Genomic DNA, 70,079 nt, shown 5'->3' with positions numbered 1-70,079 from the left:
CGATATTATTCGATTTCCTAATAAAAAAAATATGCTTTCTGGTTTCACATTTGTGGTATGTCCAATTTGTAGGAAGATATGTGAGTATTTTTTTAATTGTTTTCTTATGTTTAGTACGTGGAGTGACACTTGTAAATATTGTTTTTTCTAATTTTACAGAAAAATATTTTCTTCATTTTTAAAGTAACCTTTTTACTAGAAAAAATATTTATCAAATTTTTTGACCAATCAAAGAATTAAATATCCAAACTCATAGGAATTACTTTATTTAATTTTTTCATATAATTAACTAAAGAGAAAAATAAGATGTATATAAAAGAACCAGAAAGTATCTAATTATAGCTCTTCGATTAAGTTCAACTTTTACACAAAAATACGGTGGATGAATGAAATTTGAGGAAACACTTTCCCTTTAAATGATCATACAAATTTAGGCTAGCTGAGCCGTACGAATTTCATATACTATATGATCATTTTTTTAAAAATAATTAATTCAAGTAGGATAAATATTTACTGTACTTGACTCCACAACAATTTCTGTTCTCTTTTTCATTATTATTATTAATTCTTCAATTTTATGTTACTGTTATTTCTTTTACTCTGAAGATCTTACCATTTTTTTGTCAATACTTTTCTTTTCTTAGTTATTTTCTTTAGATTTTATTTTTTCTTACTATTTTCAAACTTATTGTTATAAAAAAATAATTTCAAGCCTACTATATACACACTATCCTCTTCACACAAGAGTTAGAGCCCGTTTGGATGTGCTTAAAAAAAGTAACTTTTATGTGTGAAGTGCTTTTAGAATTTTGAAGTGCTGAAAATTATTTTTATAAATAAGCAATTGAGTGTTTGGGTAAAAGTGCTTATAATGTGAATTTTAGGGTTAAAAGAATAAAAAAAGGTAGTTTGGAATTTAGTTAAGATATAAGGGATATAAAAGTAATTTCCATGGTCAAAGAAAATGACTTTAAGCACTTTGAAAAAAAAAAGTTAGAAATCCTAACTTTTCATTTTTGACTGACTTTAAGAACTTTCTGGCTTAAAGTCATCATTAGGCAAACACGTCCAAAAACTGAAAAGCCACTTTAAATTGATTTTGACCAACTTAAAGTCAATCCAAACGGGCTCTTATTATTGTCGACTACACTGCACTTCCCGTCAAATTGGGGCATCAGATATTTATGTGGTTTGAGAAAAAGATGCATTTTTGAAAACTAATTGGTCAGAATTGTAGACGTAGGACCCAAGACTTTGGTCAATCCCTTTCGGCCAATCTTGTCCCCCTACTTTATGAAACAACTAGAAGGAAGCTTTTTTAATTCGTTGTTCCCTTCATTTTAAAGTTTCTGCTATAAATACACTCCTGAAGTTGCATCCTTTGATTGTCCTCCGTCTTTATTTCCAGCCTTTCTTTTATTATAGCAATCGAGGAAACTGCTCAAAGCAACTTCCACATTCTCATTGAGAGATCTGGTAATGATCTCTTTTTTTCAATTGCTTTCCCCATTTTTTATGATTTTGTTCCAGTTTTGTGTGTTGTTTCCTTGATTGTACTTTTCAGATTATAATGTTTCTTTCTCTTGTTTGTTCTTGTGAATGTCCTCCTTAACGATTTAATAATGTTGTCTTTCTAGTCTCCTTCTCCAAATGGTACTCCTATTTTTTCGGACTTCGTTCCAGTTTTAGGAGTTTTCTTGTTTGTTTTTTTTGCCTAGATTGTCTTTTTCTTCTTCTTTTTTGTTTGTTGATATTCCCCTGTTGTTAAAGTAATGTGATTGAATATCTTGTCCCGTTGAATCTTTGTGAAGTAAAGGTTCAGTTTTTATAAGGATTGATCTTCTTCCTGTACTGTTTCTGCCCCCTTTTTTTTTTTTTTAGCAAAGAGTGGTTAATGATGAATAAACTATACCAATATTGTGGAGATAGTCGGTTAAAGAGGAATATACTGGTTGCCCTGTTTGATTCTTTCCTCTTGTATGATTCTCTTATTTCTCAAAGATCAAGATTGAATTTTGATCAGCAGCTAATGATAATCAAGTTAATTGAGGTTGCTGGTAGATATAATACTATTGTTTGAGTTTCTGAGTTCTTGCCCTGCCATTTTCCTTTTCATACCTACTTTGATTAGTTTGTACTCTACTCGAGCCAAGGGTCCTCTAGAAACAGCCTCTCTATCCCCAGCATGTAGGGATTAGCTCTGGGCACGCTCTACCCTCCATTGACCTCACTTGTGAGATTTCATTTGTATGTTGTTGTTTGAGTTTTTGAGTATTTCCAATTTTATCAGGAGGGACATCCAATAAAATTTCATTTCTTATCTGCTAATTAAGCAGTTTTAAATTAACTTCTCTATTAGTAACTCTTATGAAGCTGGAAAAGCCATGTTTGATCTTCTCCTTTATTATCTGGACATTTTAGTCGCCCTAATGTTGATCTGCTTATGATAATAGTGAGTCAATCACCTTTGAACCATTACCAAAGAGGCTTCTTTTGCAGTCCGTGTTGTATTCCTCTCCATCGTTCTGTGGGAAAGGATTCCTATTAGAGGAGCTTAAGGCATGTTTCTATTTTCTTCTTTCAATTGTTGTGGAGGGATACAAGTATTATCAGTGTGATATGTCATGAGCTCCAGTTTTTAATTGAGCTTTATCCTCTCTTTCAATAGCCTTATCATCTATACTTTAGAACTTCTATCGTTCGTGTATCTCATTTGTCAGCCAAATACTAATTTTGATGTTTATATTTTTTAAGATCCTTAGTACAAAATGGAGCATGAAGACAGCTACAAGCGAGTTTCAGGGCCAAAATACGAGTGTCTTCTCTTTGGTAAGGCTTTATACCTATTATGTGTTCTCCTTACAAGGGAAGATTGCCTTGTGTATTTATTCCTAAAAGTGCTTCTACCTCAATTTGCAGATGTTGATGATACACTTTATCCACTGAGCTCTGGTATTTCAGCACAATGCACCAAGAATATCATTGGTACTTTAGCAGTTCTCTTTACTTTGATATTTCCTCACAGAATTGCTTCCTAGATTAATGTTTGTTGGATCGAATAATCAATAATCTTCCCATGGTTGCATCTTTTAGATTATATGATTGAAAAGCTTGGGATTGATGAGACTAAAGTTCCAGAAATGTGTATAAGCTTATATAAGGAGTATGGAACAACCATGGCTGGTCTCAGGGTAAGATAATCGCTTGTGTAAATTAACTATGCACAGTTAGTCTCAATTGTTCATATGCTAAACTTGTCATTCAATTTTTTCAGGCCATTGGTTACGACTTTGATTATGACGACTACCATCGGTACCACTTCTTCTCTATGTTTCCTTACATGGTCTCTTTATATTGTTTTTAAATGAGAAGTACCTTATACGATCTTCATTGACAGTTTTGTACATGGTAGATTACCTTATGAACTTTTAAAGCATGACCATGTTCTGAGGAATCTTTTGCATAGCTTGCCTGTTCGGAAAGTTGTAAGTTACACATACTTCTTCCATAGCACTACAAACAAACAAGTACCTTAGTGACCGCATACACTTTGTATGACAATGTTGGTGTAATGTGCAAATCTGTTGTGATTGAAACAGATATTTTCAAATGCAAATGAAGCCCATGTGGCAAAAGTTCTGAGCAGGCTGGGATTAGAGGACTGCTTTGATGATATCATATGCTTTGAGACTGTAAATCCTAACAACAACAGCAGTGTACAAGACAACAACAATGGTGGTGAGTCTGTTGCCAAATCTAATTCCATTTCACTCTCGAGACGTTTCAAATATATTAACTAATACTAGATATGCTTCTCCTTTCAGAATCCCCTAGTACTCTTATTGTTTGCAAACCCTTCGAAGAAGCCTATGAACAAGCTTTTAAAATAGCCAATATTAACCCTCTGAAGACGGTATGTAATTAGCCTTGATTTTGGTATTTCCATCTTTTACTGATTAACCTGAATTCTAACCTAATACTTTTATCTTTCTGCTTTCCTCAGCTGTTCTTTGATGACTCGGTTCGTAATCTTCAGATTGCTAAGCTCACGGGCCTTCATACTGTATGGGTAAGTTGAATTACCACCAACTTTGGGAGCAACAAAACGAAAAAGAATCTCACTTTCGTCCTCTTAATTCTTACTACTTTCGTCCTCCTTAATTCTTACTAATATGCATATGAATTTCGTTTATTTTGGTATAGGTGGGCGCCTCGCATAGAACAAAAGGTATAGATCATGCACTAGAAAGCATTCATAACATGAAGGAAGCATTACCGGAGTTATGGGAAGATGTTAAACCAGACATTCGCTACTCGAAAGAGATTGCAATTGAAGTGAGAGTTTAGTTGTGTAATCTCACAATAAAGACAACCATATAGTTGTAGTTATTTAATTTTTTTACTTTCTCTTTTCCTTGTCTTGTTTCTTCTTTTGCCTGTTAACCTGAATAACAGTTGTTTCATTGATTTCACGGTCCCTAGCTGTATTATTTATTGCTTGGTGAATGTGAAATTTCTCATGTGACTATAGTTATCAAAACTTCTTTCTAGAAGTAAGTTTTGGCATGTGAAGTCGATGATGGCTGCTGAAACATGTTTGAATATTAAGTATTTGGTTGTGACATGACTTTTGATCCAACCACCTTTCATCTTCAATGTCTAGATCTGCTTTAATTATTTTCTTAGCTTCATAAATGTAATTTATATTGTCACTATATGAAATTACCCTCACCCCCACCCCTTTTCTTCCTCTTCTCATTCGTATTATGAAAGTGGAGCTTATTGGCAGAAAAGAATCAACTTGGATAGTCCATTGTCATTGGTTTGATACCCAATAATGGTAGTTGTTTTAGTATTATAATGCAAAGTGACCTGCATAAGAATTTTCCATGAACCTCCATAGCATCACTACAAAAGTTGAGATTCACAAGCTTACAGCTTTATGAACTAATTGGTGTGAATGCATTAAACTTCTTGTTTCTGTAAAAGCAACATGTAGTTCTAGCCCCTTTGAGAATTGGCGTATACTCAAAAACAACACGTGATTGAAATAATAGAGTAAACAAGGATCAATAGTCAAAAAGGTCACCTCAGATCAATGAATGTTTCAGGCTTAATCAAAGATGAATAAGAACTCTAGGGATGTTGTACTGATAATTGCCTAATTTCTAGCTTCTTGTATTCCATTCATCAAAAGCAAGCATGAACGATATAAGTGCCAGCACACATGATAAAATCAAATTGTTCAGTTTGTTAAAATGTAATTAGACTTCTGATTGATCAATTATCACCACGTTTCCAACAAGAAAGAGCATATATAAGTCTGCCTTTCCATCCCTGCAGCATCCAGTAACCATCTTCATCCACCAAAAAGTCCTTATGGTATCGCCGTTGCACCTTGGCCCTCACTTCTTTAACTATGTGCTTGTCTAATGGAAGCTGCCTAAAGCCGGCTCTCTGGTTTCTCAACTGCCACTGCTTATATGGTTCTGTCCTTTCAACTCTTGCAGTACCTTCACAAGCCACAATGTTCATAATTTCCTTCCCGAAATTCACCTTCTCAAACAGCACTCTTTCTTGATTTTCACGCGGTACAGTTGCCTCCATCATGTCAAACAGAGAAGAGAAGTGGAATAGTGCCTCCTTAAGTCGAGATATAAAGAAAATTGAGTTACATGCCCTGTTAACAATTCCATGAAGGAAAACATCAGGCTTCATTTGCTTAATCAATCTTAACACATCATCCCTTGGACTGTGTTCGTATACTGTTTCATCAGGCACATATATAAGCAATTAACAACAATCATCTCATCTCTGTTTATCTTGAGATCCTCCAGCTGGATAGAATCCCATTTCTTAGCTATAGCATTATACTCAAAAGGGACATTAAATCTCCTGCAATACTTTGCTAAGCGACGCCTTGTCTCCTCAACTCTCTCTGCTGGTCTGAATCCAGGTTGTGGAAAATCTGTTCCTGTAATCCGAAGTTTAGGAGGTCCTGATAACCTAAGGGAAATTTCCTGAATAAAACATGGCCATTGGAAACAGTACAGAATACCAAAATAAATAATGTGTATACTTGCTGCTTCCCTTGTCAGCATCCCAATTGACTTGTTAGCAAATATGTTAGACATCTTCCTGAATGGGCACGCTGTAACATACACCTGAAACAAAGGCGAATTTAGGATCTAAAGTCAGTGAGTTCAGAATGACAGTAAACTTATTACTATATTGTACATGTTTTAAAACTTTTTCTGCACATGATAGCAATGGATTCAGTTGAACCCGCATAACTTGCCTCTAACCTGAAAGGCTTTTAATATGTCTGCAGCAGATATTGTCTTCTTGGCAAAAACTGTATACAGTTCTATTCCAGTGCCAGCCAAACGAGCCTTGAGGGCATCAGCAAAGTAGTCTGCCATTCTTTCTGTTGCATCACCATATGGAGAACAGTGTAGCCTAATCAGCTTGAGCTTTTCATGGGCTGTGCACATTGAGTTAACAGACTCCACAAATGCATTCGCGATGACTCGTTTTGCACCAGCTAGTGGTCTTCCTCGTTTTGGCATTCTTGATTCAACATATAATGGCTTATTAGCTAGTTGTTCCTCTATTGAACCATCAGTACTCTGACAACATGGCGGATCGCTATAAAATCCAGGATTCTTGGAAGAACGAAGAAGTGTTGTATCATACAACTCTGTTTGATCAAATCCTTCTGAACAACTTGCTAAATACTTATTTCTTGTTGGCCCTTACAGAATCACTAAAATCCTTATAACATTGAGGATATTTTTGAACCTTTTCTGTATAATAATTCATACAAGTATGTTGAATTAATTGTTGATCTGCAGAAAGGGCATCATAAAAGGATTTCTCAGTAGTTTGTAGAGCTAAAGAATCTTGAAGCATACAATGCCTATTCTAAGTCTTCCTCTTCTTCCATAAGCATCTGGTTAATGTAATTAAGGACTCCATCAAAGTAATCACATGTCAGAGATGAGTGATTATTTGATTCCATTTCAAGAATCAAAGATGTTTAAATTTCTTTTCATCTAATTAGCAGTACAAGAAACAAATAAATATCAATCTAATTACCTTGTTATAATGTGGATGACATTGTCTCAGACAATTCGTCTGTTTGCTTGTTTCAGAAAAATGATGAATAGTAAGTATTCTTATTTTGAAGCCTCACTTTCTAGGAAATAGAGGTAGATAAGACTTGTACACTTGGTTGAACGTAGCCGCCTAAGTAGCATTAGCGTAGCCAAAATTTCAATAATTACTATATATACATAAAAAATAAAAAATAAAAACTGTGTAATTCTTCACCAAATAGATTTGGATGAACCCTCGCTCCTACTTGCTTCGGCCTCTGCTAAGCATTATTATTATTATTATTTTCAATGTAGTTTAAAGTTATGGTGTGAGAATATTTATTTTAGAACTGACTACTAACATTTTGATTTTGATGAAGCATATTTATTTACTCTGAATAAGAAAACTGATTATTTAAAGTAACCAAATATTCATTTTATTAAGGATATAAATGACAGAGACGCAAAAACAAAAATCGTGATCGATTACTAACACTGTCTAACTTGAATTAATGTGCCAAAGTAAAAATTGAGACCAAGTTTAAAAGTCTCTGACTATATATATATTTGGCCTACAATTATTGACATATTATCAACCAAGTAAAATGGTTGTCCACTTTACAATGGTGGATAGTCCATTTACTTTTTAAGTGGGTAAATTGACCACTAATATTTTCCTCCACTTGTATATATGACAATAAATATAGCCTTATACTTCAATGTAAAAACACACATAAAAAAAGAGAATTACTACTACTCTCTATATTACTACTCTCTCTATATTAATACTTTATATATATATATATATATATATATTCTCTTGCTCTTCTTCCTTTATAAAATTCTTAAGTTAGTTAGTTTATAACACGTTATCAGCACGAAACTCTAATTTTTCAAAAAATTAACTTCTATATCAGGTATATCTACTAAAAAAATTTATTTTTTAAGTTATCTTTGTTACTTTCAAATTAATTTTCATCATGTCAAACTTGTCAAAATTGGAATTTGTGGCACTTGATATTTTTGGTAAAAATTATTTGTCATGGGTACTTGATGCTGGAATTCACCTTACCGCTAAGGGTCTTGGTGATGCTATAATTGAAGGAAATACAACATCAAATCAGGATAAAGCAAAGGCTATGATTTTTCTTCGTCATCATCTAGATGAAAGCCTGAAAATGGAATACTTGACAGTGAAAGATCCACTTGAATTGTCGAAAGACTTAAAAGAGAGATATGACCACCTCAGGGCAACGGTATTGCCAAGGGCTCGTTATGAGTGGATGCATTTACAGTTTCAAGATTTTAAAATCGTAATTGAGTATAATTCTGTTGTATTTAGAATAACTTCCCAATTAAAATTATGTGGGAAAATTATAAATGATGAGGACATGTTAGAAAAGACACTAACTACTTTTCATGCCTCTAATGTAATATTACAGCAGCAATATCGTGAAAAGGGTTTTAAAAAATATTATGAATTGATCTCATGCCTTCTGGTGGCTGAGCAACATAATGCCCTTTTAATGAAAAATCATGAAGTCCGTCCCACTGGAATTGCTCCATTACCGGAGGTAAATATGGTAAAAGCACATGGCCAGTCTGAAAGAAGACAAAATAAAAATTATGGTCACAATAATGTACGTGGACGTGGCAATGATAGAAGATGATTTAATAATCGTCGTGGTGGTGGTCAACATAAAAGGGAGAACAATATCAGTTCTCAAAATGACCCTTCAAGAAGTAAATGTCGTCGTTGTGGCATGAAAGGCCACTGGAAAAATGAATGTCGGACGCCTGAACATTTTGTAAGGCTTTATCAAAATTCTTTCAAAAGAAAGGCCACACTTGGCATTCGAAAATAATGTTTAGACAAGACATTTGAATAATGATAATATTGAAGCAAATCTGGCTTTAAGGGAAAATGATTTTAATGACCTCAATGATATTACTCATTTGGAGGTTGAAGATTTTTTTAAGGATCTTAATTGATGTTTAATTTCATATTTTTCAATATGTTGTCATTTTTATGTACTTTAAATCATCGTGTTTTTACGTTTATGCATTTGAAATAAATAAATAAATAAAATCAGGGCCACATTTTTATGATAATTGTATATTGTTTATTACAATATTGTAATTAATTACTATTGGTGTGCTATTATTTAATTTTAATATCATATTGTTACTAAAAATAATATTCGCTTTATTTAATGTTATTATACTAATTATTTATTCTTGTTAATGTTTTAGACATTAATATTATATAATGATTGTATTACTTTTGCGAATAAATAAATTATCTATACATGATGAATAATATTATATTAATGTTTTATAATTTTATTTATTTTATATTTGTTTTTAATACTTATGTATAATATTTATTTAAGGTTAATAAGTATATTTTTCCATAAACTTTTTGAATTCTAAGTTCATTAAACTAATTCACTAGTAACTATTAATTTATATAAAATTATGTTTATTATTAACGTGTTACACCTCAGTTTGTTAATTCTTATAATTTGGTCCGTTAGGGACTTATGAATCCTATAAAAAAAATTAATTCTAAATTACCATAATTTAACTTTTTTTAAAAAAAGGGACTTATGTTTTTCTAGCAAAATTTCTACTTATTTTATTTTTTACAATGCATTTTTATTTTATGAAGATAAATAAATTTCTCAATCTTCAATTGGATTCAAGATGAATAATGGAGATATGTGCCTTTTGGATAGTGTCACAACTCATACGATATTGAAAGAAAAGAAATATTTATGTCATTTAATTATGAAAAAGGCCTTTGTCAATATAATATCTGATAGTACAAAATTGATTGAAGGTTCTGAAAAAGCGGCCTTATTACTACTTGGAGGAACGATATTGATAATTAATAATGCATTGTATTGTAGTAAGTCTCAAAGAAACTTGTTAAGTTTCAAGGTTATTCGCCAAAATGACTATCATATTGAGACTGCAAATGAAGAAAAGGTTGAATACCTTTATATTACTACAATAAATATGGAGAAGAAAATTGTGCACAAAAAATTACCTGCACTTTCTTCTGGGTTGTACCATACAAATATTGGTACTGTTGAATCAAATGCCATAGTAAATAAAAGGTTTACTGATTCTAATGATTTTATCATTTGGCATGATCGGTTAGGCCATCCCGATTATAATATGATGCGCAGAATTATTGAGAATTTACATGGACACATTTTGAAGAATCAGAAAATTCTTCAATCTAAGGAATTCTCTTGTGTTGCTTGTTCCCAAGGTAAATTGATTATCAAAGCATCAGCAACTAAGGTTGGGATTGAATCCCCTGCGTTTCTGGAACGTATACAGAGTGATATATGTGGGCCAATTCACCATTCATGTGGACCATTTAAATATTATATGGTCTTGATAGATGCATCTACAAGATGGTCACATGTGTGCTTATTATCAACTCGTAACATGGCTTTTGCGAGATTGTTTGCTCAAATTATAAGGTTAAGAGCACAATTTCCAGATTATGCAATAAAGACAATTTATCTTGATAATACTGGTGAATTTACATCTCAATCATTTAATGATTATTGTATGTCAGTTGGAATAAAAGTTAAGCATCCAGTCGCTCATGTCCATACTCAAAATAGTCTAGCAGAATCATTGATTAAACGCCTCCAATTGATAGCTAGACCATTGCTAATGAGGATAAAACTTCCTATTTCAGTATGGGGGCATGCTATTTTGCATGCAGCAGCACTTGTGCGCAAAAGACCAACAAATTATCATGAATTTTTCCCATTACAGTTGGCGTTTGGAAGGGAGCCAAATATATCTCATCTTAGAATATTTGGTTGTGCGGTATATGTCCCAATTGCTCCACCACACCGCACAAAGATGGGTCCCCAAAGAAGATTAGGAATATATGTTGGGTATGAATCTCCTTCTATTATAAAATATCTGGAACCTATGACTGAAGATTTATTTACGGCAAGATTCGCTGATTGTCATTTTGATGAATCAGTATACCCAATATTAGGGGGAGAACATAAGCAGTTGAAAAATGAGATAGATTGGAATTCAATGTTACTATCTCATTTAGATCCTCGAATAAATCAATGTGAGCAAGAAGTTCAAAAGATGATTTATTTGAAGAATATTGCAAATCAACTATCAGATGCATTTACTAACCTTCCACGGGTTACTAAATCGCATATCCTAGCTGCTAATGCTCAAGTTCGAGTTGATGTCCCGATAAGACAACTTGTTCAGGCAAATGAGTCTAGGCCACAATTAAAACGTGGAAGACCATTTGGTTCCAAAGATAAAAATCCTCGAAAAAGGAAAGGAATAAATGATCAAGATGATCATAATTTGGAGGGGAGTGCTCAAGAAGAGCCCAAAGACACAACAAATGGTGATACCACCCAGGAGGTCCAAGTATCTGAAAATAATGAGAATGAAGAAATCTCAATAATTTATGTCTCGACAAGAAAATGGTGGAACCGAAATGATATTGTGGTTGATAATATTTTTGCTTATAATATTGTCATTGAAATAATGCAACAAGATAAGGATCTTGAACCAAAATCTGTCGATGAATGCAGACAGAGAAATGATTGGCCAAGATGGAAGGATGCAATTCAAGTAGAGTTAACTTCACTTGAAAAACGTGAAATTTTCGGATTAATAATCCGAACACATAAAGGTGTCAAGCCAGTAGGGCACAAATGTATTTTTGTGCGTAAACAAAATGAAAAAGGTGAAGTTGTAAGATATAAAACACGACTTGTAGCCCAAGGTTTTTCGCAAAGACCTGACATTGATTAAATGGAAACATATTCCCCTGTGGTGAATGCAATTACTTTCAGGTATCTAATGAATTTGCCAGTTCATGAAAAGCTTGAAATGCACTTAATGGACGTGATCACTGCATATTTATATGGCTCATTGGACCACGACATTTTTATGAAAATTTTCGAAGGGTTCAAAGTGCCTGAAGCATACAAGGATTCTCGAGAAAATTACTCAATAAAGCTTCAGAAATCCTTGTACGGGTTGAAACAATCAGGGCGAATGTGGTACAATCGTCTTAGCGAATATTTGCTAAAAGAAGGATATAAAAATGATCCAGTTTGCCTTTGTGTCTTTATGAGAAGGTCTGGATCTGAATTTGTCATAATAGCAGTATATATTGATGATTTTAATATTATTGGAACTCCGGAAGAACTTTCAAAGGCAGTAAAATGTCTGAAAAGGAGTTTGAAATGAAAGACCTTGGAAAGACAAAATTTTGTGTTGGTCTACAAATTGAACATTCTACAAATGAGATATTTGTCCATCAGTCAACATATACTGAAAATATTTTAAAGAGGTTTTATATGGATAAAGAACATCCATTGAGTACCCCAATGGTTGTGAGATCTCTTGATATTAATAAAGATCTATTTCGACCTCATGAAAATGATGAAGAGCTTGTTGGTGCTGAAATACCATATCTTAGTGCAATTGGTGCATTAATGTATCTTGCCAACAATTCTAGACCAGATATAGCTTTCTCAGTAAACTTGTTAGCAAGATTTAGTTCTTCCCCAACACGAAGATACTGGAATGGAATTAAGCATATATTTAGATATTTTCGAGGTACCATTGATATGTGATTATTTTACTCAAATGATTCCACATCACAAATGATCGGTTACGCAGATGCGGGATATTTATCTGATCCCTATAAAGGTCGGCCGCAGACAGGCTATTTATTTACATGTGATGGTACAGCTATATCATGGCGTTCAACAAAGCAAACTATGGTTGCCACTTCCTCAAATCACGCAGAGATAATAGTCATTCATGAAGCAAGTCGAGAATGTATTTGGTTAAGATCAATAACTCAACACATTCAAGAAACATGTGGCCTTTCTTTGACAAAAGACGCTCCAACAATATTGTATGAAGACAATGTTGCATGTATAGCTCAACTGAAGGAAGGATACATCAAAGGAGACAGAACAAAACATATTTCACCAAAATTCTTTTTCATTCATGATCTTCAAAAGAAGGGTGAAATATCTGTCCAACAAATTCGTTCAAATGACAATTTGGCTGATATGTTCACCAAAGCATTGCCAACTTCAATCTTTGAGAAAATGAAATACAAAATTGGAATGCGTCGTCTTCGAGATATTAAATGATATTTTCATCAGGGGGAGCAAAATACGCGCTGTACTCTTTTTTCCTTAGTCAAGGTTTTGTCTCACTAGGTTTTCCTGATAAGGTTTTTAATGAGGCAGCACTCAAGGCGTATTATCAAATGTGTGTACTCTTTTTCCTTCATTAGGATTTTTTTCATTGGGTTTTTCCTAATAAGGTTTTAACGAGACACAACATCTATGGATGTTCAGAATAACAATGTATATTATTTTATTTTGTAAAGTTTTAATGAGACACATTTCTCGTGGACATCCAAGGGGGAGTATTATCAACCAAGTAAAATGGTTGTCCACTTTACAATGGTGGATAGTCCATTTACTTTTTAAGTGGATAAATTGCCCACTAATATTTTCCTCCACTTGTATATATGGCAATAACAACAACAACAACAACAACCCAGTGAAATCCCACAACTATATATGACAATAAATATAGCCTTATAATTCAATGTAAAAATACACATAAAAGAAGATAATTATTACTACTCTCTATATTACTACTCTCTCTATATTAATACTTTTTATATATATATATTATCTTGCTCTTCTTCCTTTATAAAATTGTCAAGTTAGTTAGTTTATAACATGACATTTATTTTGGGATATAATCATTTCAGAAATGCGTTATTGCTTGGACCATCTAGAAAGTAAAAGCATCAGAGAAAATGACAATCACAAAACAAAAGACGTCATTCGATGTAAGAAGACAGTATTACACAGTATGAACCAGTTATGTTAAAAAACAAACGTCCATTTTGCAAAATTTTATAGCATCATATAAAGAGATAAAGGACCAAATTTCCTTACCTCCAATCCTTGGTATGCTCCTTAGAATCAACTAAAGGTTAAAAATATTGGCAAAAACTTGTCTCATTATCAGTGATAGTATCCTTTTACTGACATTATCTTTTTAGACTTTTTAAAAGCATATTCACGTCTTAGTTTTTTTTTTAGTATTACTAGGATTATCCTAATCAAAATTCAAAACGAAAGATATACCTAATACCAGAATCCTTTTTTTAACCCTTCCCGAGAAGCTCCCACCCTCGAATTAAAAGGATGCTCACCACTTGAGCAACCCCTCTTGTCGATACCAGAATCCTGTTACATAATTGTTAAACCAACAAACAAAAAAAAAAGAATTGAACTGCAAAGAGATTCAAAGTTGTAATATCAAGTTCAGCAAAGACTAATCCTTTCTATGGCCAGCATTATGTACATAATAGCTAGAGAACACATAGTTTTTGGCTTACATAACAGCATCCCTATGAACTAAGTTTGACTAACAAACATGTTTCAGACACTTCTATGCTGGCACCCAACACGAGCTAGCACATACTACCCGGCCTTTCCAACCCTGTAACATCCATTTACCATCCTCATCAAACACAAAATCACGGTGGTAGCCCGCCTTTACCTTGCACCTTAACTTCTGCACGAGTTGTTGGTTCAAGGGAAGAAGCTTGAATCCAGCCCTCATATTGCGGGCCTGCCATTGCTTGTACGTCTCAGGCCTCTCAATCCTCTCGGAACCCTCACAGGCAATGACATTCATTGCCTCGCGTCTATAAAATTCCTGTTCAAAATGCAACCTCTGCTGATCATCACGGGGTAAAGTAGCATCAAACATGTCAAAGAGAGTTGAGTAATGGAAGAGGGCCTCCCTGAAGCGAGTGACAAAGAAGGGTGCACTATAAGATCCATTGATTACAGCTTGCACGAAGATATCCGGATTCATCTTTCTAATTAAGCCCAGAACTGCATCCCTTGGACTGTCCAACATCACTGTCTCATCCAACAGGTTCTTAAAACGAAAAAGACAGTTCACAGCAACAGTTTCACCACTTACAAGTTTCAAGTCCTCAATTTTAATGTTCTCCCAATTCTGTGTTGCTATGGCATTATATTCAAATGGTACTTTAAAGCGCTCACAATATTTTGCCAAGCGGCTCCCCGTCTGTTCTAAGCTCTCTGCTGGCCTGAAGCCAGGTTGGGGAAGGTCTATTCCAGTAATGCGAAGCTTTGGAGGCCCATCAGGTATCTGTGAGAGAAGCTGGATGAGTATTGGCCACTGGAAACCATATAGTATACCAAAATCTATGAGATGCAATGTCCTGGCGTTCAATGCTGTGTGGAAGATCATTTTATTCGCAAAGAATATTGATATTTTCTTGAACGGACATGACGAAAGATAAACCTGGTACGCTTTCAATTTCTCAGCAGCTGTAATCTTTTTTGGAGCAAGGGCAGCATATAGTTGAGTGCCAGTTCCAGCCAACCGGGCTTCAAGGCCATCAGCAAATACACTGGCCAGCCTTTGGTATGCATCACCAGTAGAAGAACTATGCTGCCTGATCTGCTTTAGCTGTTCATATGCTGTCCTGTGATTGTCAGCAGCAACAGATTGTGCACAGCTAACTAAGAGAGTCCTTAGATCCACAGCTTCATTTTTAGTCCCTTGTTTCTTAGCACGAGTTTCTCCACCATTTGATCCATGTCCATTCTGATCTAAACTATTGTCTGCTGGCATTTCAGACTTGACATCACCACATATTGTCTCGCCTTTATCTGTACAAAGCAGAACCCTGTCAAACATCTCTGATAACTCAGCCTCCTCCTCCACATATATTGCTGATTGTTTGTTGCTCCTTTCATCTTCAAAATCACTGTCCTCGGGATACTGATGCTTTCTTCCTTTAGTGCCATTAGGTGAGTGATTCCTCTCATCTTTCTCTACCTTGACCACAGCCTCTTTGGTCACTTCTTCCACCTTTGGCGGAAAGGTATATTTATCCAAATCAACGACAAATTGACTAACATTTGGAAGGAATTTATTAGCTTCTTCCATCCCTCTCTTGAACTGTAAGATGGACTCGTTATCAGTAAACATGTTTGAAAGAACATTAGGATTTAAAAAAGAGTCCATATGGACATTCAAGTTGTTGACGTTGTTTAAAGAACCATGGGACCTCTCTGAGTTGCTCTGCATCATAGGTTGGATGGAGTACTCTGATGGATGACTCTCCACAGGCAAAGGCAACCTGGATTCACCAGGATCAACAATCCAGTGAGGATCAATGGAATTACTATGGGCATTGCTACTACTTGTACTATGATCACTGGAAGTCTGGAAAATGTTGTCTGGGCTTGGACTTTCAAACTGATGGTAAACATAATAAGGGGTACGATAGGGTGAAGGAGGATACGTCTTGCCAAGGGCTTCATATAAGGACTTCTCAGCAGCTTTTAGAGCAAGCGGATCATGAAACATGCTGGGCTTATCTTCTATATTCTCCTCCATAAGTATCTGGTTTAGGTACTTGAACAGGGAATCAGAATCATGATCATCTGGAGAGTCCACTTCTGAACTCACGTTTGAGGACGGAGCAATATTACCAATGTCTACCCTTGGAGCAGTGTACGGGACACCAAAAGCGACGTAGTCATCCTTATAACCGTGAGGAAGATTCAGAGACCCTTCAAAGCTAGACAAATTTTTCTGATCATCGAGCTCGAAAGTATTTCCAGGATCAGGCAATGGAATGAATCGAGGATCCATAACAGTTGTGTATAAGACAATCTACAAACAAAGAAGAAAAAGGAAAAGATCTCAAGGAGATAAAAGGAATGAAACAGGCATTGTTAGGTCGAAATAAACAATGAGACTATACTATTGAAAACCAGCTAATGGTAGGAAAAAACCCTAAGATTGCAGAAACTTTAATGGCCGCATTGAAACTAATTACTGAAATTATGAAAAGGAAATCAAAAAAATTCCAACTTCATTTCTGGTTTAACACCTGAAAAGGCCCAACAACAAACTACCAAAAGACAAAAAGTTACAGTACTATTTTTCCAGAGACTATTAACATGAAGTAACGTAATACTCATTTTCTGCATACTAATAGAGATACAAATTCTACAAGCTCAAAAATCATCACTGATCATAAAACCCATTAATGGCAATAAAAAGGAGACGAAGAAGAAGCAATCAATTCAAAGATGTACATGTACCAACATAACAGAAAAGAACAATAAAGATCAAATCTGAGTTGCAAACTTGTAGAAATGAAAGCAAACACCAAACTGCTACGAAACATCATGATTTTCTTGTTTTCAAAAGGCATAAGCCACTCGTTGGAAAAATCAACTGAGAAAAACATGAAATAAACGAAAACCCAATTCAGAAATGAAGAAGCAGCATCAGAAAAATCCCAACTTGCATACCTTTAGAGTGAAGTGAACAAGATGACAGCAAAAGTGAAAAAATGGGAGGCAGGCGCTCTCTCACTTTGTTTTTGAAGAGTAACAAAAAAGGGCAAAACAAGCAAAGAGGATAGTATGTAAAAATGATGCACACGAGTCAAGGCTGCGCCTTTATTAATCCACGAAGAAAAAGGAACCTTCTTTGAAGGAGAAGGAAAGGGAAAGCTAAAACTGTAATGAGATAAAACTTACACGGGTCAACAACTGTTCATGGGTCATGGCCTGCATCAACTCGGGTCGGGTCATCTTCTTTCTTTGTCTGTCTCTGTGTAGTGTGTACTGTGCCAAGCTGATTGGTGTTTTTTCTTCTCTCAGAAATTATATATTTTTAATTTAAAATTACAAAAAAAATAAATTAAACTCTGTGTCAAATCTAAACATCAATATTAATTTATCATGATTAATTTATGAATTATGCTCGCGTTTATCCCTTGTACCACAGTCTTGTACTTATATATAGAAAAAAATTATTAGCGTGTTACTAATCAATGTATTTGCCTTAATAGGCACCCTTTTATGGATGAACCTGTATTTCCAATTTGTTATGTATATTTGTGTATGTATCGTCGATTCATTGTGTTGTTATAAATATCGGATACAGATACAATGTGTATCCAATTAATAAAATAAGGATTATTAGATCAATTTAAATTATGTGCAATGACAATTGAAAAGTTTCTATAATATTTATGAATTATAATATCTGAATCAAATTAATCACTACTTCTCTTCATCAAAACATTAATTATTTTTATTATAATTACAACAACACAATTTTCAATTATAAAATTGTTCAAAATCTGAGTAGTTGTACATCAGAATAGATGGAATATCTAGCAAATACTCTTATTTGAACAAGTTTAATAGAAGTGATTCAGTTTGTGGTATTTGTATGCTATTTCTATTGTCTCACCAGTATTGAGATATCAATTACGGAGGAAAGCAAACGATTTATCCAGATTAATAAATCTACTATAATTTGAAGAATAAAAAACAATCACCAACACATAAGGCAACAAATGATACCAATCAGAAGCAAACACAAAAATCAAATGAGCAAGATAACATATAAATTTACTCGCAAACTTAATTTTGACTATACACTGCTAAATTTAATAGATGTGAAATGAATTATGATTTGTTTTTTCCTTTTGTCACTGAGTTTCATGTGTTGGAAATGTGCTACCACATTTTAAAGGATAATTTAGTGATTAAGATGTTATAATTACGGTTTTTGAGACGGGTGAGTATTTAATTAGAGTTTTAAGACTCTTTTATTAACTATTATTTAAAAGTACAATAAATAAATGGAAACGAGGATATTATGTTAAATATGTTTGTGTTTGTGAATTCAGAAATTGTCAAAATAATGTTTTCTGAAACCAAAGAATTGAGAGATCGCACATAGATAATTTATCAAATGGTCAAATATTTACATTAAAATTCTTGTGTTATAAATGGAAGATAGTTCTTGATACCATAATATGCTAACATCATACAACATTAATTTGTTTGTATGTAGAAGAGTAATACTTGGCAAGGAAGCAAATTGGGGCGGTCAAATTTGGAACATATTATAATATTTCGTCCCTTTTAGTCAAGAAAGATATTATACAAACGCATAAAGATTAGAATAAGTTTGAATATTCTACTAATCTTTTTGAAGTTTTCTTTCTCATATTCTCCTCACAGTTGACATAACATTGGTTAGCATTGATCATAGAATTTGAGCTTTCAAATTAAAATTTTAATGTAGATATTTATTTAAAGAAAATAGCCTAATGACCCCTCAATTTATTATCGGATTTTTCAGCTACACACTTAAATTTCAAGGGGGTTCCATCACCCTCCTAAACATTTTAAAAGTGAAATATATACCTTCTTCCACATTCACACCCAAATTTATATTAGGCAGTAATTTGCACTTGCTCTACCAACCACACAATATTATCTTTTATATATAAAAAAATTTGTTAATTTTCTTATTCTTTTTCTTTTATATTTACATTTTCTCTTGTTCTCCTTCCTTTCCCATTCATCTTTTCCTCTTTCTAACTGTTTTTGTGAAGTTTTTGCAGATTGAAGAGGAGGATACCATCCATGGCTACAACATTCTCTTCTACCTTCATCGAATTTCTAAGCACCATTGAAACCTCAATATTCTCTATTGAAACTAGAGGCAAACGAATAATTTTGCCGCCGGAACTACTTTCTTCTTCCTCTTATGCTGCTATAATATTATTTTTCAAAGAATCACTAGTAAATGGTATTGTCTATCTGGATGAAGGTATCGAGATAGCATAGAGACTAGTGTTGATTTTGATTTGACAATATTAACATGAGAAATTCGACTAATGCTTGGAATAATTTTAATAAATGGGTCTTCTCCATTAATGGATTTGTTACACAATAATTTCATTGATGAATTCTTCTCCATTAATTAGGGCTATTACCCAACAAATCTTCTCCATTATTGACAAAAGTTTAATTTTTCTGACTTTCAATTTTGATTTTGAGCCATTAATAAATTTTCAAATTGGGAAAAAGTGTATGACTTGAAGATGAGAATTGACTTAGTGGTGGAAAGCCGATGAGGGCGGAGACCTGGTGGTGGAGGTGAGCCGCCACCAGTGTGCTCGATTTGTTGATGTAATGACTCGTTAGGTAATTTTGAGAACGAGTCCTCCTTTCATAGAAGACCCTTTTCGTAAATTTAAGTTGAAAATTTTGGACCTTTCAGTAACTTTGGTTAATTAGTTGAGGGATAATTTAAGAGAATTAATTTAATTGATGGGATAAAGTGTTAATTTATTTAATAGCTTATACCACTTTTCTTGTATTTATTAAAATAGGTTAGTAGAATTTGTAAATTTTAATACATAATTAGTTTGAAAAAGAAAAAAATAATATAAAAAAAGTAAAAAATTTTTATATATATATAATCTGATGGCTTAATGCCATCAGATGTAACGAGAAAGAAACAACAGAAGAAAGGGGAAAAGAAAAATAAAGGAGAAGAGAAAAATGAGAATTTTCATTCTAAAACATCAAGGTAATTATTCTCATTCTTTTCATTAAATTTTCATGTGATTATGAACATATTTTTAGGGTATATTGGTGGAGAAATAATGCTGAAATAAGAAAATATGACTCTAGGGTTCTTCACATAAAATCTTGATTTGGGGGTCGAATAACGATCTGTTTTAGCTGAAATTTGACGTGTGAGTTTATTTTATCATGAGTGAATATAATCAGAAAGAAAATTTCAGATTTGACTTCAATGACTCGGGATGACTTTTTGACCCAATTTTTGATCCAAAAATAAATATAGCAATATGAGTGTTATTGAATTCGTATTATTATGAAGATTATGTATTTGAACAGATTTTGATCGTTAGGAAGCGTTACAAAAGGCTCAAGTTTTAAAGTGATTATTCAAATTTAATTGAGGTTTAACCCTAGTTTTGAAATTCAGAAAATATGGGAGTTGACATGTTAAGTGGTATCAAGATTAGGAACGTGTTTGTAGATTTGCTTAAATTTTTGAATTTAGGCTAGACATATGGTAATAAATGTGTTGTTAGTTTCGAAAATCTTATTGTAATTATTTATTTGACTAGATTACGTTGATTTGGAGGCCCAACGAAAAGTAAAGGCTCAAGTCCCGGAGTGATTGTTTGATTAATTAAGGCAAGTGAATTTATAAACCTCAATTTAAGCTTGTAGATGCTTGTATTTCCGTGTTATGTGTACTAGGAGTAATGATAATTGGACTGGGTTATTGACTGTATGATTGACCTTAAAAAAATAGAGATGAGGGCTATAAAATGATGATCTAATGACATGTATCGGTGGAATTGATATGTTGTGATTATGAGTTTATTTTGGACATGTGAAATGACTATGTTGATGTGAGATAGGAAAAATTATTGTTGTTGTCATGTTATTATCGCGAATTATATGAACATGAATTGATTGCATTGGTTCTGACATACTGTGTAAAACTGAAAATGATATGAAACAAAAGGGGTTGGGCCACACGCTCTGTGGCAGGTATTATGAAACAAAGGGGTCGGGCCACACGCTCCATGACAGGATATATATATTGAGGGTACGGGTCACACGCTCCGTGGCAGGTTACATAGACAGAAATGTCCCCCATGAATTCCGGACTGTAATTCAGCGGATGTGTACCAATAGGACAGACATGCATCATCTCATTCCATTGCATCACATTTTGTTGATATTTGTGAATTCGTGTTTACCCCTTTATTGCTCTGTATATGCTGAACTTAGCTTGATATGATTTATTGATAAGACTATTGATGAGTATTCGTGGATTGTATTACTGTTATTATTGTACAAATATAAATAATAGTTCATGATCAATTTTTCTTTTTATTAAATTAAAATTTAATTAAAAAATATTGGTATTTTTTAGAAAAGCCTTTTGATAGCGTATTATAGTTTATAGTGAATTATAATTTGCTCATTTGATAAAATTGCAAGAATTGATTATTTTTTTGAATAATTTTCACAAATTGTTAAATTTTCATATTTATGAGAAAAAATATAATTTTTGAATTTCAGAATACACGTCCAAATAAAATCTCAAACTTCAAATTGACCTGGTTTTGAAATCTTATCCAAACGAACATAACCAATTTGTGCTGTGAAACTTGACACCATGATTTGAATAATCATCTTTTGAGTTTAAATAATTTTTATATTATCAGGTGATTTTTATGGTAGAGAATAATATATTTTATTTTTAAGATTTTAGTATCATATTTTAAAGAAATTTGCCTATAAAAATTCGTTGTATGATTTAATACTATATTTTAAAATTACTTTTTGATGGGAAATATTATCACTATATTAAACTAATCAAAAAGTACAAGGGATCTATTAACCATTAGAATAGCTAAACTAATAGTCTATAGAATTTAAATTCTCCGTTACATATTAAAATTTGAACACACAAACTAATCATTTCAAGTTTCAAAAATTAAATAAAAGAAGTTAACGCAACTCATTAGTTAAATAGAAATAAAATATACTTAGAATATCCTAAAGACTATGAACAGCAATTGGAACAAATAACATCAAATTAAAAAAGTTATAAAATTATCTCTCTCTAAAATTGTACTGGTTCTAAAATCATTGGTGTGCACAGCCTCGACTTTCTCATTTTATTTTTTCCAGGTTCAATGACTCATACAACATACTACTTAATTATAATATACTTTTTTATTAAATAGTCTAATGTTGGATACCCATATAATCCCACAAAAATAAGTAAATGCCATTATTTAAATACTAAGGGAATATCGTGGCCCCATAGGGAATCATGAACGCCTTATTTTATTTCCTAGTCAAATAACTTATCTATGTTGGGGGATAAATGAATAGAACAAAGACACTTTATAATGATTTGACCAAATCAATTAAGTATATTACTTGAAATATGCTTTATTCATCCACTTAACAGAAAACTAGTAAAAATATGAACCCGAAGTTTCATGAGAGGTTCTAAAATTAAATCTTTTTGACCCGTTGATGACAGACGGAGCTAGAAATTTGAGTATAGATCGAATCAAACCCAATAATTTATATTTAAACAATATATATGTTAATTTTTTATTAAATATATTTAAATTTTATTTTTAAAATACGTTTATTACCACTTGAAGTCAATAGTTTGAAATTCTAGCTCCACCTTCGACGATTGATATACAACTTTGCATTGCAAGTGCATGGGACCAACAATGATCGCATATGGCTGCTAGTTTTCTCAGATTTGGTGAAAAATTATTATTTAACAAATAATTAAGTATTGATTATTTTCATCGCAACGTAGTCAAAGCTTAATTAAAAGTGGATATGAAGCGCAAATGAAAAGAAGGAAACAGACAGATTTCAATTATCATCAATCTTGCATGTTCCTTTGCTAACAAGTAATGCGTGTTGGAAAAATAATATTATTAAATAGAAAAACAAAAAAATAATGAACGAATATACAAGAAAGATTCAGACGTATCTAACAGACGATATATTTTATTTTTTTTTTAAAGATATTATAAGTTTTTTTACTATCAATTATCAAAAAATGATTTAAAAGTGACAACAATTTTATTTTATTTTATTTTTTACAAAAATAGCTTTGAACTATCAAAAATAGATCACATTTATGCTTGTTGAGTTTTGGGATCAATTTCACCCTCGTCGTCTATTTTTTTGGGACCATATGTCTAATATCTAGTCATCAAAAAAAAGTTATTTTCAATTGATATAACACTTATACCTAATAGAGTGAATTATTTTTAAAGAGATAAATAATTATTTAAATAGTATTTTTATTATTAAAGCTATTGAATATTGTATATTTCTTACAAAAGAAGATTTAATCAGAAATACAACAAATGTTCATCAATTTCTCAGAAATCGCTTCATAAAAATGCAGCAAATATTAAAATTAGATCCAAAAATACATAAATTGCACCTCAAAAATCTTTGTTGAGATAGTCGCCAAGAGAGAAATTTTTGGTTGCTAGACCCAAGTGTAAATCTAGACCCAAAAAATAAACCATAGGATAAAATTGATTCTAAGACTTAATGAAGGATAAAAGAGATCTATTTTCGATAGTTCAACACTATTTTTTGATCATTTTTTGGTTTTCTTATTTAAATAAGATAAAACAATAGTGTATAATTTAAAAAAGAGATTGTGGCTTTTTCGAATATAAGTATTTTGTCAATTGTAAATACTTACATATTTTGTATTTACACCAAACAAAATAATTTCATCTTAGCGATTAAAAATTGAAGTGATAATACATATCACTTTAACACGGATAAGATAGGTTGGGAGCGTCACCCCCGAATAGGCCCTGCAGTGCGCAATCTAAATTTAATCGAAACTCTAATACAAGCTCCGGAACACCGGATGGGGCTCTAATACCGCTTTGGGCAAGTTAAATCGATCCTTACGGTTCTCCATGAGAAAATTGGGTCTCAATCCAAAACTCCGACTAAAAATGAAGAAATTTCATGCATCCTACCATACCCCTTTTAACAGTAGCAATACTAGTACACAAGATGAACCAAAAGAAATACAATTAATAGTTTAATCTAAAATCTCAAAATTGAAATTCATGTCCAAAAAGCATAGAATCATATTATGACATTGAACTAAGTTTTACAATCAACTACGTTTCCCTTTTCTATTGAAGGGACAAATTAACTACAAAATACAACACCCTTACCTCAGAAAGAACTTCTTTCCAAGAAAAGAAGCATTTAGTACAAAAAGAATTCTGTTAGCAGAGCACTTTATTCTATCAAAACATTTACAAGAGCAGTTTCCACTCCTCTATGGAAGGAAAACTTTCCCTGGTATTACTTTTATTAACATAAGACCTTTTACACTAACAAAATAATCAAAACTCTTATTTACTCCTCAGCCACTTCCACGACGTTCCTAGAGAAGAAGGTAAGTCTCCGATGGCTGTTTCATCTGTTGTTTGGCTTGCTGTTGGGACCAGTAAGCGTGAGCGGTGAGGACCCTATCCAAGAGCTCTTGTGGCACGGGCTCGCCCCTCCTTTGCTGAGGGGATATTCTTGCTGTATGCACCAGAGTTTTCCATTTGTCCTGAATACCGTCAATCAAATTCCATATATGCGATTACTATGTCTATAAATAAAGAGGACGGATCATGACTATTTACTTTCTTCATTCCAGCTCATTCACGGAAGGTTTTGTTAAAGTAACGTAGATGTAATGGAAATTAAGCACATGATGCAAGTATGCCACTTTAAAAATCAATTGATTGACATGTTATACCTTCAAATCGACATAAGTTCTATGTTTGGCATTATCAAAAGCTCTCAGTTTCACGTCACGCCATCTGCGAAACAAGAAAACAATAACTGAAAAAAGTGAAAAAGAACTCAAGAGATAAGCAGAAGGTGTATGGATAGTCTTACCTTGAAATATGGTTTTACTAAACATACCTTCCTGTTCCAAGCTTCTCAACAGCTTGAACAAGTGCTTCCACTTCAGAGACAGAAAAAGGTCTACGGATTCGACGTTGTGTAGCCTCGGATCGCTTGGGCTTCCGCAATGGAACTACAGACAAGGCTTCTGCATTTACTGCAGTCAGTGGAACCAATGCTCTTGAATTTGCGGAAATTTTCTCCAATGCCGCGTAATGAGGAGATGGAGCTGATTCATGGTCACTTTCAATAAAGTTACTCAAACATGTTCCTGTGTGATCATCAGATCTCCCCTGCTGAATGCCGGTATGAACCACAGTAGCAGGAGATGGGCACCTGCTGACATATATACTGCAAATCCATCAGGACTTGTGATTCTAGAACGAACGTTTTTAAGAGAGCGTAGTTCCCAAAATAAAGCTTAAAAGTTTAAAGAAACAACAAACTCCTTCCTTTTTTTCAAAGGAATAAAAAAGTACTAGCGAAGATCACAAAAGAGGGGGTTGGGAGGAGTGAGGGGAGACAAGATACTAGTACTACAAAGAGTAGAAACAACCCGCAAAGAGTTGAAAGAAGTTATTGACTTCTAATTTCACAATACAACAACATATCCAGAGTAGTCTCACAAAGTGGGGTACACGCAGACTTTACCCCTACCGCAGAGGCAGAGAGGCTGTTTCCATAGACTAAAAGGGCAGCCCGGTGCACTAAAAGCTCCCGCTATGCGCGGGATCCGGGGAAGGGCCTGACCACAAGGGTCTATTGTACGCAGCCTTACCTTACATTTCTGCCAGAGGCTGTTTCCAATAGACTAATTTCACAAAAATCACACGTTATCTACCCATATAACTGGTTGTTAAATTGAAGAAGCAGCAGCAGCTCAATAATAGAAATGGCTACAGACCTAATATCCACCAGATATCGCCAAATGGAATATACCTTGTTAGCGGTTGAGGTGTTTCATAAGGAAGTACACAAGAACGACAGTCTTGACCAAGAGATTGGGAAGTTTGAACGGGATTGGGCTCGAGTGAAAAGCCCAGAGCATCAAACTTGTAATCGTGAGAAATTCCAGTCTGCAACAAGGTTTTGTTATCATCTCTAACCTTCTTACCCTGAAAAACCACACCAATGCGTAGTCCACCACCAAGTATAGCAGTCACTGCTTCCATTACGGTCCTCTGCAAAATATTAGAAGCATGAATAGTGCTTTTCCACATTGAAATTCAAAAAAAGGGAAGAATACTAATGATAGAATCCCAATCAAGAAAGTGGATTAGTATTTAAAGGTAATGCTTTCACATGCCTTTAAAGAACCAATAGTTGCATTTTCTGGAATCTCAACAAATAGCTCGGGAACCTTGAAGGACTTAATTCTAAACTTAACTGCACGAAAGGAAAAACATCCATGTTAGAACCAGGAAAGAGTGAGGGATACAAAAGAGTTCATGTGGTAACTCCAAAAGAAGGCCCTCTCACCATGGGAATCACCAGGCCTGAGGAACGCACGACCTCCATTGAAGACTGATGTTCCAGCCTCTGCGCAGCCTGTCAGAGTCGATATGCAGAGGGGGGAAATAAGTATCAATAAGAATTGAACACATACATTGAAACACATACACATTTATGCATAGTCATGTGCATGTTGTTTCATGAATGGCATGAACTCTGAAGAGAACAAACCTCCTGAAGATGCTTTACTACTACCGGAAGCATTTCCATGTATGTCATTTGTTGGAGAACCACTTATTCCATCAGTACTCATCTCTCCATCGGAATTGGAGAACGAGCCACATTTAAAGAGCTTTCTTTTCTTGAAAGGAAAATCCCTCTGAGACCTTTGGTGCTTGTAGCCAATGTTTCTGTTGAAGTAAACATGCATTGTTTTCCCACCTGGAAAAGTCCTCTTCATGTCAAACTCCAGAGCAAGTGAATATGAAGGGTTGCATAAATAATACTCTGTTCGTTCCAATTTGTTTGTCTGGTTTTGAATTGACACAGTTTAAGAAAGTACAGATAACTTTTGAATCTTGTGATCCTAAATTAAAGATATGTAGAATATACCAAAAATTCTTTTAATATTGTGGTCTTAAACATGCTATGTGAAAAGTTGAAATTAAAGAGTTGTCAAAAAGGAAAGAGAGATTCTTTTTGACATGGAATAAAAAGGAAAGTAAGACAAACAGATTGAAACAGAGGGAGTAAATACTAACCGGAATTGGCATGGCCCTCATCATCAGATTTTAGATTTTCTTCCAAATATTTGGAAGCTAGTAACTTCTTAATTGGTCGATCTTGTACACGTGGTGCTGACCTGGAGGCATTATTTGGGGTGCTAGGTTGAGTGCACCCAGAGTTTTCGTCATCATCTTTATTAGCTAACTTTACATCATTCCGGATCACCGGAAAGGACCTACAAGGAGCAGGATATGTAGACAGAGATAATTTTACACTTTCATCTGAAGTAACAAGTGTTGGAGGCTTCTTATCCCAAACATCAGGGAACTTTGAACTGGAAATTGCAGCTCCCTTATCCGTAGAAACTTTAGCATTATTTGACATCTCAATTTTCATCTGTTTATCTTTTTCGGTGTCTAGAGTACAACTGGAAAAGACTCGACAGCCAGATGCCTCCCGTTTTGTCTTCGAAGAAAAGTTTCTATGTTCCTTGCTGCTTTCACCATTTACAATTTTTTGTTTAGCAAAGAGCAACTTCTCTGAGCAATCAGAACTCATACTGGCAGATGCAGGTCTAGAGATTGTATCATTTTGAACATGTGGCAGTTCGCTTAAAGAACGATTTACAACTGGAGCTTGTGAGACAAGCTCAGAAATGAAGAACCCCCGTTCATAACAGCCTTCAGTATAAGATTTTTCTTTTAGAGATCTATTATCCTCATCCTCTTTTACCTTTACATCTTTCACAATTGCACCTTGCTCCTTCCCTCTAACAGAACCCGTAGAATCAGGCGAGCTCTCTCCCTCCCCCAGTAACTTGTCAGCTACAGTAGCTAACAAGTCAAAGGGACAAGTTCCATCGCCATCCTCTTTCCTCCTAATAATGCTCCTTCTCTAAGAAATTGACAGGGAAATAAGATCAGGATAAGTGCCTATATAGCAGAGGCATATACTAATAAGGCAAATATTGCATCGGAAAAAAACAAGATTACCCTAGCCGATCTGGTAGCTCGAGGTATAGGAGGCACCTGATAGCCATTGAATCCATAATCTAACCTCTTCTGCAACACCATATCTCATCAACCATACCAAGAAAGATCCAAAGAACACAAAACAACAGAGAATTTTTGCCCAACTTTACAGTGTAAAAACATCATGTTGCACAACTTTTGTGGTGAACTGCACCAAACAATCTAAGAAAGAAGAGACCTGCAAAATCAGAAGCATTATAATTCGAGACATTTAAGCAAAATAACATGAAGTTAATCACAAGAAAATACGTAAAATCAAAACAAAAGGATCCTAAAGTTGAAATTCTCGTAATTCAGCTTTCAGGGGGAAAAGGGTAAAAGAACAGAATCACCACTGTTTGATAAAGCATCAGATGCCAGTAGAAACAAATCCAACAAAACCAGCACATTGTATTGCAGAATTATATGCCAAACTCACCCCCTCAGTTTCATAATCTTCATTTATTGATACTTAAATGCTGGTTATCGACCATGATATTATGAATAATAGATTACGATCTGATATATTTAAATCATATCTAGAGCTGTTGTTATACCCTAAGTTCTTCTAGATTTCCAAGTAAATGAAAGCTTCACATCTTAAATACATAGCTCAAACTGCAGATTTCAGCCATGATTGGCTGCTTGATCACTAGAAAATTAACTGATGTCATAGTCCTATTCCAAAATTCAACGGGCGGTTCAGTACATACGAAAATTGAAAAGCATCCGTTATAGCAAATGAATGATGCAAGTAAAAGCTATTTCCAATTCTATATCGTTCCAATAGAGAATTACTTCGATTTGCAAGATCTCTATGATTTTTCAAGGTCCTCCTCTCCAGTAAATTGACAAAAAAGAGAAGCAAGTGTGAAATATGCACTGAGGTAACTTATTTCCTCTATCAAAATTTGGGAAAAGATGAAAATTGCCATTACCAGATCAACACAAAATAAGAATGACAAGAAACATATAGACTTTCCAACACGACCTTTTTACATGATCAGTCAAGGATATCTATGAATCAAACCAGCGGCATAAGTCACAAAATCTGGTCCATCTCACTCGTACTATATCCACGTAATCCGTCTCAAATCAATATGAACGAATGATCACAATACGCATAATATCCATTTGCAATGCAGAAATAAGGATATGCTAGAAACTCTCAACACCAAGAAAGAACATACATAGAACCCTCTTCCATCCATCCTTTGTTTAAAGGGATAAAGAAAGCATTTTCTTATGAAGTTGTACAAATCTAAATAGGGGAAACTGAAAAAAACCCGCCCAAAACCCTGTCAGATAGTATCCATAAAAGAATAACCCCTAAAATTAAAAATTCATGAACGATCAATATCCCCAGGATTTTCACCAAGGGGTAAAGCATCTCCTATATATATATACCAAAAAAAAACTAATCTTGTATATACAATGTGATTTTCCGCGGAAAGGGGTCAGATTAACCCCTCCTGCCTTGCCCCTACGCCTGCCTACTCCACGTCTCCACCCCCTACCCTCACCCGACAATACCAGAGCATTGGATCAACAAAACTAAAACAAAAGAAAGATAGATAGATCTAATCCAACACACAACCTGAATTAAATTCTCAAAATAAAAGCCCCCACTTGGATACAAGAAATGTACACGACAAGATTTTCTAAATTCAGAGGAAAGGTAAGAGATTGACAGTTAAGATTCCCTAATTACTCTGTTTTAGTCGCAGAGAAACCTTAAAAAAAAAAATCTTCTTCTAACGGTCTGGAGAATTCTCTCTCCAAGAAAACCAGGTTCTTCAGCAAAGATTGCAACTTTATGAATTTGGGAACAAATCAACAACAAGAAACGAACAACCCCACCTTAAAATACACAAAATTTACGTCTAAAGACACCATAATCAGCCATGATTAAAAATAATTCAAGAATATAAATGAAAAAAAAGAAGATATAATACCCCATAATTTTTAATGTGATGATGGAGAAAAACCCTGAGAAAAGCAGCCATGTTATGTCTTAAACCCCCACTTCTTATACAGTTACTGGCTGGCCAGTAACGGTAAATGCACGAGGCAGTACCAGGTTTCTGTCACAGAAACCACCTGAAGACCCGGTTACTCGACAAATGGTGGGCCCATATAATCTCTGTCAGGTTGGACGTAGATCATGCCACGTGTCACAACAAATAGATCAACTGGTCATCGAGAAAAACGTTGAGTCACCGAAGCCAGGGATATTTTATTTTTTTTTAAAAAAAGCATAAATAAATATACCAGCGCAAAGGTTCTGATAAACCAGTTGTCCAACAAACTCAAAACTGAACCAAGAGGCTTTTCTTTGAATTTTGTGGGTTTGTTAATTGTTTTATTTTCGAGTTACTTCTACATGACTTCACTAACTAAACATGTGCAATTTAATATTAATAATATCCTTCACTTGATTAGCTATGTAGAAATGCTCTATTGTGACCATTTATAAATCAAAAAATAATAATAATTTTTTTCAGATTTCTTATGTTAGATTGTTAGAGATATCCTACGAGGTAATAATAAAGCCTGTATACGTTTTATCATTTGCAGTTTCTATTTAATGAAATTTTTGTTATTATTATTGTTGTTATGTTAGAGATGTGTATTTTTCCTATTTATGACAATGTCTTTTCTAAAATAATTTATATTAATTTTTTATGATAAGTAATAAATTGAGATCAGGATATATATATTACGAAATAAACAGTGTTAAATGATGGAATTTAGGTAAACATGTCATACACTAATTAATAATTTAGATTTTAGCGTGTGTGCAAATAAGTAGTAGTAGTATTTTTTTCTCCTTTTTGTGAGAATTTTTAAAGATGAAACTGTTAAAAAAATAAAAATAGTTGACACTTGTCCGTTTGAGACAATGGCAGAGAAAAACGGATTAACCATACCTTCTTATCCAAAAAGAAAAAAAAAGTTACTGATGATTGAGGATGAACGTAGCTTTTGATTGGGGTTTTTACAGTTGAGTTCGATTTGTTGGGAGGTTTTTTAGTGAAAGAAGGGTAAATAGAAATTAAGGGATAACAAAAAACCTTTTGCGGGTAAAATTGGAAGGTGAGGTGTGTGTTTAGAGACAGATTATCCACTAAAATAAAAATAAAATGCCCTTAATTTCGACAAAATAGTGGATAAACCTTGTTTTGTTCTCAATACTGTCCTATAACACCAGTAAAATTTTGAAAGTTTTGTTATGGGTTCTTTTTCAGACTTTTAGGGGTTTGTTTTCATTAACCTTTTTGGGTTAATTCTTTTTTAAGAAAATGCTTGTTTTTTGGTTTAATCTTTTCTTAAAATCATGTATAGAGATGTGTAGGTTTGAGATCACGACTTTAGGGCAGAGCCAACGCTCGAATTATGAATTTGATATAACTTAATAATTTTAACTCAATATTTTTATTTGTATGTGAAAATGCATTTTTCGATTCAAACTCAAAAATTTAATCCAAAACTCATTAATTAAAAAATCATTACTCCACCTACGTACAACAACTTACGAGTAGTCAGTTACTAAGATTGAAAATGAAGGGGAGTAACAGTTAATATTTTTTGGCTTTCATTTTCCTTCAACCAACTACTCCATAATTTTCATAACATCATATCCATTTTAGTGCCTTATCACGAAAGTAATCAAACAACTATCATAAATTAAGTATAATAAGTATTATTATGCTTTAACCACGATTAAATAATAAAAGTTTACATATAAAATAATATCATTTTTAAAACTATTTATAAATAATTTAATCCTGTAAGTCTTACACACAAATGTACAATTAACACATGTAGATGCTCAATAAATGAACATCTTCCCGTAGACAAATACACCAAACAAATGGAACCATTGGAACAAGTGCAACATGTTTCCATTGATTAATTAATTTTATAAGTGATAGGTAGTTTTTTAGAAAGTGATTCATTTTAAAATACGTGATAAATACATCATGAACATATATAAATTTCAAATGAGGATAAGTACGACCATGTAACACATATAGACATTTCAAGTGAAGACAAGTACTATCATGTGCGACAATACAGACACTTATCAGTAATGGCGAAACTAAAATTATTATTAAAAATATTTAAAATTTAATATATACATACAAAAAAATACTTTTTAATCTATATATACTTTGTATAAAAAAAAAACTTAAGATCAATGTTCGATTAGCGACATGTTACTCCCCACATATGGCTACGCCGCTGCTCGTAAGGGTAATAACAAGTGTTAGAAACTTGTAGACAAGTGGACTGTGACATACAATTCTTTATCTAAATCAAATGACAAGTATGAAAGCTCACATCATCCATTTGCCCAATACTCAACAAAAGTACAGTTTTTTTCCTTGAATCGATTTTAGTATGTTAGGTAAATATTTAAGCGCACTAGATAAATATTGATGTGTAAAAATTAAATCGATCGATAAATTGAATTGAAAAAATGTTATTAGTTTATTGTTATTGAGTTATTAGGTTAACAATTATTTAATGATTTTATAAAAAAAAATATTGGGTTATCGATTCAGTACTGATTTTTCATATTGGGCTAGTAGGTAAACCGATAACCTATTAAGACTAATAATTTACTATTTTAATATTTACTCATACACAAATATCAAACAAAACATATTAATATAAATATATAATCACTATATCGCACTATCAGTACCCTACACAATTCACACTTCACACTACTTTATAGTTCACAATGTATTTACCCTTAAGGCTTTGCGACTTTAGGTTCACAAAGTTAAAACTCAAAACCTAAAGAACTAAGAACGACAGTTTTCAAGTTGCAACTACGATGGCAAAGGTTAGGCGACGGATAGGGTTGTGAGTTGTAAGTTTGATTTCTCTCTTTTTTTTACTTCTCTTCTTCTCCCTTTTTTAATTTCTCCTCTGATCCATACGCACTTTCTCAAAAAATTCGACTTCGCTGATAAACAATTAGAAGATTATTTTATCCCAATTGGGATTAAATCTGATGAGCATTTGAATTCTTTCCTTAAGAAACGTTTTTTCTTTTTCAATAATGTTCAAGATTTTCGAAAATTATTGGAGAAGTTGTATATTTATTTTTAAAGAATTTTTTTATTGGTTAAAACAAAAATCAAACCGTTAAAGACCAAAAATCAATCAACCGAAAATCGATAACATATATCTTATTGATTTGGTTATCGCTTTAACATATGTAAAAATTAAAAATCGATAAACTGAATAGGAATCGAACCGATCGATACCTACTGACAAATGCATAATTGTCACGACCCAAAATGGGTCATGAGTGACACCCACACTTAACCTCCTAAGTGGGAGAACCAACGATACAAACTCCAACTAATAAATATAACAATAATGCGGAAGCTCAAATAAATACATTTTCCCCAAAACCTGAAAGTCATCACATTAAGGACATCTAACTTCTAAAATACTAAGTCTAGAATGTCAAACACTAAAATAAAATAAGTGACATAGTTCGTGTCCGAACACTAAGGACATCATGTCGTGACTAAGAGAATTCATCGTCAGCTAGAAGGATAGCTCACCCTGATATCTTATGAACTGAAGATTGACTAGAGCTGAAGTCAAGTCGAAGCCGATGGAAGACTCGCTGCACTCCACAAATAAAACAAAAAAAGATACAAGTAGGGGTCAGTACAGGATAACATGTACTGAGTAGGTATCATCGGCCGACTCAAAATAGGAATCAATATGCAATAAGTAATAGCGAGAAATCAACCGTAACACTTAACAGGTGGCAACCAACAAGATCAAGATCAAGTGACAACACAATGAACCATTTCATAACCAATCAACAATATTAAGATCACACATGAGGACTCAAGCCTCCATATCACACCCTTTTGGAAAATGAGTTATTGGAGATTGGGTAGTATTAAGTCATTTTAATTTATTTTTCTTTAATATTATCGTGCCGGAACGTGACACTCGATCCAAATATACCGTGTCGGAGCGTGACACCCGATCCAAATATACTGTGTCGGAACGTGACACCCGATCCAAATTGTTATATCCCATATTTTTTTTAATTTTCACAATAGGACATTTTTGGAATAACGGTAACAAGTCAAGGGCAAGGCTATGTTTGATTTTATTGGATACATAATTCTTATGACTAAATTAGGATGTGAAAACATTGGAAAAGATTAAGGACAAAATTGAAATTTCTCATGTGGAAATACCATAAAAGGTTAAGGACAAAATTGGAATTACTCATGTGGAAATACTATAAAAGGTTGAGGACAAAATTGGAATTTCACATGTGGAAATACTATAAAAGGTTGAGGACAAAATTGGAATTTCACATGTGGAAATACTATAAAAGGTTAAGGGCATAATTGGAATTTCAACTTGGAAATATTAGAAAAGGTGAGGGGCAAATTGGTAATTTCACTTAGAAGTCTTTATGTCTTCCAACTCTTAGAACTTTCAAGACAATTCAAGAAAGAAGAAAAAAAAAACAAAGGAAAAGAATAAGGGGAAAATCGATCATGGAAAAAAATAGGGAGAAAATTGAAATCTTGCTCCAAAAATTATTTTCTCCTAGTATTCCTACTAATTCAAGGATTCTCTACAATATGATAAAGTTATTTTGGAAAATAGGAGGCTTGTTTGGTTGATTTGAAGCTTTGGTAAAGTGAAGAAGTTGGAAGGAAAAGGTAAGAATTAATCCAATTTCTTTGTGTTATGAAGGTTGTTTATGTTGTAGTATGTGGAGATGTGTAGAATTTATGAAAATATGGAAGTTTTCATGGTAGGTTTTACATATGTATAAATCCATGTATATGAAGATTGTGGGGGAAGATGAATTAAATTTTTGTGTAGTATTTTCGTGTAGTATTTTTGGTGTAGTATTTGAGTAGTAGTATGATAAATATTTGATGTTGAAAATGGAAGTTGGATGAAATTAATTGAAGTTGGAAATATGGGTTAGGTGATGAAATGGAAAAAAAATAAGTTTGTATAATTTGTTAGTTGTTGTTATGATTTTTGGGATATAAATAAAGTTTATATGGTGTAAGTTGGTATTAAAATGGTTTGTAGGAATTATGTAATTTTAGTATGATATTATAAGAATATGGAGGTAAGTTATTAAAAGTATGGATTCTTGTTGTTGATTATGAAGTTGAAAGAAGGAAATGAATTTGATTATGAAGTTGAAAGAAGGAAATGAATTTGATTATGAAGTTGAAAGAAGAAAATGAATTGTAATAGTTTTGTTGCATTTATGGAATTTTTGGGTGAAATATGGAATTGATGAATATTGAATAGTTTACTTGGAATATTTTTCACCTATGTTGGAATGAGTTGAAATTAATTATGAACATGAAATATTCATATTTATTTGGAAATGCAAAGTTTGGTTGAAAGTTGTTGCACTAATTGGAAAATTACATCAATTTATGTTATGGTGTGTTTAAGTTGATTATTGATGGAATTGGTGTTGATGTTGGCTTGGTTGTTGATATTGTGGCCGAGTTGTAATCTCGGGGTTGTCATATATATAGGGGAGATGCTGCCGAAATTTTTGTAGACAAGTATTGGAAAAATTGAGTTCTTAAAGTCTTATGAATAGTAATTGGTAAATGTGACCAATTGTAGATTTTGGAGAAAACGAGAATTGAATTTGGACAACCGTAAAACGTCAAAAAGGTATGTAAAGTTTTATATTTTCTTCTCTTGGCATGTCCTAGATGTAATAGGAGTGAATACGAACCTCGGGGATCAATCTACTCTTCGAAATCGACGCTCGAAAATTTTCCTTTTCTATTCAATAGAATTGAATTAGGTAATTATGAATAATTTTGGAAAAATTGTCTAAACTTCTAGATTTTGCACAAATAAATTCCGAATACCTTGAAACTCTTCTAAATAATATTATGAAGTCCAACGCACGTGATTTGTATACGCCACCTCATTTGACCGAGGTGGGCCCCACTATTCCGAAATTTTCTTCGTTATTCCGTTTGAATTACGGTAGGTAGAATTGAAAGAAACTCTTTGCTATGCTTTCTAATATTATATGAATAATTATTTCGTTAATTTCCATAATATGTTTTGAAAGTACGGAGGCGATTTGGAAAATACTATTTTTACGTAGACTATTGTGATATTGGAAGTACTTGTATTATTATTATTATTCAAGTTTCCTTTTATGTTTTGTTATTGAAATTATGCCATTGAGTCTGTATAAATGTTTTGTAATTTAAATTGCATTTAGTTTCTCACTACTCCACTCGTGGATGCCTCAATGCTTCTTTCACTGAGCCTGGGCCAGGATATGTTTTCGTGCGTATTTCTCTGCATTGTTCGTCGTGTCCCGACGTGAGGGGGCAGGTATGACATGTACATGGGGTGGTAAATGTTATGCCACGGAGTTATGCTGTGCCATGTACATATATGTTTGTGATATGATATGATTTGATATGGCCATCTGATATGATATGATTTGTTACGGAGATATTCCCTACTCTGGTGTTATGATGTGCTGTGGCGCCAATGACAGGAGGGCGACCACGTTTTGTTCACCGAGTCCCATAAAATGGGGCCGGATACGGCATATGTATTTGCATATATGATTTGAGATTATGAAAAGTATTTTGAAATTCTAAACATTTATTTTATTTTCTGCACATACTATTCAGATTATGATTTTTTTTATTACAATTATACTTTACATATTCGGTACATTTTTCGTACTGACCCCCTTTTTTCGGGGGGGGGCTGCGTTACATGCCCGCAGGTACCGAAGTTCGATTTGCTGATCCACCTGTTTAGGATATTTGCTGCGTCGTTGACAGTGCTCTCTTATTCGGAGCTTGTATTTTGGTACTGACTTTATCTCTGTATATTTAGATATGTTGGTCAGGGGTACGACGGGGCCCTGTCCCGTCATATGACTATGCTATCATCTGTAGAGGTCTGTAGACAGAGTTATGTTGTGGGTTTTGTATATATGGTTTGGATTTTTGTGTGTTTTGTGATAACCTTTCAACTCTCGTGCGTATATCTACTTTTATGATATATTTAATAATTTCTACTAATCACTACATTTGTTTATTCGGAAAAAAAATTAGACTAATTTGGGATAAGGGTACGTGTGGGTGCTCAAAATTGGGCACTAGTCGCGGCCCACGGGGGTTGGGTCGTGACACAAATATACCATGTCGGAACGTGACATCCGATCCAAATATACCGTATCGGAACGTGACACCCGATCCAACTATACCATGTCGGAACGTGACACTCGATCCAAATATACCGTGTCGGAACGTGACACCCGATCCAAATATAATTAATTTATCATTCTTCATGATTACATTCCACTTCATTAACAATATTTCATCAAGCCTTCTTTATTCAAGGCACCATTTTTGATAGGGCAAGTTCAAGATTATGGATTTCATGGCCTCGGGATTTCAGACCAATCACAATAACATATCAACCATCCAAACCACAACAATTAAATGCGTAGTAAACTTCACACATTACTCAATGAATATCAATCACTATTAAGAGTCTATCTATGATATAGAATAAAAACCATAACCCACCTCAACCGAAGAATCGAAGTAATGCAAGTTAATCCACCAATGTCCCTCCTTTCTTCAATGCCTCAGACCGTTTTCAATCTATCAAGTATATAATATTTATAAGTAAACTAGTCTGTAGACAGCAATATTATTTATATGTTTAACCTAGACCCCACAACTCATCCAAATCTATAATCAAATTCCTAAGTTTAGATACAACTAATATCTCAAGTCTCATATTCCTAAATCTTAAGAAAGAGTTAAGCCTTAATTTCTTCCAATATCATAAATTTGATGATATTCATATAACACCTTACACCTAATATTTAATTATCATCTCAATATATCAAAACATAAATTAAAATGTGATAATTGTAAGAATAATTTACTACAAAAATAAGAAGTAAGTGCGAAAGTGGACAAATTGCAGAACTGAGCCACAACCTATGTACACTATTTTCATTATAGCTAACTTTTTTTTTCATATTACCCAATGTAGGAACGCCATGTAACATGATTTGGAAGTTCAACTTTTCCATATTCATTACTCTTTTTCCCAATACTAAATGGACATTAAGTAATATACTATATATATATATATCCTATCCTAGCAGGTAATTGACAAAACAATTCATCACCTGGAACAAATTTTCTTAAGGAGGCCTTCGATTGCCTCTTCGTCCGCCTCCGCAGGTACACCCTTCTCTTCTCCTTTCTTTTCTAATTAAAATAATTATGTATTACAATTCATAAATCCTATTCTTTTATTTTAATAATAGGTATAGAGTATTAAATAAATTATTAACTTAATCCACTAAATAAATTAGTTATTTAAATTTATCCCTCAACTAAATAACCTTAGTTATCAATTAGTCCAAAGTACCTATTAAACATTTATGGGGTGAATCTTTTATGAAATAAAAAGCCATAATATTCAAAACGATCATTAAGGGTCGTTACAATAATATGGATGTACACATTTACTTTTATTCCATCTAATCTTACTTAATTAATATATATATATTTTATTAAATTATTTAACCATGATAAATTAAAGTAATTTTGATTTACACTTATTTACCAATTAAGAGGAGCTTTTAAAAATAGCAAAGACTTGAAACATAATTAGGCTCCTTAGCTACAGTTTGTCTAATTACATTTCATAGCTATAGTTTTAATTGTTATGCCAGTTTCGTTTGTATATTTGTTGTATTATACAAATTGAACTTCCAAAGAGATTGTATATATAAATACAAATTTGTTTTAGTAATTTGCATATGAGCTCTTAAATTCAATTTGTATACAACTTTGTCCCACCGAGGAAGCAACCCCATTTTCACCTTGAATTGGTCAAAAAAATACAAATGTTTAGATGTTAGAGATATGTATATGAACTCCGAATTTTGCTTCCAAATTTATATATGAAACCTCAAATTTATATAATAATAAATTTTATTAAATTATAATCACAATTAATAATTATGTAAAACTATAGCTATATTAAATATTAAACTAGTAATATTTGTGAATTCCCCTAATTTTTCCACACACCATTGGGTCTATATAAAATCAAAAGTCCAAAAGGATCCATTGCACGTGGCAAGAAGAAAAAACTCAACCCAAAAAAAGAAAAAAGAATTGTAGGGAAAGTAGAACAACTAAACATTTGTTGCATTCTCCATCTCTATCTAATCACTTATATAAAATCTAGATCTACAAACATGTTATTCCTGATTTTATAATAATTCCTCTACTATTAATTCTGACCCATCGGCTTTGTCGTCGATTTCATCAAAACCCTAAAATTCATCGCTTTTGTGACTGTGATTTAACATTTGTTTGTTTTCTATTTGTTTCACGATGAGACAGAGGAAGAAATCAAATTCCGATGTTCAACAGGAAGACCAACAACATCAGAATGGTCACTTGTCCAAGTTTAGACAACTTTTCGATCCCGAAGCTTCTTGGGACAAGGTTTGATTTTTCATTGTTTGTTTATTCAAGTATGGATAACTGCACATTGTTTAATGTTATGTTGATTTTTTTCCCTTTTATGCTGCTAATTCCGGATTTTTAACTTATGGGTCTTTGGTTTTGGTAGATTTCGTCCTCCTAATAATGGAATTCTTGCGATAAATTATGAATCTAAGAACCCCACCAATAGAAAAGCACTTCATAAGCTTTTTATCACATCGGAGTGTTTATTGGGAGATTTGGAGTGAGTAAGACATTCAAAGTTCTTTTTTTTTTTTATAGTTTTTGCTCTGTTTTATTCAAGTTTTATGGTTGCTCTCCATAAAACTGCATAGATTACAGTTACAAGTAGTTATAACTGTATTCAACCATTGCTGTTTTTTTTTTTTTTGATGAAGTAAGTTGTTTTACTAAGAAAGCATCAAGTAGATGCATAATTACAAGTAGGCAAAAATACAAAAAAGAATTGCAAGCCCCTATACATTTGTTCCTTCTAAATATAGAGTACTGATGTAATCCAAAAACTGTTCAGTATTAGATACTGGGGACAATTGTCCAGCAAAAAAGGTTAACTAAGCGTTTGGCTTTAAGAACATGAATGGGAGTTGAGTAACGATCAAAACATCTTTTGTTCTTCTCTGTCCAAATACACCAAAAAATTGCAGCAGGAATTATATACCAGACCTTTGATGGTCTTATCAATTGCCCATAAACTCCAAGTCTCCGACACATTTGAGCTTCTCTCAAACTTTGTGGCATCTCCGAGCTTAGTTTAAAAATACACGGGAAGATGTTCCAAAGATCATAAGCATTGCTGTTGTTATCTTAAAAGCTTAGATAATGATCAATCAGGAAGGTTTTAACTCTTTCTTTGTTACAACATTAATCTTAAAGGAAAGATTTCTTAGACTTTTAGCTTCTCCTTTATGCTTTCTGGGAGAAACTGGAGTTGTGGAACAGCTTGAGGGGTCACTCATGGTCTATTTCAGTCTTTGGCTGTATTATACATTAGTCACTAATAATTGTTTTGTCTTGTAATTACAGGATCAGTTGGGTGATGTATTGCATTGGACTAGACAATTGATGGCTCTTGTCTGTGGATTAATATGGGGTGCCATTCCTTTGGTTGGTGGGGTCTGGTTTATGCTGTAAGTTTTCTTCTATACCTCGCCACCTTCTCTCTTTTGAAGCCATGGAATCTGCTATTGACTTGCTGTATGTCAAATATACCCTTCTTTATTCCTCTAGCTGCACTTCATTTCTCTGTGTTGTTTATCATGTAGATGAGTTTCATTTCACTTCATTAGCTCTTGTCAGTTGTTGCTTGTATGTGGAATTAATTATAATTCATTAGCTTTTGCCAGTTGTTGCTTGTATGTTGAGTTTATTTGAATTCATTAGCTCTTGTCCATTGATTATTACTGGTTGAGTTTATTTCAGTTCATTACCTCTTGTAAGAAGTGACACTTAATATGCAGCTTTTTTATTTTCGTTAGTTTATATGGTAACTCTTTGTGTTTGTACTTACTATTCTTCTTTGTTTACAACGACTGGGACAAAAAGTCGTAGCATGGAAATTGAAATAATATACTGCTACTTGGAAAGTGCTCCAGAATTTTCTGTCAATATTGAAGTTCTGATGGCTGTAAAGATTCATTCACTTGGACGTGTATGATTTTGCAAAGGCACGGCTGTCTGTTGAAGAATATGTAGAGGCAGTGAGCCATGCATTGTCATTAAGAAAAAAGAAACCAAAACAGGCAGGGAGGTTAGATGAAGAATTGGTTTTTTCTCCCTATATAGTTTTTATGAAGAAAGGGTGAAATTCGAGAATACATGACTCTGAGAGTGAGTGAGTGAGTGAGTGCTGTATACAGACTAGCATACACTTCCATTCAATCTTAATGAACGAAAGCCCTTTCATCCTAATCTCATCTATTGAGGAGGAAGAAACTCTAAGAACTCATGCCAAAGAATGTCATATTAACCCTGAAATTTTTTATCCAAAAATATACTTGACGTAATGTATGATATGCAACAAGGATGGGAGGGTACCCAAGAAGCAAGGATAAGAAAGTACATGATGGGAGGATACTCAAGAAGCAAGGATAAGAAAGTACATGAGCATTCATAGTTGGCATGAACTTCTGTCATCACGCACGTACTTCATTTTCCACAGGAGTATCTCCATCTTCAGTCTTTTCTATATTTGAGTATGGGTTTTTGAATTCACTAATTTTCTTAAAGTGGTTGCTCAGTTTAAATGGCTTCCTTCATTAAAGTACTTCAACAACTTTTTCAGGACATTTAATTAAACCTTTTTGGTTTGGATCCTAAAACTGTTTCTAATTTGGTTTGGGTAAGAAATTAATGAATAATTCATTAAAATTTATTCTTTATTGAAATAGTGGTTATGTAACTAAAAGTTTTGATATGATTATATCAGGTAAAAAGAATCAAATCCTAACATATCTTTATTTAGAGCCTGTAAAGGCGTAGACTAACTTTTGCTTGAGCCTTTTATCACTAGTTGACTGGAAGAGCGATCTTTTTTATTCTTATGACAGTGGTGTTAGAGTAAGCTTGCGCGCACTTGAACTATTCCGCTAGGTACCTGCTACCTCCCTCTAGCATGTTTTTTCTTTGTTGGGATTTGAATCTTAATTTTCCATGATGTTCATCACCTTCATTGACTGCTATATCCACCCACTTGGGTGCTGACTGGAGGAACACTCTTTTCTTCTTTTGGAGTAAGAATTTCTTTTTAAGGAGTGAGGTGAAACCTCCTTGTCCTTTCTGTTCCCTCTCCATTTCTTTTCTAAGTTACAGTCTTTGAAAACTTTTCCAGTCAGTTGGATGTTTCAGACACTACAGCTAATAATTGTTTAGATCCTTTCAGGCAAAAAATGTGGCAGTGTGGATCTTCTACGATTCCTTATTACTTTGAATAGTCTCTTTCTAATGAATAGATAAGTCAGTACATCTGTCTCTAGAGCCTTTCAGACATGGACTTCTACTATGATCTTCCTCAAACATACAGCATTAAGGATTGATATTCTCTTGTAATTACGCTGAACCATATATTTCATTGATGTGACTATTGTTTTTGGTATTGTCAGTGAGTGAGTGATTGAACACAACTTTTGATAAGAGAGAGAAAAGTTGGAAGACCAGACACTTAAATGTAGGTCGGAGGTAGAATCTAAAACTCAAGATAGGTGTCGTAGGAGCAACTATGCGGTAATTTTGCTTCATATGGTGGAGATCTGTGATCATGGTTAAACGTAATAAAATTTCAAGCTCATATTCTTTCTTCTTTTTGGTAGATATAGCATTATTGATAAGACTTATTCCGAGCTAAACCAATTAGCATGTTCATGGATGCTGAACTATTTGAAGCCTAATTTTCAGATAAATAGTCTCTAGTTATACTATTTGATGCATGATGAAGCACATTTATATTATAATCCAAATACTGGCAGGAATTCCAGTAGAGATCTGCTTCTAATTCTTTTAATTGGAAGGATGTTTGTTGCTTGAGTTGAAGATCATCCTATTTTCAAGTATTTGGTTGTAATTTTTTAAAATCCCGTTGTGATTAACCGGTTCTTACGATAGTAATTGCACTCTTCTTAAATTTAGGTTTCTTGCACTTTCAACCGGAATTATCTACTGTTATTATGCGCTGGTGCTAAAAGTTGATGAAGAAGAATTTGGTGGACATGGAGCTCTCCTCCAGGAAGGGCTTTTTGCTTCTATGACACTCTTTCTGGTACTTGAACTATTTTCAACCCCCTTTTTACCATTTATATAAGTGGAAAACAACTTATGTCCTTTGCCTCTCTCTCATATTGTTTCTAATGTCTTTTTTTTCTTCTCCTGTTTCTTCTATTATGTTTCCACAGCTTTTTTGGACCGTAGTCTACAGTTTGGCTCACTTCTGATGCGGACTTCTCAACTTGACTGAGCTTCCCGTCTCTTTTCAAGTCGGAACTCATATTTTGGTAGATGGTACCAGGTGTTATTTTTCTGGTTGTTGGGATGGAGTTCCCAGAAAGACAACGTTGGCTGATAAAATGGCCAATTTTCGACTGTGCAATATTATCTTCAGTGTAATCTGAAACATGGTAGCTTTCCATTTCGAACATAGTTTAAAGTGTATTTGTTCAACATTCTTTGCTCCAAGTGCAGATCATGCTGTGACCCAATAACTATGCTTGTTTCTTAGCCTTTCTTAGGTAGGTAGAATTGCTTATAACTTTATGCTTTTTACGCAACTCTCCAGGCATCTTATTTGAAAAAAAATCAGCAGTTTCCAAGTTTCCTAGTCACCACACTTGCAAAACATGTCAACTAATTCCATCTCAGTTATAGAGTTCATGTCAATTTTTTTGTCTACCAGTATTCCATCTCAGTGGAGAATAAGCTAATAATTGGGCAATTTTGAATTGGCTACCTATACTTTTCATTGTCTTGAAGTTGGAGATAAATTGTACATTTTGATGTGAATGGGCATAGAAGCAGAGATGCTGAATAAGAGGAGCCAACCAAATACTGGATTATGCTAACGTACTACCAAATGATCAGTTCACATATAGACAAATGAGATATTTTCATTTCATAAAAACAATTCTGTTCACTACATTTTCTCCAAGCATGAGCAAATACACTGTAGTTTCTAAATATCTGGGATGAATTCTTCTATTATTGTACTAGTAAATGTTTCATGATGTAAGACATGCCGTTGAGTTGGATTTAAGAACCCAAACAGCTTTTCAACCGATTGCAGTATAATTTCCAAGTCTATTTAGTATGGAGATAGCACACGAAGGCGAACTGGCTGTGACTGATAAGAAGGTGTACATAACGTTTCGTGATCATCAGGATTAACTGAGGGGAATTCAACCAACATCATTATCACGCCCATCTTTGCCTCTGTCTAATTAAGTAAACGCGACCATAAACCCAACGTCTGCCAGGTCTTGAGATGGATTGCTGCAGTAAAAGCACATGGTATTAGGGCAATTACATTCTTCAATGAGATAAGAATCTGAATGGTGCAAAAATGAAATGAATTACAAATTTCTTAAAGATGCAGAGAAAAACAAATTCAACACCTTAAGATTTATAGTTTTATCTTCTCTTATAGAACATTAGATGGCATAACAAAATATGATCTTGCAAAAGTTTTAAAATTGAGATATCATATCATAAAAGAGACCAATTATTTTCAGACACAAGAAACAGAAAATATAACTAACCCATTATTTACATGTAATCAGATAAGCTGGAGCAGTAAGTGTACAAGGAGTTCTATGACCGCTTTGAGAGAATGTTAATACAATTATTTAGAGTAAAATCTTATAACCTGTCATCACAATAATTATTTCTCAAGGGTTATCATGTGTTTGCAAACTAGTTTATCCAATGTAAATGACAGCAAAAAGGAAATGTACAAAACTCCTCCAACCAAGTAAGTATGTTGTGTGAAGTAAGATGAGAATCGAAGTCATGGTCAAAAGTAACTCAACCTTGGTTTGAAATTCTAATCTGCTTCCACAAACATGACAATCAGCTCTATGCGGGGAATGGTTGGATTTCTCTGCTTTCACGAAAGCAAACACCTGAAGGTAATATTGGTGAGAGCTATAAGATTCATCCATTTCAGTACAAGGTGATACAATTTAACCCTCCTTCACTGGAACCATATCAATAACTTCTAGAAATATTTGTGGAGATGTGAGAAGCTAGTTCATAATTACCTCCTCACCACAGTTTGGGCATGCTCCTTTCAGCGCTACCAAGTCATTTTTCCAAAGTCCTTGAAGTGCTCCAACTGTGATTAGTTATCTCAAGTTATAAACTGTAATTGGAATCCATTGAAGAAATAAATTCTCAAAAACTATGGACAGCCTTGCTTCTAGATATGGTTCAACAATCACATTTACACTGGTGATCATCACCAAAACAGTACAACATGGAGGAAAGTAATAGAAAATATATAATTTAACAAACACCATTTCCTGAAAGTAACCTTCTTAATGAAATTATTGCAAACCTCACTCTAGTACTTAATTCTGCAACAGTATCAACATGATGCAAATTTTTTCTAAGGGGAACAAAACTATTAAGGATCAATCTTATACTAAATTTTCCTCTCCAATTCTTGACAAGATGTGATTGAACTTTCCCATTTTCAATTCTAGCATTGCTGATTCAAACAAGAATTTTAAAGTCAAAATTTCTTTTAGATGCTTAGGTTCCTTTTGTGCACACATAAATAGAGGTATTCTCATACAGTTCTTCGCCACCTTTTGAAGAAAACACTCATTTGCAAAGACCAAAAGTGTATTTCATCTAAAGAAAGGCAGAACATTCAGACTATAAGATCCAAAATGATAAGATGTCATTTCTTTTTTCCTTTGATGTCAATCAACCTGAGCAAAAAAGCTTTGATAGCAGCAGGTAAATTAAGATGGATAAAGAAAACCATTTTCTATTTATAAGTAGCCTTTTTCTATTGAGGAACTAAAAGATGCTTATAATTCTCACCAACTTATATTACTTGCACTAGAACTCCTAACTAATGAACACCAAGAAAACCAAAGAAAATTAATGTCAATGGAAGGGGAACAGACATGATAATAAACTAAGTTAAATATTGCTGAATTAAAATTTCTAAAAGCACATCTAAGTAATTTATATATCAGTATGAGGATTTATGTCAAACAATTGATAATGATTAAACTTGATAAATGAGGGTTCACGAAAGAAAACACATTACCTGAGGCCGAAGCAATTGGAAAGCCTATGATAGATCCCAATACCATAAAAAGGATTCCATTGAGAATGGTAAACAACTCAAAAGATTGATCAGTGTAGGGCATTCCTGAATCAAATGTGTCTTGATAAGCTTGAGCGATGGTGCAGATTAGAGGCACAATCAAGAATGAACTCCCAAACCCAAGAATCAACAACCATACGCTTGCTAATGCAAACACCTGTGAAGGATCTTCCTGCCCTACATACACATTAATCAATATTCAAGTGTAGGACGAAAGCCTGGTCTACAAGTAGAAAAACTACTCCAGGATAAACAAATATAGTTCTAGGGAATGAATGACACAGCTGAACTAGATTTGCAAATAGCACTGTGGGGTAAGAAATGTACGTGTACATCCATAATGTTTTCTTTCTCCTTTTGCCATGGCAGGTACAGAGACTTTAACTACAGAGGACAAATATAAAGTCCAAGGAAAATATCAATCTAATAGGATTTAGTGAAGAAATACAAAGCACAAGCAAAGTGGATGGATCAAAATTGGCACATGATAATTTTCTGGACTTAAATATATCAAACAAGTTAGAGGCAATAGAAAAGAAAATTAAGGTAGAGAGTAATATTATAACAAGGTCAATTTTAATGCAAATTTAAGATACTTCCACTTGGAGTTTGAAGTATCTTAAATTTGCATTAAAATTGACCTTGTTATAATATTACTCTGAGTTTGAATACTCACATTTACAGTATTTTAAAAGGAATGGAAGAAATATTCCAAACACAAATAGTTATGACCAACAAAGTTAAAGAAAAAACTCAAATGGATATCACAATAAACCAATTCACATAACCTATGTATAACACAGTAGTATTACAATAAGCAATTCATATCACAGTAGTATCACCTCTGCATCAGCATAAGTTGAGTGCCGCCTGAGACTACAGCGGGGATACTTGATTACATGCTTTGAACCATACCACCGCAATCTTAACTGAAGTACAAAAAAAAAACAATGTGCATGAGGATCAGAACATAAAAAAAAATGTTCAAGCTTTCCCTAGCTATCAACTATTTTGAGAAACTTACCTCTACTTTGTCAAACATATCATCAACTATTAAAGGCATTCCACTGTAATAAGCATCACGTGCCTAAGAGAAAACAGAAGTACAAAATCAGAGAGCAGCAGGACAGGGGGTAAAATGAAAAAAAAAACACCAAGTTTTTCTGTGTTACCACCAATCTTTATAGCTCAAGAATTTACAGGGGATTTTCACAAACACTACCTACTAATAAATCTTTTTTGAAATCCATACAGTTTATAAGGCCGGGATTTTGGCCAAGGACTAAAAATCACAGAGATGGACCTCATATATACCACTCGCATCTTCTTTAGCTCCTCATCAAATTATCAAACAATTCGAACAACAAGTACAAAGTACAAACATAAAGTACTCAAAAAGCATCAGTAAGCTTTAAATCACTCAAACGTGCTACTAATTAGGTAGTCATTAAACTCAAGTGATTTAACACATGATAGGTTCCTTAATTTACATACTCCCCCTGTCCCAATTTGTGTGGCACAATTGAAAGTTCGAGATGTCACAATTTATGTGGCACAATTGAAATTTTGACGTTCAATCTTCTATACTTTAAGCATTCTGTTGTTTTTAATTGAGACGGGGCCCTATTGGAAACAACTTCTCTACCTAATGCTATGGTCTGCGTACATTCTACCTCTCCAAACACCCACTATATAGGATTAAACTAAGTATGTTGTTATTCTTGTTATGTAAAATTCTATACTTTGACCGTGAATTCGTACATAGAAGATTTATGTTATTTGAATAAAATTTATATATTTGAAAACTATGTAAAAAGTACTGCAAATCGCAATAATTAACATATAAAGAAATCCCGATCAAAGAATAAATTGGTTGACTCTCGGAATTTCAAGTGTGCCACGTAAATTGGAACAAAGAGAGCATTTAGATTTTAGTATGTGAACGTCTGAAGGCACATATGAGTGATCATTTCTTTGATTAAGCAAAAGCTCAAACATACAGACTGTACAGTACTCAGAAGATAATCAATATCAAGAGTTCTACGAGGTAATTTAGGCCGTGAAAAGAAGTCAATGTTACTGATAACCAATTTGCACTTTATTTCATTAGTAGTGCAAATTATAAAGCTTCATACAAGCCAAAAATATTCCTAACAGTGAGATGAGCATTACCTGGCGGTAGAGGGCTTCTAAGGTTTCTTTGCTAGCTGTCTCAATAGGTCCGACGAAAATACAGGAAGGTCCTAGAGGTGCCTCTCGCTCTTCACAAGTGGATACGCCATGGCTCCTGGCGGATATCCGGACCGGAAACGAAGCTCCGGCGCGGGAGTTGCTTCTGGTCAGCTCGATGACAGTGGAAACGAGCACGCGCCGAGCGATGGGATACCACGCGCCGGCCATGAACCGGTGGTTACGTGACGACAGCTGAGAAATTTTGAAGAAAGGAGTGAGCGGTCAGGATATTGTAAAATCGACGGGTAATTTTGGCTCTGGTTCGTTCTGGCCACGAATTTTTGGTGTTTATAAAGAGGAGGTGAATGACGAAAATGCCCCTATGTAGTCGTAATTTGATTTGCTAAAGTAAATATCTGTTTATTAGCCGCTGATATTTTTGTCATTCGGAGCAAGTGGGACAATATCCTTTTTCTCGACACGAATGCTGTGGAGTGAGGATACCAAACACTCATACGTAAACTTCAAAAATTATTGATACGATACACACCTCATGACTGAATTTAGGAGTATTTTTCTAGTTTTAAGTGCAATAATCGATAATTCATACACTTAATAATTTATGTGGTGTACTTTAATTAATTACGAAATTTAAAAAATATTTTTTTTTTTTAAAATGTGTGAATTTAAACTTGATATGAAAGATTTTGCTTATGACAAAAACGCTCAATTAAATTCGTTTGTCCAAAAATGATATAAATTAATTTTTTTTAATCATATATAAATTGTTGAATTCTTTTTTAATAGATATGGAAACAAATTACTTTAGGTTACAAATCAAAATTTTAGGTGTGACCGATGACGTTTTAGTGTTTCTTTGCAATTATTCTTAAACCAAAATTGACCATCACAACACAAATAGTGCCCAGTTTGCCAATATTCTTAAACCAAAATTGACCATCACAACACAAATTAGTGTTCCCCCCAAGCCTATAGTAATGATTCATGGAGAACTGAATATCACTTAGAAAACATCGAAAGTCAAGTCTCTTATTATTCAGGGAAACCTACAATTCACCATTATTAGCAAATTCTCGTATGGTAAACCTGATATAATGGAGTTGAGATGAACAATAACAAGTCAATATGAAATTAAAAGTGAGTGCACTATTGGCGTTTTGGACACACGACATATTTTAATCTGACTCACAAGTTTGGAGGACTATGTGCATCTGCTTTCAACATCAGCCTTCTATGTGAAAGCAAGAGAGAATTATTGACAGATGAGAAAACTAAAATGGGACCCTTGGTTTGAACCAGATGTTGAAACAACGATAGGAGTAGCATGAATATTCTTTCCAGATCTTCTGCCTAACTTTTTTGCGAAAGAGACAATTTTCTCTATAGCTGCAGCAATAGGTAAGCCATTAACGGTAGACATGACAACGAGGAATCAGACGAGACCTAATTGTGCTAAAGTCAAAATAGAGGTAGATCTGATTGCGAAATTGCCACAAAAAATTAGAATAACGGAGGAAGATGATGTGACAGGGGTCAGAATAACAGAGGAAGATGATGTAACAAGGGTCATAAAGTTTAAGTGGATCAAAGTGTAATATGACTACATGTCAAATACTGTAAGGAATGTTACTTACAAGGACATGACGAACACAATTGTTGGGTAATCCATCCAGAACTGTATCATTCAAGGATTGAAGAAGAGTACAATTAGGAGGAAAAAGAATTCAAAAATAAGTAAGGAGCGAAAGAGGAAGAAAGAAGAACATTGACGAGTGAAAAAGTTGTGGGACCAAAACACAACAAACAGGAGTGGATGATTCGGAGTAGAAACAAATATAAGAGGAATAAATATGGACATATAGAAAGGAGGAAAGATGTACAAGATGACAATTCATTTGCTGCATTGAGAGAAGAGGGAGAACAACATAAGGAAACTGATAATACAAATAAGTTTGGCGGAAGCACGAAAGAATGGGTGACAAGAAATTTTGAGAGACAAGAAGAGAGACAAGAGGTGATAATTGTAAAGGAACAAGAGGAAGGAAAATCTGATACAAGGCAAACTGAGACACAATCAAAAAACTAAAATGACAAGGAGATAATTGCAGAGGAACAAGAGGAAGGGGAGGTTGATGCAAAACAAAATAAAGAAGAACAAGATGTAAAAGAGGGACAAAACAATAAAGAAGATGAAAAGACTGGAACCATGGTGATTTATGAACAAAGTAATGAGAAAGTAATGTCCCTATCAAGAGATATGACCATTTTACTGAATAAAGGCATTTGCCGCAAGTAGACACGTGGTGGACACGTGGCAGAACAACTCCACCGCCTTTTATCACTATAAGTAGGCTCAAAAAAGGTCATAAATAGTATGGTAATTGTTATATTTTGTATTTTTTGCATTGGACTATTCGTGAGCTACTGAACATGTTATATTCTGTATTTTCATACATCGAGTCATTCGCAAGAGAATCGACTCAAGTTAAAAACAGGATAGTTTTCGGACACGAATTAGAAATATTTAATTTCTAATCCTAATTAGAAAATATTTTGGAGAGTAGGAGTTCATTTAATTGGGATTAGATGACTAGGTAAAAATTAGGGGTTAATTAAACTAATTAACCTAGGTACTTGTGTGGTCTCCTTCTAAACTAGTTAAGTAATTAAATAGCTAGAAGACATGTAGAGGGATCATGTGAAAGGCTAGGGGCTGCACATGTATAGCATATTAAGACTATGTCTTAAAGGATAATGCTGAAAATACATTCATTTCATTTTTTTGACCAAAGTAATTTAGAGAGAGAAGTGAGGGAGGTAGAGAGAAGGGCTCTCGGCCAAAGTGGAGCTTGAAGGAGAAATTAAGAGGTTAAGAGTGGTGATTCTTCATATGTATGGCAGCAAGGATGAGGTATTTAGGGTTGCAAAAATATTTTTGATCAAACTCTCAAGTTCCAAATTGCAAAGGCAGCTGAAGAGTTCTACATAAAGCAGTTTACAAAACAAGCAGATATGGATTATTTTGAAATGCTGAATGAACTACCAATCGTGATTAATGGGGAAGAAAAAGAGCAACTTCAGGGAATGTCTTTAGTAGATGAAGTCAAAGAGACAGTTATAAGACTAAATAAGAATGGTGCAGGAGGGTCGGATAGAATGACAGGAACTTTCAATCAGCAAACATGGGACATCACTGGAGAGGACATGTACAGTATCAGGGATTTTTTTGGAGGGGCAGAGCTGCCAAAGTTTATAACCCATAGGAATTTAGTGCTCATTTCTAAAAAAGTTAATGTGAATACTTTCTCAGATCTTATACCTATCTCTTTAAGTAATTTCGTGAATAAAATCTTTTTAAAAATTATCCATGAACGACTTAAGGCAGTGTTACCTAAGATTATTTTTCGGAACAAGTAGAATTTGTGCAAGGAAGGAGTATAGCAGAGAATGTGCTATTAGTGCAAGAAATCATTGCTGAAATCAGAAAAGAAAAGCCATCAAATCTAGTTGTAAAATTGGATATGATTAAAGCTTATGACAGGGTAGAATGGATATTCATGACTAAGGTATTAAGAATAATAGATTTTAGAGAAAGGATTATTGATATGGTGTTAAGACTAATCAGTAACAACAAGTACTCGATTCTATAAAATGAACAACCAAATGGATTCTTTAAATCTTCTAAAGGACTTAAACAGGGTGATCCTCTCTCACCTACCCTGTTTATATTGGCAACTAAAGTTATGTCTAGATCCCTAAATGCTCTTATGGAGAAGAAAGACTTTAAGAGGTTTGGAATGCCAAGAGGTAGTCTCAAAGTGAATCATTTAGCATTTGCAGATGATATGATTATAACGTGCAAGGCAGAAGTGAGAACAATGCAGATGATTACAGATACTTTGAAGAGATATGAAGATACTTCTGGACAAAAAATAAACAAGGAGAAGAGTGTTATTTATATGCATCATTCTATAGCAGGAGGAGAAGCAGTGATAGTTGAGGTAGCAACAAGAATCCTAAGAAAGGAATTCCCTTTCACTTACTTGGGATGCCCTATATTCTATTAAAGGAAGCAAAAAGCATATTATCAGCAGATTTTATAAAGGATTGGTTCAAAAATTCAAGAATGGAAAGGAAAATTACTATCCTATGAAGGAAGAGCTATTCTAATAAAATATGTGCTCCAAATCACTCCCATTCATTGCCTGTCAGTCATGAATCCTCCCATGAATTTACTGAATCAAGCTCAAAAAGTGATGGCATAATTTTTATAGAGCAGTTATGTTGGAGAGAGAGGAAGACATTGGATAAAGTGGAGCAATTTATGTTTGCCAGAGAAGGAAGGGGGACTAGGATTCAGATTAATGGAAGATGTATCAATGGACTTATTTTGCAAATTATGGTGGAATTTTCAAACAAAGTCATCACTATAGAGTGAGTATATGATGAATAAGTATTATCAAAAGGAGCATGCAAATGAAGTGGCGTGGAGAATAGAAAATGGAGGATCACAGATGTGGAAGAAAATGCTACATGCCAGATATCTTATTGAGCATCAAATCTTCTGGCTACTGAGAAGGAGATCAGCATCAGTGTGGTATGATAACTGAATGAGAATGAGAAACTTGTACAACTTAATCAGTAACAATTTTCAGCTTAGTCACACTTTTGTAACTGCACTTCCTAACTAACTTTTTAACCACTTTCTAACAAACTTAGTTTAGCTAACTAACTATGGTTACATCAGCTTGTTTTCTTAACTCAACACCCCCCTCAAGCTGATGGCTTGAATATGTCTCAAAGTCCTAGTTTACTCAACAAGCATTCATGTTGATGATTGCTTACCATTAGCAGAGGAGAAGCTTAGGGAAGTGATTAAAAAAAACTATTATTCGAAGACAAAGTTTGATTGCAAATTGACCTCCGAGCAGGTACCTGGACATTGTATTTGCATTTTATTGGAAATCCTTACATTTGTTTGGATGTTGATAATTATAAGTTTCCTGGTGAATCATGCCAACAATTTGCGTGTATTTATTGCAAATCAATAGGTGAAGAATTTGTGTAAGCTTTCATTTCTGCTAGCAAAACTTCGGGTGTACAAATCAAATCAGAGACCTGGACTATCATGGATAAAACTAGACAACCTGAACATGTTGGACTAAGTAAGTGGGTGGAAGAGCCTAGGTACCACTCACATCCACATCCGCTGGAAAGGAATGTAGTTACAACTCTGCTGCTGCCATTAGCGCCTCAAAATTCACTATCACTTGCTGCTGGTCAATCACGTAACAGAACATTGGAAAACGGTGTTTATGGATGGGACACAATGACACATAATCGTGATACTTCCAGAGGGAGGATTGGTTGAGCCTCGTGATTCTTATAGGCGGGACAAACTGCTAAATCCTGATATTTACAGAGGAGAGTCTTTAGCAGAGCATTATGATTATCCCAGACAGGATGGATTAGTAGAGCATCGCGAATATCAGCTGGTAAATCTGGAAGCAGGACTCCGGGATCTCGTAAACCATGTTTTATACTCTGAGAATTTTTCCTCCCAGGATCCTGTGTACTCGCCAGGCAGACACCCCAAGTATAATCCTCCACCAGGCTTACGACCTGAATACCGTCTTGGTGGCCTATCAAGTGAGTACAGTTCTACAAGAGGCATGCCTCCTGAGTACCATTCATCTCCAAACTTTCTGCTCGAGTTCCATTATCATCAACCCGCATACTGATATTAGGTTCCGTCGAAGGTATGGTGTTAAGAGAATGGTAACTCTTCCCACTAGAACTCAGCTTGAAAATTTGACCATTTAGTGATTCCATCTTCACAGGTTTCTGTAATACTGATAGTTTACGATGTAGTTTGAGCTGAATTTCATTAGATGGTAGCCCTTGGTTTTCCAAAAGTTCTGTTGCTATCACTTTTGCAGAAGAGACATCCGTTCAGCCAGGTTTCATCTTGATCTTTATGGCTGTCACCAACTTTTACTTTCAGATTGCACCATTGTAAAAAACTTTTACTTTCAGATTGCATTACCCAATAGTGATTTTTTGACTGGTTTTTATGTTGTTCTTACAACTTATCTTCGTCTTACTTATAACTAATATCAATATCCAATAGAGAAGTATAAAAAGATAGAGCAGTTGGTTCTTTATTGGATGAATTTGATCAAGCTTGTACGTAGAGTTCATTATAGACTGTTCTAATTGAGCAGAATTTTGTCCATTTCAAGTCTCAAAGGACTTGATAACCTAAACTACTCAGCTTTGTCATCTTCTTAACTTTTGTGTTGATTTCTGATGCAGGATTTTGCAGCTTGTGCTATAAACCCATAGAAATTACAAGGTGGATCCTTACATGATCATGAGTCGAGTGAGCTTAGAGTTGAAGTTCACACTCAAAAGTTAGTTACTGAATGGTAATTTTTTTGTTTGCTTGAAAATTCAGTATACACCATTTGTCAAAGTTTGATCCTAGTTCTGAAACTTCTGTAAAAGCTAGATGAACTCAACTGTTAGCAGACTGTTTCACTCACCAAATGGGAGATCATTGTTCCATTTTGATTGACATTAGTACCAGAAGATGTTTGAGGATTCATATTTCACAGATGAGCTTTCATTTGCTCAGGCATTGAGACCATATATCTTCTTGTTTACTAGTATCTTGATTATACTTTTGGCTAGTCTTCCTTTGACATGGATATAATAGATAGCGAGGCACTGCTATGAAAGAATTGTGGTCTGGGCCTCACAATACAGAGATTAATGACTAAGCGAGGTCTAAGCCTCAGTTTATCAGTCTGCAATCTTAACAAGATAGGAGTAACAAAGTCCATTATCACTCTGCACTTGAAAATTATTGTAAATTGTTAATTCATGTTAATTAAGAGGTTGTTTTCTTCTCAAATTGTATAGTAACATCTATTAATTGGTCGGTACAGTCTTGCAATTTTACTTAAGAAAACAACCAGAGACAAATAACTTGATTTGATTATCCATAAATGAACAGTACCTATCTAAACAGAGTAAATTACCATGTATGTCAGTCTAATAGTTGCGGGTATTTGTGATGACTTTATTGATTATAATATTCCTGAAGACCTCCTTGGTAGTATTACTGGAGGGGCCAAAAAAGTACTCTTAATGACTTGCAGGTTACTTAAGATGGTAGTTGAGCTAGTTTGGTCCTGGATTGGTTATGAGTAGCCTTAGCTTGATGATGTTGGCATGTCTCAACTCTCATGAAGAAATGCATTCAATGCTATGGTCCTAAAAGAAAAAAGAGAAAATGAGCAAATGGTAAACGTGGAGTTACTACATGGGTTCGTCATTTCTGCCTTTTTACGAAAACTTATATGGTCCCAATGTTGGAACCTTTCTCCAATTAGGTTTTCCCACATTAACACTCTTAAAGTATAGAGCGAGATGTTTACTTTGATAGTTTTTTAATAAAAAAAACTCACATACACTTTATATTGGTACAAAATCAATGAATGCAAGACACATCTTACACATGAACATTTATCACTTAGACCACATGCCTATTAGAGTTATTCGTTGGTTAGGAATACTCCATGTATTTTCACTTTAATTTACAACTCCTCGTATTATATTGCTTGATTTGCTATAATTATTTGGTGCATATGAATATTTCCTATTTTTGTCTCTTTAATTAGAGGCAGGGACTGAAATTAGATTGGAAGGGGGGGAGGGGTTTAACGTGTAACCGTGAAAGGGAATTTCTCCACATACTGAATTGGTCCCCAGAAAACCAACTCCTAACTGTGATTTTGGAAGTAGGCTTACTTTTTTCAGACTCATAATTTTGCATTATAGTCTCATATGAACATCACCATTGCATCATATGCTTAAAATATTTACATAATAATAATAATGAACATGCTAAAATTGTACAGGTTAAATCTTTTCTTAAATGCTACTAGCTCCCTTTAGTTGTGGGGCTTTTTAGTTACAACTCTCAGTCAACAACTTTAAACTTGCAAGCACACCTCAGTGGGAAGGACTGGTGTAGCATTTATGAATCTTGGATACATTTCCAAATTACAAAATAGCTTGTTTGGTAGACTAAACGTAATACTGGCAATTATGGTTTGTGTCATGCAGTTGAATCCAAAAACATTCTGTCGATCCAAATAATTTTTGAAGAATTTGAGTTAAATTGTACTCAAATGACAAGAAATATGCTGTTTGATTACTACAATATGTCCATTCATGTATACTAGCTAGTTAATTTGGTGCTGCTATCTTTTGAAAACAGTAGTAATATATACTCTCACCGTTTCAATTTGTTTATCTTACTTTTCCTTTTAGTCAGTTTTGAAAAAGAATGCAATTTTGCTTCTTTTTTTTTTGGCAATTCCTTAACTCTAACTTTCCACATGACACCTTTAAGACCATAATATTCAAAAGTATTTTTTAATTTCTTAAACTTCATGACAAGTTAAAATCAAACAAACAACTTGAAACGAAGAGAGTATAATTATTGAAATAATTGTTATTCCACAAGCTATGTATGTAGGCAAGATAGAAATTAGATAGAGAGTTGGGTAAAAAGTTGAAGATTTTGAAAGTTAGGTAATGGTTTTAATTTGATAGCATGTTCAAATACACATATATAAAGTAAAAACCTTTCATCTCTAAAAAGAAATGCATTTCATTTTAGGTCAACGTAACATGATGCTTTAATTATAATCTTTTTTTATATATATAAATAATCTTTTCTTTTGTCTTCTTCTTCTTTTTAGTTTAGTAGAGTATCAATCAGTAACACTGTAGAAGATGCCATTTTAGTAGAAGCAGTACAAATGAGAGTAACAATACCTAACACCTAACACTATGTGGCCGTTGACAATAAATTAAATTAATTAAAAGACGTTAAGAAAATTCCAAATACTAAAGGTGAAGAACACAATAAAAACAAATTATTCGAGGTGAACTAATTTTTAGAGTACATAATTAATTAATTATCTACCGAAAGATACGTCCTTCCAAACATGAAGTTACATCATAATTACCTTAATTAATACTTTTTCTTTTTTAGGAATTGACCCCCCAAAATTAAAATATTTGTACTTCAAAAATCAAAAGCAATGATCTTGTATGAAAAAAAAAAGATTAAAAATGACCGGAATGAAGCATCTCCATTTTCAAAGGCTTTGGGATATCAAAGTTTGTCCTTACTGTCGGCTGCTCATATTTCCTTTTTCTTCTCTAAATTCTTTACTTGAAGATGACAAAACTAAAGTGTATTTGAGATTGAACTTCAAGGAACATATTATTATTGAAGTTGAAAAGAAAATTGTGTGTATATTGGAATAAGTACAATGCTATATTAGGATTTATGTATTGAGTAGTTCAATAACTTAATCTCAAAACATATTTCACTATCTTAAAGTTTCTCTAACTTTTCCATTTGTATGTATTAATTGGATGAATTCATGAAAGACTCTGGTACTTTAAAAAATGGAAAAAATATTTTATTAGAGATGCATTCATATCATATAGACTAATTCAATCTATACTTGATAGACATGTTGCTCTTAGGAAGCAGTGCTAGCTAATGCATCTCCGTTCGAGTCCGAGTGACGGCATATCATTAGAACACTAATTAAGAGTTTTCTATCTTATATTGAAAAAGATACACCTAGTTTGCTATCAGATACACTAAAAATAGGGAGCGAGGCGAGCGAGATAGTCATGTATCCCAAATACATACGAATCACACTACATACACACTAAATACATGTGTCTGTATGTATCTGATGTGATTCGCATGTATCTGGAATACCATATATATAGGAGAGTGGCGAGCGAGATGGGAGGAAGACGAGGGAGGAGGGCTAGATTTGTCTATGTATCCCAAATACATGCGAATCCACTTGGATACAATGTATCTAGTAGAAATTACACTTAATTTTGACCCCATGTATTCTGATATACATGTATCTGGACGTATCTGAATGCACTAAAATTTGATAAGATTCGTATTATTGCAAACTAGAATGTATCTAAATTATTAGTTCCTAAACTAATGAAATTTCTGTAAGTTTCTCTTAAAAAATCTCATTACAAATGCTTCTCAGTTGATCATTTATGACTAGAATTATTGGGGAACCTAATACATTCGCTTCCCTAGCTTTCATCTTCAGTATCAATGTCAGCTGCTTTCGTTGTTGATATTCTTTCCTTGTGCCCCTACCTCTGTACATCCAATTTTTCACATTTATAGTTCCATTTTTGGTAGAAAAAGAATGAATATTGTATGATCTACCTTACACAAAAGGGAGAGGAAATCTCCGTGATTGTCTCCTCTCCCGTGAATATTTTATTTTCTCAATTTTGCTTCTTTTTTTTTTTTATAAAAAAAACAAACAAATGGGGAATATAAAGAAAGACCTAATCATAACATAATAAGATTTGAGCTCATGCATTGCAATTCGAATGGTTGCCTCTTAAAAATATAAGTTGTCCCACCGTGAACTTTGTCGAACTTTTTTGACTTGTTGTGATTGGATTTATGCATATACTAAAAGCTCATTTAAGCCATAGTATAGTTTCACATTGCATGTAGTACTAACATTAAACTAGTTGGGGTTTAACATAATATTTGTAACAACAATAATAACATATTTAATAGAATTTCACAAAATAAGATCTGTAAAGAATAAAGTGTATGCGAACTTTACTTTTACAATTTCATCTTTCGAAAAAAGAGAGGTTACTTTCGAATATTTTTAACACATACAATATTCAAATTATTAATATTTAAATAAATATTTGAACCTATAATTTTAAAAATATAATATTTCTTATTGTAAGAAAAATTTTAAAAATAAATTCATTAAAACTAAGATCATGAATGCGTTTAATAATAACTTGAAGAAAGCATGAAGAAGTGTAGCGTATAATTTGGAGGGACACAATCATTAGATTTCCATGTAAATTGTCCATGAAACTTCTTAAATTTTAACCCTTTCTCCTGCATAAAAATACATTACCGCCTCTTATTCAATTTATTTGTCGTATCTTTCTTTCTTTTTAATGTGTTTCTCATTTTTTTAGATAATTTTTTAATTTTAATTTTTTTGCCTAATATATTTAATGTCATAAGATCAATTTATACAACTTTAATAAGATTATAATATTTAATTATTTTGTTTTACTTTTTTAAATTTATACCAAATCAAAATAATAACAATAACACATTCGAGCTAATTCGAGTAGAATTTAAAAAGAATAAAATACAAGCAAATCTAACTTGTAAGCCAAAGATACAAAACATTCTATATCTAGTAGGGGAAAAGTTAAAATAGTTTGGTCCCCAATTTACGGCGAAAGAGCGGACCTTAGAGTCCTGTTCCTTTTACCAAAGTGCGTCGCGCGTGCGGCTCGAGAGAAACCTTTGTCTAATGGGCCCGCCCAAAGCCCATAATGCTCTTCGCATTAGGCCCGTTAATTATGGACTCATCCACCTGCTTTCCCTTTGCTTTTAGAACATGTCAAGTAATAAAGGTAAATAATCTCTTATGAATGATTAATTAGAATTAGAATAAAAATTAACAATATTTTATGTTATATTTATTCTATTCATTTTAATTTTTTTATTTATTTTGACTTAACACATAATTTAATAAACTAATTTTTTTTAAAATTTTATGATTTTAAATTAAAAATATGTGGAATGTATCAAAATATTATTTATTCTTATCATATTAAATATATCATATAAAAAATTAAATATTCTTTTTTAAATAAATAAAAATAAATAAATCTAAAATATTTGTAATGGATCATAAAAAGGATCGTCCTTCGACTTTCTACCCTAATTTTTTCATGTAGATACCACTAGCTTCTTAATCAATTTATTTCATGCGAAAAGACTGATTAGACAAAAAAGTGTTTTATGGACCATACTGTAAAAATTAAAAGTAAAAGTGACTTTAACTTTTAAATATTGATGAATTTTTAAAAAAAACCGAAGAGAGTATAATCTGTGAGTATACAAAGTTTAAAATTTAAATTTAAATTTTAAAGAAAAAAACCAAAAAGTCCGTCTCCGAAAAGCATCTCTCTATTGGAGCGTGAAGCACACACCGAAGAAAAGTTGAATTATCGTTTACTGCCATTTCCAAAAAGGGATATGTAATGCTACTATAATTACATCAACTGCCACTGATTCACTTTCCTAGCTCCCTCCATAAGTAGTCCTCTTTCCCTCCACAACTTCCTCCTCATCTTTCATCTCTTTCTTCATACATTTTCCCCTCTGTTTACTTCTTCTTTTTTATTCCACAGAAATGGGTTTTTTGAATGTGGCTTGGTGTGTTGCTTCTCTTTTTTCACTAATTTTACTAACAGCTGAAGCAAGAATCCCAGGTGTTTTTACTGCTGGAGCATGGCAGAGTGCTCATGCTACCTTCTATGGCGGTAGCGATGCCTCTGGCACTATGGGTATGTCACCATATCCACTATAATCTTATTCAACTCACCAACTACCATTTTTTCCTGCACATAATGTGCTTGAAATGCTTTATTGTTTTTGGTCTGTTTTTCTAGAATTTTCGTTCTATGTTCAAAGAAATGCAAGTAAATTTGTAAATCTATGGGTATGCCACCATTTTCAGCGTGTTTTGTGGTTATTTACATAAAGTACTTGAAATGCCCCATTTCTACTCTATTTTGCTCTTGTTCTCTAGCTTTTTGGTTCTATTTTCAGAGAAATGCAAGTCAATTTGTAGATCTAAAAGTATGATATAACTAAAATTTCAGACTAATTTTAAGATATGTAATGGATTTACAGGTGGGGCATGTGGGTATGGTAACCTATACAGTCAGGGTTACGGAGTGAACAATGGAGCACTGAGCACAGCTCTATTCAACAATGGACTAAGTTGTGGAGCGTGTTTTGAGATCAAGTGTGACAATTACCCACAATGGTGCCATCCCGGAAGTCCTTCCATCTTCATTACTGCTACTAACTTCTGTCCTCCTAACTATGCTCTGCCTAACGACAATGGCGGTTGGTGTAACCCTCCTCGTCCTCATTTCGACCTTGCCATGCCTATGTTCCTCCATATCGCTGAATACCGTGCCGGAATTGTCCCCGTCGTTTACCGCCGGTAAGATTTTCTTATCTTTCTTTGTCACTTACTGTGTTTTTGTGTGCCATTTTGGTTTGTTCTTCTGGTAGGTTCATTATTGGTTTTTGTCAGTTTTCTGTTTCATTTATTGGGGTAGAAGGAAAATAACCTCTCATATGTACAATTCGCATGCTTTTGCCCTATTAATTACTGTTATTGTACCCAGTACACAATTGTCACTATTGGGCTATGTCAGTAAATATAATTATTTCGATCCATAAATAATTTCGATCAAATATGAACTTGTCCGTAAATTCAAACGAGGCACAGTGCTCCATAATAATGTTAAACACCAACCCCTATGTAGTGGACCGCAGTAGTCGTTATTTTACAGCCTACATTCCACGTTAGCGTTTGGATGTCTAAATTAACCTGAGTTTTTCTATTTATTTACGCAGGGTGCCATGCAGGAAGCAAGGCGGAATAAGGTTCACAATTAACGGTTTCCGTTACTTCAACTTGGTTTTGGTTACCAACGTGGCAGGTGCAGGGGATATCGTGAGTCTTAGCATTAAAGGTTCAAAGACTGGTTGGATAAGTATGAGTAGGAACTGGGGGCAAAATTGGCAAACAAACTCAGTTTTGATTGGTCAGTCACTTTCATTTAGGGTTAGAGCTGGTGATAGACGGAGCTCTACTTCATGGAATATAGCACCTGCACATTGGCAATTTGGTCAAACTTTCATTGGCAAGAACTTCAGAGTTTAAACAGTGAAAGTGGAAAAAGAAATATGTTTGACTATTTTGGTTAATGGGTATTTTGGAGGATTGTGAAAGTAGTTAGAAAAAAAGAAAATGCTTTTCTGGAGTTGGGATTATGGAAAAGTAAGGTCTTTTTATTTATGGACTTTTTTTTTGTTTGGGTGAAGGGGAAGGGTTGGTGAGTTTTGTGATTTGAGAAGGGATGAAGTGTAGATGACAGAAGAGCTGAAGCGGCTGCAAAAACATGTAGCCCGCAGCTACTTTTAGGGATATATATTATATCATTATTAACTGTATTTTAGCCGTCATATGTTTTGATTATTGCATTATTCAGTTATTGTTATTATTTTTCTAATAGTTTGTTATATTTTTTTCACTGTTGTTTTTTCTTTTTATATCAAATCTAGGGTCTTCATGAATTAATAGTATACACTACTTTTTTTCAGACCTATGTATTTTATTAATTTGTAGTAGTTTAATTGAATATATGTACTATGTTATTTTTGGTATCTTCCAAGTTACAAGATTTCGATAAATCCATTTTTGGTACCTTAACGGACATTTTCTGGCCTTTAAAATATGCTAAATTGTTGAAAAGGGAAATTCATGGGTAGAAGCTTAGCCATTAAAAGCAGTTGAATATATTAGTGACATCCCAGGATAAATATGCTATATAATAACTGAATTCTACATGATAAAACAGAAATTTTCCGATGTAAAATCTTTTGTTTTTGCCCTTTTAAATCGATTTATTATATTTTTCAATGTTGTTGAATTTGACATGATGACACGTGTTGTACTATATTACTATATAGGACTATGGAGGAGTAGCCTAATTACATAGTTGAACTATAGTTTGCATATTCCAAGTAGTCTTTATGAAGGGGCAGCAGAAAGCACAATTTCATGGGAATTTTACAGACATCCATGAAGCACAGGAAATTATGTATGTCTGGATAATTGAGTAGAGAGTTCTACCCGATAATCATATTTACTTAGTATCATCATTGATCTCTTTCTTCGGTTATACTCTTAACACCATATAGTAATAAGATTTTTTACTCAATCAACAACAATATATCTAGTAATCTCACAAATGGAATTTGGGGAAAGTGGTGGGTATGTAGCCTTACCACCATTCTCTGTTTCACGCTGAAATAACTCCAATATAGAGAAATGGAGGATTGTAGTATAAATCAGTGAGAAAGAATGAAGAGTCAGGCAATATTCCTGAAAAACCAATGGAAGAGAGGAAGAGGATAAAATGAACAGGCTTTGTTGATAAAGAGAATGACAGAGCAGTGTGCTGTGAAAATACAGAGTACTCCTCTGTAAATCAGCTTTGTACTATCCAATGACTTTATCTTATATTTCTAGCTGTTGCCTGTTTGTGACCAAAATTCACACAATACTTGAAGATGCTATGTATCTAATGACAAAAGAAAGTAGCAGATAAAGAACAAACTGTCTCATCTGAAATTTAGAGCAAAATGAAGGGTGGCATAATAAAACTAATGAAGTTTTTGCAGACTTGAATATAGTTGAGCTTGCCTACTAGAATTAATCATGTGATGACAATCAATTCTCCCTACTTCTTTCCCCTCAACAACAACAACAACAACCCAGTGAAATTCCACAACTACTTCTTTCCCTTCAAAGTTTAGTCAAATGCTTTATCTTGTTTTCTTCCTATGCAACTTCCACTGTTTCAAAATGAATGCAACTCCTTCGTTCAATGATGCAATTCTTTTTTCCTTGTTATTCCACAACTGAGGTACTGGATACCTGCCACTGGGGTTATGCACATTCAACTCATTTAACGCAGTTACCACAGCTTGATACACTTCATCACCACATTCGGCCTTCAGTTCCTTCAATTTCTCATCATTTTCATCAATTATTTCCTGAGAAAGCAAAAGTAAAGATAAAAATCGCATGAGTAAAGATTAAAAAAAAAAAACATGTAATATTAGTTAAAAAGAGTACATACCTCAGCGGTTTGACCCTTTTGGATAATCTTATACGGATGCCAGTTTGGATCCCTCAGGTAGTCCTCCCACAACGAACATACTGCCAATGCTTTCTCTGCTGCTTCTTCAGAATTAAATTTTTTTTTGGCAGCAGCATGGAATGGCTTCTCATCAAGTTCCCCCATTCTCTTGACACAGATAAAAGCACCGCTCTCCCTTAAACCCTGTGAGAAAATAAATCTAAGCACTAATTAACTAGAGCAAAGGGAAAGAACATGAAGATTGCACATAAAATTGCTGTTCATACAGAACAGGTTGGCAGGTTGAGATTGAAATCATCTTCATGTTATGGAAATACTTTTATAAACATTAATCATCGAGGCATGTTTGTAGGTCTGATTTAATCATTTGCACTTCCATGCAGTATTAGCAAGCTTTAGCTAATTATGAATGAGAATCTCTGAGAAACAAATATTACAGAGGAAGAAGTATGATGAATTTGAAAGACCAAAAAAGAAATTAATTAATGGAGCATGTCATGAAGAATGGTAAGAACTGGGGGGGGGGGGGGGAATTAATAACAAACAAGCAACAAGTATGATAAATTGAAATGACCAAAAAAATGTTAATGATCATCTATGTATAAAATTATATTGATTAAAGCAAGGACATACTTGGGGGGGAAACAATTCTAGGAGCAAAATAAACTATCCAGTTAGATTTACCATCTCCAGAAGGTTCCTCTGTGATGCATATCTCCAGAATTTTATAGAGAATTTTAAACTTTTAGCAGATACAAACTTGTGAATGACGATGGCACGTAATGTAGGTGGGCATACTGTTCAAGCAGTGATGAACTAGACTTCCCAAAAAGGCAGACGTATGGTATATTCATTTTTTCCTGGAAATCCATCTGTCACGTTTAAACTCCTAAGTAAATAGAAGGATTTTCTGCTCGTGAAGGTGAATAAAAATGCGTATTACTTTGGTGGACAAAAATAAAGTAAACCAAAACCTTTCTAAAGCATATATGTTTGCCTCCAATTTTCGTTCAGTAAAATCACATTGCTTCATTATAAACAAATATTTACGAGGATGAATTAAAAAAGTGTAAATGCTCACATTGATTAGTTCTTTACGGGCTTCCTGCACTTCGTCATTTGTAAGTCTTTCCTTTATAATTAGAGTTTGATTCAGTGTTTCCAAGCTATCAAGTTCTTCTTCACTCTCCTTGATCTCTTCTTGAATTGACTGCAGTTTCTTCTTAGCTTCGAGATCTCCTTCCTCATTCATGAGTCTCATCACTTCCACGGAACCCCTCAAGCGCTCAATCTGCAACTGTAGCGCTTGCTTCTGATCAAGGTTCGCTTCAAGTTCAATTATTCTTTTATGAAGTTGTTCCTTTACTCTCTGCAAATAAAAGCTCAAAGTCAATTGCTAAAAGCTATGGAGTATTGTGTTTTCACAGAGGCCGTTCTTAAGCCAAAAGTGCACAGCACACCTTATGATCTTCAGCCAATTGCAGCATTTTCTCATCTGCATTTCTCTGCTCCAAAATTGCCCTTTCATTCTGCAGATAAAGAATTTCAGAAAAAAAGCTATCAAGTTAAGCATCAGAAGACATATAAGGACCTGGAATTCGAATCAATTCCTATAACAATATTATCAGGCAAGCAAAGTGGTAGCAGAAAGGCGGTGATGACCACACTAGATATGCTCGAGTAACTCAAATTCCTTCCAATCAGATAGAGTTATGTGAAATATCTTTAAAAGGAATATCTGCAGTATTTTAACACCCAAAGAATATCATCTCTACTTCCCCTTTTGTGAAGTGTCACCTGCAAAAAAATGTACTTTCTGTATGCCTCTTTTCTTACCATCTCTTTCTGGAGGTCAAGCTTTCTTTTCTCACTCTTATTAAGTGCTTCGCGTTTTCTCAATTCTTGTTCTTGTAGCATCAATTGTTTTTTTTGAGCTTCAAGTTGCATTTTGCTTTTCTCATGCTCACGTATGAAATCATGGAGCTGATTGAATGCTTTATCCCGCATCATCTCCATCTCTAGGAAACAGATCATAGGACATTAGAGGAGGAAAACAACAAAAGAATGCACACAACTTCATGATATGACTTGCAAATTGTGCACAGGTGTATATTTTTGCATTGTGTCAAAGTGAAGCAATAAGATAGAGAAAAAATACTCTATGTGACTAGTTTACAACAAAGAGGCAAAAAGGAAAACGCACCGTCATTGTAGTTTTGGACCATCTCCTCCTTTCGACTCACCACATTAGCCATAAAACCCTCTGCTCTGCTTATTTTCTTCTTCATCTCTTCACATTCATTGTTCTTCATCTCTAACTCATTGGTCAAGTTGCATAGTAGCCTTGAATCTTTCCTCTTGTTCTCTTCTTGTATTCCAGAAACTGACTTAAGATCTCCATTTTTACGGAGATAATTACCAATGAAAGACTCAGCATTGTAATCTTCATCACGTGCAATCCAAGCATACAATTTATCATCTCGACATCTTACTGAATTCCAGTCTCTCTTCCCATGTTTATCTAATTCAAATGCTTTTTCGAACGCTATAGCATTCATGAATCCAGACCAATCCCCTTTAAATTCAACTATGGCATATCCGGTGTGACCCCGGTAGTTCCACAAAGGATGAACCTTCAGTGGATTAAACCCTTTCTCAATCCATTCCTTTTTTAGATTTGTTCCACTGTTACCTACATACCTCCCTCCCTTATATTCAACTGGGATATTGGCTACTATTCCCATCCAAGGAAAAACTATTGGATCATCCTTGGCATTGCTGATTTCTGGCCTACTAGCTGCTAGGAGAGGTTGGGGTTGCAGGCCATCTTTGGTACTTCTGGGAGGAGGTTTGGATACCACTCTGTTCTCCGCATTTAGTTTTCCCATTTTCAGGGGCTCTTCAGGACCATCAACAGGTCTATCCACTGCTTCAATGGTCCTAGCAGAAGACAGATTAAATTTTCCTCCGCCTTCAGACTTCTCAGTGATCTGAGGTGGCTCAACTGGATTACTCTTAGCATCTTGAGAAATCTTCCATGATAGCTCAGAACATCTTCTCTGACTTGATTCAGATGTGTTCTTGTCTGCATCTATGTACCTATCCAAGTACTTAAACAATCCCAAATGTCTAGCCTTGTCTCTAAAACTAGTACTCCTTGAATCTCTACCAATGCGGGAAGAATGCCGTAGAAGCTCTTGTGAATCATACTCTTTACTTGAATCCTGACAGTATGGGCATTTGAAATACTTCCCAGAACGTCTAATTTTGACTCTTTCATCTCTTAAATCTTTGTAGTATTTATACTTCAACTCTTCCAACTCCGAATCAGTGCTCCCACTTTTCCCTGATCTTCTATAAGACATCTTCAACCTGTAATAAGGTAAAAAACTAAATACAAGTTTTTGTTTTGTTGATAAACAAACTAATCTTGAGCTAACCAAGAATACTTGCCAAAGGAAATTGAAATGCACCAGGAAGAAAAATGTTTATTAGACAATGATAAGTAAGACAGATAAAGTAGAAGACTCAATTTTCAAATCTAGCTTCTTGTATTTTTCTTCCCTCTAACAAAATGTTATTGCTATTACTTGCCTTGCTGCATCAAGTGATTCAGCAACTCTCGGTCTCTCAGAATGAAAAGTGGAAAAGCAGAGAACGGAATATATGGAACAAGAAACTTCCTCACTTTTTGTGATCCAAGCTTCTTCTTCAGCACAACTTACCCTAGATCTTATTTCCCCAATCAGCGGAAATATGATATCTCTGCTTCATATCTTGATGAAGTAAGCTTCAATGAAACCATCTAATTTTGTATTAGCTGCTCATAAAATTTAAAAGACCAATCCCTTGAAGGGTGAATTCAACCTTGAACAAAATTTATCTATGTCCAATCCCCAGTAGCTCCCAACAGAACGAATATATATTTTTCCTAAAAGTTCAATAGAACTAGTATATAGTCCACACAAATGCCCTCAACTTAGTTTATCATCTAGAGATATATATTCATCGATCTACCCGATATATTATGTTTAAAGGGTGATCTGTCAATCCAGTTATACTTTGCCCTTTTAGCAGAGATTCAATTTTTCAACTCATTTATACTCTCTACAAAACAATCCACCCCAAAAGCCAGAACACAAAAATGAGGATAGTGTATGGAACAAAATAAATGCTAGAGACAGTAAAGTAAGTACAAGAAACAACCAAAGAGTATTACAGTTTGATACCTGAGCAGCAATTTCATTATAAAGTCCGGATTGCCTCAAATTTTTGTTTTGGAGATTCAGTCCATGAGTAGCAATATAAATTCATTTCTGTCTAGTTGCTCAGTATAAAAGGCAGACTGAAAAGAACAAAATACCAATTTGTTGTCCTATTTTCACATAGGATCCAAAGTAATCATAGCAATCAACACATACATCCACCTCGATGAATATAGTATACATTCCTTTGAATTATTGTTCTTCCAATCAAATGCTAATCCACGATTTAAAGGCAGCAGATGCATCATTTACTATACACACACAAACACATTCATTTTTTAAAAAAAAATTCTAAAATTTTCTGGACCTACCTCTGTTTTTAATCATATGATATCTAATTTTTATTTTTCACACTGATCCAGAACCCCCTTTTGTTTGATCCCTCCCCCCCACCCCCCCACCCCCAATCAAAACAGGAAATAAACAACATCTCTTGTTTTATATCACCAGAAATCAAAACATAAGAAGTAGCAGAAGGCAGAAGACTCTATAGAGCCGCGGAGCCAGATGGGGCTAGATGTTGAACCACTTTGGCTTCTTCCAGTATTAACCTTTCATATTTTAAACTCGTTAGTG

The 70,079-nt window shown here is 33.9% G+C and overlaps 9 protein-coding genes and 1 long non-coding RNA gene across 15 annotated transcripts; 5 read left to right on the top strand and 5 right to left on the bottom strand.

Moving 5' to 3' along the window:
* The first annotated feature begins 1,298 nt into the window (after window positions 1–1,298).
* LOC129901068 (uncharacterized protein C24B11.05-like) lies at window positions 1,299–4,472 on the top strand. The gene is made up of 10 exons (XM_055976189.1): window positions 1,299–1,476; window positions 2,755–2,829; window positions 2,920–2,985; window positions 3,094–3,191; window positions 3,275–3,312; window positions 3,398–3,485; window positions 3,600–3,738; window positions 3,825–3,913; window positions 4,004–4,069; window positions 4,204–4,472. The coding sequence occupies exons 2-10, from the start codon at window positions 2,769–2,771 to the stop codon at window positions 4,345–4,347; spliced, it is 789 nt and encodes a 262-aa protein (XP_055832164.1). The 5' UTR covers window positions 1,299–1,476; window positions 2,755–2,768; the 3' UTR covers window positions 4,348–4,472.
* Window positions 4,473–4,746: 274 nt separating this feature from the next.
* On the bottom strand, window positions 4,747–7,048 carry LOC129901067 (scarecrow-like protein 33). The gene is given in 3 exon segments (XM_055976188.1): window positions 4,747–5,783; window positions 5,786–6,164; window positions 6,306–7,048. Coding segments are annotated over 3 exon segments (1,146 nt in total). The 5' UTR covers window positions 6,570–7,048; the 3' UTR covers window positions 4,747–5,280.
* Window positions 7,049–14,442: 7,394 nt separating this feature from the next.
* LOC129899557 (scarecrow-like protein 14) lies at window positions 14,443–17,691 on the bottom strand. The gene is made up of 2 exons (XM_055974559.1): window positions 17,528–17,691; window positions 14,443–16,880 (listed from the first exon to the last, which is right to left on the bottom strand). Exon 2 carries the CDS (start codon window positions 16,857–16,859, stop codon window positions 14,607–14,609), a length of 2,253 nt encoding a protein of 750 aa, XP_055830534.1. The 5' UTR covers window positions 16,860–16,880; window positions 17,528–17,691; the 3' UTR covers window positions 14,443–14,606.
* Window positions 17,692–24,723: 7,032 nt separating this feature from the next.
* LOC129901551 (telomere repeat-binding protein 5-like) lies at window positions 24,724–30,799 on the bottom strand. 4 transcript variants are annotated; one of them, XM_055976765.1, is made up of 10 exons: window positions 30,705–30,799; window positions 28,732–28,948; window positions 27,775–28,633; window positions 27,245–27,454; window positions 27,041–27,109; window positions 26,868–26,947; window positions 26,501–26,742; window positions 25,580–25,912; window positions 25,410–25,473; window positions 24,724–25,217 (listed from the first exon to the last, which is right to left on the bottom strand). In XM_055976765.1, exons 2-10 carry the CDS (start codon window positions 28,810–28,812, stop codon window positions 25,047–25,049), a joined length of 2,109 nt encoding a protein of 702 aa, XP_055832740.1. In that variant the 5' UTR covers window positions 28,813–28,948; window positions 30,705–30,799; the 3' UTR covers window positions 24,724–25,046. The 4 variants fall into 4 exon arrangements, 3 of the variants coding, with proteins under 3 accessions (XP_055832740.1, XP_055832741.1, XP_055832742.1); XM_055976766.1 differs by having other exon boundaries at window positions 25,580–25,900; XM_055976767.1 differs by having other exon boundaries at window positions 25,580–25,897.
* A 9,141-nt stretch (window positions 30,800–39,940) lies between these two features.
* Window positions 39,941–44,638, top strand: LOC129898892 (uncharacterized). The gene is made up of 4 exons (XM_055973608.1): window positions 39,941–40,319; window positions 41,364–41,467; window positions 43,962–44,091; window positions 44,225–44,638. Exons 1-4 carry the CDS (start codon window positions 40,206–40,208, stop codon window positions 44,261–44,263), a joined length of 387 nt encoding a protein of 128 aa, XP_055829583.1. The 5' UTR covers window positions 39,941–40,205; the 3' UTR covers window positions 44,264–44,638.
* Window positions 44,639–44,914: 276 nt separating this feature from the next.
* LOC129898891 (PGR5-like protein 1B, chloroplastic) lies at window positions 44,915–49,668 on the bottom strand. Of its 2 annotated transcripts, XM_055973606.1 has the most exons (8): window positions 49,336–49,668; window positions 48,188–48,250; window positions 48,006–48,092; window positions 47,491–47,547; window positions 47,104–47,335; window positions 46,082–46,155; window positions 45,851–45,943; window positions 44,915–45,314 (listed from the first exon to the last, which is right to left on the bottom strand). In XM_055973606.1, the coding sequence occupies exons 1-8, from the start codon at window positions 49,561–49,563 to the stop codon at window positions 45,237–45,239; spliced, it is 912 nt and encodes a 303-aa protein (XP_055829581.1). In that variant the 5' UTR covers window positions 49,564–49,668; the 3' UTR covers window positions 44,915–45,236. The 2 variants fall into 2 exon arrangements, with proteins under 2 accessions (XP_055829581.1, XP_055829582.1); XM_055973607.1 differs by lacking the exon at window positions 47,491–47,547 and having other exon boundaries at window positions 49,336–49,667.
* Window positions 49,669–50,774: 1,106 nt separating this feature from the next.
* On the top strand, window positions 50,775–53,423 carry LOC129900203 (uncharacterized). The gene is made up of 4 exons (XM_055975129.1): window positions 50,775–50,912; window positions 52,324–52,687; window positions 52,774–52,922; window positions 53,055–53,423. Exons 1-4 carry the CDS (start codon window positions 50,775–50,777, stop codon window positions 53,421–53,423), a joined length of 1,020 nt encoding a protein of 339 aa, XP_055831104.1.
* A 1,091-nt stretch (window positions 53,424–54,514) lies between these two features.
* LOC129900678 (uncharacterized) lies at window positions 54,515–56,007 on the top strand. Its single transcript, XR_008769669.1, has 2 exons — window positions 54,515–55,316; window positions 55,672–56,007. It is a non-coding gene; the product is annotated as an uncharacterized LOC129900678 (long non-coding RNA).
* Window positions 56,008–61,589: 5,582 nt separating this feature from the next.
* Window positions 61,590–63,556, top strand: LOC129900918 (expansin-A6-like). The gene is made up of 3 exons (XM_055976002.1): window positions 61,590–61,836; window positions 62,186–62,504; window positions 62,924–63,556. Exons 1-3 carry the CDS (start codon window positions 61,683–61,685, stop codon window positions 63,231–63,233), a joined length of 783 nt encoding a protein of 260 aa, XP_055831977.1. The 5' UTR covers window positions 61,590–61,682; the 3' UTR covers window positions 63,234–63,556.
* Window positions 63,557–64,680: 1,124 nt separating this feature from the next.
* LOC129900258 (factor of DNA methylation 4-like) lies at window positions 64,681–69,876 on the bottom strand. Of its 2 annotated transcripts, XM_055975186.1 has the most exons (7): window positions 69,468–69,870; window positions 67,442–68,610; window positions 67,075–67,256; window positions 66,699–66,767; window positions 66,320–66,607; window positions 65,218–65,421; window positions 64,681–65,131 (listed from the first exon to the last, which is right to left on the bottom strand). In XM_055975186.1, exons 1-7 carry the CDS (start codon window positions 69,482–69,484, stop codon window positions 64,901–64,903), a joined length of 2,160 nt encoding a protein of 719 aa, XP_055831161.1. In that variant the 5' UTR covers window positions 69,485–69,870; the 3' UTR covers window positions 64,681–64,900. The 2 variants fall into 2 exon arrangements, with proteins under 2 accessions (XP_055831161.1, XP_055831162.1); XM_055975187.1 differs by lacking the exon at window positions 64,681–65,131 and having other exon boundaries at window positions 65,217–65,437; window positions 69,468–69,876.
* Window positions 69,877–70,079: the final 203 nt, after the last annotated feature.

This window comes from Solanum dulcamara, chromosome 8, assembly GCF_947179165.1.
Source record: "Solanum dulcamara chromosome 8, daSolDulc1.2, whole genome shotgun sequence".
NCBI lineage: Eukaryota > Viridiplantae > Streptophyta > Magnoliopsida > Solanales > Solanaceae > Solanum > Solanum dulcamara.
The sequence above is the reverse complement of the archived record's forward strand: the minus strand, read 5'-3'. Positions and strand labels throughout refer to the sequence as shown.

Bases quoted from the DNA above. Each gene is read 5' to 3' on its own strand.
- LOC129901068 (XM_055976189.1), top strand. From the start codon at position 2,769: ATGGAGCATGAAGACAGCTACAAGCGAGTTTCAGGGCCAAAATACGAG. The intron at 3,192-3,274 runs GTAAGATAATCG...CAATTTTTTCAG, and splicing joins CAACCATGGCTGGTCTCAGG to GCCATTGGTTACGACTTTGA. The intron at 3,486-3,599 runs GTAAGTTACACA...TGATTGAAACAG, and splicing joins GCTTGCCTGTTCGGAAAGTT to ATATTTTCAAATGCAAATGA.
- LOC129899557 (XM_055974559.1), bottom strand. From the start codon at position 16,859: ATGGATCCTCGATTCATTCCATTGCCTGATCCTGGAAATACTTTCGAG.
- LOC129901551 (XM_055976765.1), bottom strand. From the start codon at position 28,812: ATGGTGTTGCAGAAGAGGTTAGATTATGGATTCAATGGCTATCAGGTG. The intron at 27,455-27,774 runs GTTAGTATTTAC...GGACTTTTCCAG, and splicing joins TGAGGGCCATGCCAATTCCG to GTGGGAAAACAATGCATGTT. The intron at 25,218-25,409 runs GTATAACATGTC...GACGGTATTCAG, and splicing joins GAACTTATGTCGATTTGAAG to GACAAATGGAAAACTCTGGT.
- LOC129898892 (XM_055973608.1), top strand. From the start codon at position 40,206: ATGAGACAGAGGAAGAAATCAAATTCCGATGTTCAACAGGAAGACCAA. The intron at 40,320-41,363 runs GTTTGATTTTTC...TTGTAATTACAG, and splicing joins CCGAAGCTTCTTGGGACAAG to GATCAGTTGGGTGATGTATT. The intron at 41,468-43,961 runs GTAAGTTTTCTT...TCTTAAATTTAG, and splicing joins GGTGGGGTCTGGTTTATGCT to GTTTCTTGCACTTTCAACCG.
- LOC129898891 (XM_055973606.1), bottom strand. From the start codon at position 49,563: ATGGCCGGCGCGTGGTATCCCATCGCTCGGCGCGTGCTCGTTTCCACT. The intron at 48,093-48,187 runs GTAAGTTTCTCA...TTTGTACTTCAG, and splicing joins ATATGTTTGACAAAGTAGAG to TTAAGATTGCGGTGGTATGG. The intron at 47,336-47,490 runs GTACATTTCTTA...TATGTAGGGCAG, and splicing joins AAAACATTATGGATGTACAC to GAAGATCCTTCACAGGTGTT.
- LOC129900203 (XM_055975129.1), top strand. From the start codon at position 50,775: ATGACAACGAGGAATCAGACGAGACCTAATTGTGCTAAAGTCAAAATA. The intron at 52,688-52,773 runs GTAATTTCGTGA...CGGAACAAGTAG, and splicing joins TCTTATACCTATCTCTTTAA to AATTTGTGCAAGGAAGGAGT. The intron at 52,923-53,054 runs GTATTAAGAATA...GGACTTAAACAG, and splicing joins AATGGATATTCATGACTAAG to GGTGATCCTCTCTCACCTAC.
- LOC129900918 (XM_055976002.1), top strand. From the start codon at position 61,683: ATGGGTTTTTTGAATGTGGCTTGGTGTGTTGCTTCTCTTTTTTCACTA. The intron at 61,837-62,185 runs GTATGTCACCAT...ATGGATTTACAG, and splicing joins CGATGCCTCTGGCACTATGG to GTGGGGCATGTGGGTATGGT. The intron at 62,505-62,923 runs GTAAGATTTTCT...TTATTTACGCAG, and splicing joins GTCCCCGTCGTTTACCGCCG to GGTGCCATGCAGGAAGCAAG.
- LOC129900258 (XM_055975186.1), bottom strand. The intron at 67,257-67,441 runs GTGCGTTTTCCT...TCTGTTTCCTAG, and splicing joins GGTCCAAAACTACAATGACG to AGATGGAGATGATGCGGGAT. The intron at 65,132-65,217 runs GTATGTACTCTT...TTGCTTTCTCAG, and splicing joins AAAAGGGTCAAACCGCTGAG to GAAATAATTGATGAAAATGA.